Genomic DNA, 72,089 nt, shown 5'->3' on the forward strand with positions numbered 1-72,089 from the left:
CCAACCGAGCGTAGAAAAGAGTATTTGATCGGATGAACATCAGGTTTTTTAGCATGGCAAATTGTGTTATCGTGAGGACGACAACTTTCTTTAGCAAGCATGGTAAATCTTTGCCATGTTCTATTTTTTGTCAGAAATTGCCATGTTTGCTAAAGAAGATTGACATCCTCACAAGAACATAATTTACCATAAAAATGTTTGACTTGTCATGGTTAAAATCTCACGTCGGACGTTTAGTATTTCCGTAGAAAAAGACCAAGAGCGAGCCAAAACGTAAAGTCGGTGAGGCCGGTAAACGCGGCGCTGTCGTGTCAACTCATCCAAGCTCCGTCCCACTTTGCGAATTCAACAATGAGACGACGACAGGCGCCGGGGAGGGAAGCGGACCTCCTCCGACCATTTTTCACGCATCCTCTATCTCTTCACTACATCATTTTCTTTCCTTTTTGCTTGCTATAATTTTTAGCATGTTACTATTGTATTTGGTTTGATAAAGAATGGTAGTTAAGACCCAAAGATGGAAAATAGTGCATTCATGGATGAGGGGTACTTGTAGGTGTGCAATGAAAGGTTTTGTGCATGAGAGCATTTTTTCCCCGTCTTCTCAAAACATTTGGAGTGCCTTTTGCATTTTTGCACATATGTAGAGCATGTGAAAAATAGCACCCTGCTGATTTCGGCCTAGAATTGGACCATCATATTTTGAGAAGAATAATCAGATAAACCTCATATTTGGTTTTCTCTAGAATTCCTATGTAATGACCACACAGAAGAAATTTCTGTAGTGATACTATATCTTCTAAAAAGTACTTTGCTACATTTTCTATTGTTTCAAGCAAGGACTTAACGGTTTATTATTAGTGTGTGTATGATCCATTTACTACTCCCAATTGTTAACCATGATCTCCTATCATATTATTTTGAACATGCTCATGACATTAAGTACTACTTATGTGTAAAGTGTTTTGAAGTTGCATGATCGGAGCTACATGACATTCCATCATATCCTTAATATGGCTACGTGGCCTAAGTGAACTACGAATCCAAGTTTTCTTTTTTTTCTCATTACGTCAACCACTGATCGATTGGTTCTAAATAGAAGATAACCCTCAGTGTCCAAGTGACTTCACACATATCTCTTTGTTAAACTTCTGAATAAAATCATCACAAAGCTTCTTTAAATAGGCACCAGAGAGTTACTCTACATTAAGTCCGTCTTAACAAATAGGGATTTATTAAATATAGATCTGTACAAAACTGCTTGGCTTGGGCCTTTGATATCTCTTTCATTGTAAACAATACAAAAAAGGAGATTTTGATGCTCAGACTTGACTAAAAGAGTACTTGATATGATTGAACATCATGTTATCATGAAGATCCTTACTGCTAGAGGCTTTGGTGCAAGATGGCTAAATCGGATCCATATGATTTTCACTTATGGTAATTCTTCAGTGCTTTTACATGGAATTGCTGGTAAAAAGATTCAACGTAGGAGAGGAGTCAGACAAGGAGATTCACTATCCCCACTCATCTTTGTGCTGGTTGTTTATCTTTTGCAGACCATTCTTAATGAGGCAATGCATTTTTCAATATAATCTTGTATGTCCAAATGCGGGGTGAATAGACTGCTAGCAAAATTTAAAGGACTCTTCTCCCAAATTTTGGTTCTTCGAAGATTTTAACATAGCAAAATTTAAAGGACTCTTCTCCCAAATTTTGGTTCTTCGAAGATTTTAGCGTAGCTAGCAGTACATGACCACCCTACACATGCAAGTCTAGAGTACATGCAGCGGAAAGTAAAGACATGCAAGTGATAGTAATGTAGATAGTAGAGTTTAGAGATACACAAACACAATGGTGACACGGTGAAGATTTTTGGCCCGTGGTTCTGGTAGGTGGCCCTATCGTACGTCCACGTTGATGGAGGTTTCGATCCCAATGATCTAAGATCACAAAGATCTTAGTTGCGAGATTCCATGGAGGAATTGAGTCCACGAAGGGCTCACACCCATGAAGGATCCATGAAGAAGCAACCTTGTCTACACCACCATGGCTTATGCTCACAAAGGATTAGCCTCACTCCGGTAGATCTTCACGAAGTAGGTGATTTCCAAGCCCTCACAAACTTCTTGGTTTCTCCACAAGATTTGGAGACTCCCAAGCACACCTAGCCAAGCTAGGAGGCACCACCCTCTAAAAGGTAATATATGGTGTTATTGATGATGAACTCCTTGCTCTTGTGCTTCAAAATATAATCTCCTCAACACTCAAAACTCTCTCATAGATTTTGGCTTTTGGTAGGAGAGGTTTGGTTGGAAAGCAATGAGGTGACTAGAAATCAAAACATCAATGGTTTGAGTGGTATCCCTTTGAGATCAGCACAAGGACTAGAAGTTCTCTCTCAGAAAAATGGATAGGAGTTGTGTTTTCTTCGAGAGACAATGGCGGAGTGGGTGGGGGTATATATAGGCAGGACAAAAAATCTGACCATTACACACACTTTTGCACACATCGGTGAGACCGACTCAAACCACTCGGTCAAACCGATAAGTACTAAAGGTATGAACTTTGGATTGTTCGGTCACACTAGGTGAAACTGATCGGTGGCTCCAAGATGTGATGACCTAAGCACTTTCCATGCTTCGGTGTCACCGACTGAAATCATTCAAAAATTCTGAATGAATCACAGAAGGTTGCCACATGCTCTTCGGTGAGACCGATGCAACTAGGTTTTGGGAGAACACCTACATTTGTATGGCTCGGTGACTCCGTTGTGGATTGGTTCGTTGAGTCCGAGATGACTTTTGGGTTTGATATAGTGGAAGCTTGTGAAATTGTCTGAGGCTTTGGATTTTGATCTTTAAGCACTTGAGCAAAGAACTCATCTTCTCAACCTCATCCCCTTTTGATAGTATTGGCATACATATGGACTCATTGCAATCTTGGATCACTTATATACAAAATGAAGAGTCTTGAGGCATGAACCGCATTTGTCCTTAGCATTTTGAGGGGTCCAATTTCACATCCCTTGTTGTACCTAAATTAAACTTTCCTGAAATAATCTTTGAGCGGGCATTCGTTCAGGGATATATGTGTTGTTATGAATTTCCAAAACCACCCAGGGATTAGATGCACTTTCAAATTTAAACTCCACTAACTATCAATTCCCACCCTAATTTCCAGGTGTTTCACTATGCTGATGATGCCATTTTAGTGATGTGTGCTGAAGAGAAATCAACTTGGTCAAGTGAGGAGTTTCCTTCAACACTATGATGAACAAACTAGTTTAAATATCAATTATGCAAAATCAATTTTGGTCCCCATCAATGTTGCTGATGAAGAAAAAGTTGAAAATGTTTGACTATGGGATGTCAACAAGGTAGTTTCCCATTCACTTATTTGGAGTCACCTCTCCGTACTGTCAGGCTTAGAGTTGAAGATATCTCTTCAATTTGCCAAATAATTGAAAGGATATTATATGTTCCAATATGTTGTCTTTTTTAGAAAAGGAGGATTACCCCCGGCCTCTGCATCTGAGCGATGCATGCAGTCATTTTATTAATTATTCTCAGAGACCTTACAAATCATTACATTGAAGGAAATATTCCCTACAGGCAATAATAAAAGTTATTATTTATTTCCTTATATCATGATAAATGTTTATTATTCATGCTAGAATTGTATTAACCGGAAACATAATACATGTGTGAATACATAGACAAACAGAGTGTCACTAGTATGCCTGTACTTGACTAGCTCGTTGAATCAAAGATGGTTAAGTTTTCCTAGCCATAGACATGAGTTGTCATTTGATTAACGGGGTCACATCATTAGAGAATGATGTGATTGACTTGACCCATTCCGTTAGCATAGCACTTGATCGTTTAGTTTGTTGCTATTGCTTTCTTCATAACTTATACATGTTCCTATGACTATGAGATTATGCAACTCCTGTTTACCGGAGGAACACTTTGTGTGCTACCAAACGTCACAACGTAACTGGGTGATTATAAAGGTGCTCTACAGGTGTCTCTAAAGGTACTTGTTGGGTTGGCGTATTTCGAGATTAGGATTTGTCACTCCGATTGTCGGAGAGGTATCTCTGGGCCCTCTCGGTAATGCACATCACTCAAGCCTTGCCAGCATTGCAACTAATAAGTTAGTTGCGGGATGATGTATTACGGAATGAGTAAAGAGACTTGCCGGTAACGAGATTGAACTAGGTATTGAGATACCGACGATCGAATTTGGGGCAAGTAACATACTGATTACAAAGGGAACAATGTATGTTGTTATGCGGTCTGACTGATAAAGATCTTCGTAGAATATGTAGGAGCCAATATGAGCATCCAGGTTCCGCTATTGGTTATTGACCGGAGACGTGTCTCGGTCATGTCTACATAGTTCTCGAACCCGTAGGGTTCGCACGCTTAAAGTTCGGTGACGATCGTAATTAGGGTTTTTGTGTTTTGATGTACCGAAGGTTGTTCGGAGTCCCGGATGTGATCACGGACATGACGAGGAGTCTCGAAATGGTCGAGACATAAAGATTGATATATTGGAAGCCTATATTTGGATATCGGAAATGTTCCGGGTGAAATCGGGATTTTACCGGAGTACCAGGGGGTTACCGGAACCCCCCCCCTCCCCGGGGGTTAATGGGCCTACATGGGCCTTAAGGGAGAAGAGGACGGCCGGCCAGGGCAGGCCGCGCGCCCCCTCCCCCCTAGTCCGAATAGGACAAGGAAGGGGGGAGCAGCGCCCCCCTTTCCTCTTTCCCCCTTCCCCTTTCCTTCTCCAACAAGGCAAGAGGGGGGAGTCCTACTCCTGGTGGGAGTAGGACTCCTCCAGGCGCACCCCTAGGGCCGGCCGCACCTCCCCCTCTCCCTCCTTTATATACGGGGGCAAGGGGGCACCCCATGACAGAAGTTGATCTTCGTGATCGTTCCTTAGCCGTGTGCGGTGCCCCCTTCCACCATATTCCACCTCGATCATATCGTAGCGGTGCTTAGGCGAAGCCCTGCATCGGTAGAACATCATCACCGTCATCACACCGTCGTGCTGACGAAACTCTCCCTCAACACTCGGCTGGATCGGAGCTCGAGGGACGTCACCGAGTTGAACGTGTGCAGAACTCGGAGGTGCCGTACGTTCGGTACTTGGATCGGTCGGATCAGGAAGACGTACGACTACTTCCTCTACGTTGTGTCAACGCTTCCGTTGCCGGTCTACGAGGGTACGTAGACAACACTCTCCCCTCTCGTTGATATGCATCACCATGATCTTGCGTGTGTGTAGGAAATTTTTTGAAATTACTACATTACCCAACAGTGGCATCCAAGCCAGGTTTTATGCGTTGATGTTATGCACGAGTAGAACACAAGTGAGTTGTGGGCGATATAAGTCATACTGCTTACCAGCATGTCATACTTTGGTTCGGCGGTATTGTTGGATGAAGCGGCCCGGACCGACATTACGCGTACGTTTACGCGAGACTGGTTCTACCGACGTGCTTTGCACACAGGTGGCTGGCGGGTGTCAGTTTATCCAACTTTAGTTGAACCGAGTGTGGCTACGCTCGGTCCTTGCGAAGGTTAAAACAGCACCAACTTGACAAACTATCGTTGTGGTTTTGATGCATAGGTAAGAACGGTTCTTGCTCAGCCCATAGCAGCCACGTAAAACTTGCAACAACAAAGTAGAGGACGTCTAACTTGTTTTTGCAGGGCATGTTGTGATGTGATATGGTCAAGACGTGATGAGATATAAGTTGTTGTATAAGATGATCATGTTTTGTTGAAGTTATCGGCAACTGGCAGAAGCCTTATGGTTGTCTCTTTATTGCATAAGATGCAAGCGCCAAATAATTGCTTTATTTTATCGCTATGCGATAGCAATAGTTGCAAGAGCAATAGTTGGCGAGACGACCATGTGACGACACATTGATATAGATCAAGATGATGGAGATCATGATGTCATGCCGGTGACGATGGAAATCATGACGATGCTTTGGAGATGGAAATCAAAGGCACAAGATGATGATGGCCATATCATGTCACATATTTTGATTGCATGTGATGTTTATCTTTTATACATCTTATTTTGCTTAGTTCGACGGTAGCTTTATAAGATGATCTCTCACTAATTATCAAGGTACAAGTGTTCTCCCTGAGTATGCACCGCTGCGAAAGTTCTTCATGCTATCGGGTGTGATAGGCTCTACGTTCAAATACAACGGGTGCAAAACAGTTGCACACGCGGAATACTCAGTTTAAACTTGACGAGCCTAGCATATAACAGATATGGCCTCGGAACACGGAGACCGAAAGGTCGAGCGTTAATCATATAGTAGATATGATCAACATAGTGATGTTCACCATTGAAACTACTCCATCTCACGTGATGATCGGACATGGTTTAGTTGATATGGATCACGTGATCACTTAGAAGATTAGAGGGTGGTCTGCCTAAGTGGGAGTTCTTAAGTAATATGATTAATTGAACTTTAAACTATCATGAACTTAGTCCTGGTAGTATTAGCATATCTATGTTGTAGATCAATAGCTCGCGTTTAGCTCCCTGTTTTATTTTTGATATGTTCCTAGAGAAAATTAAGTTGAAAGATGTTAGTAGCAATGATGCGGATTGGATCCGTGATCTGAGGATTATCCTCATTGCTGCACAGAAGAATTATGTCCTTAATGCACCGCTAGGTGACAGACCTATTGCAGGAGCAGATGCAGATGTTATGAACGTTTGGCTAGCTCAATATGATGACTACTTGATAGTTTAGTGCACCATGCTTAAACAGCTTAGAATCGGGACTTCAAAGACGTTTTGAACGTCATGGACCATATGAGATGTTCCAGGAGTTGAAGTTAATATTTCAAGCAAATACCCGAGTTGAGAGATATGAAGTCTCCAACAAGTTCTATAGCTAAAAGATGGAGGAGAATAGCTCAAGCAGTGGGCATGTGCTCGGATTGTCTGGGTACTACAATCGCTTGAATCAAGTGGGAGTTAATCTTCCAGATAAGATAGTGATTGACAGAATTCTCTAGTCACCATCACCAAGTTAGTAGAACTTCGCGATGAACTATGATATGCAAGGGATAATGGAAATGATTCCCAAGCTCTTCGTAATGCTGAAATCAACGAAGGTAGAAATCAAGAAAAATATCAAGTGTTGATGGTAGACAAGACCACTAGTTTCAAGAAAAGGGCAAAGGGAAGAAGGGGAACTTCAAGAAGAATGGCAAGCAAGTTGCTGCTCAAGTGAAGAAGCCCAAGTCTGGTCCTAAGCCTGAGACTAAGTGTTTCTACCGCAAAGGGACTGGTCACTGGAAGCGGAACTGCCCCAAGTATTTGGTGGATAAGAAGGATGGCAAAGTGGACAAAGGTATATTTGATATACAGATTATTGATGTGTATTTTACTAGTGTTCGTAGCAACCCCTCGGTATTTCATACTGGTTCAATTGCTAAGAGTAGTAACTCGAAACGGGAGTTGCAAAATGAAAAGAGACTAGTTAAGGGTGAAGTGACGATGTGTGTTGGAAGTGGTCCCAAGATTGATATGATCATCATCGCACACTCCCTATACTTTCAGGATTAGTGTTGAACCTAAATAAGTGTTATTTGGTGTTTGCGTTGAGCATGAATATGATTTGATCATGTTTATTGCAATACGGTTATTCATTTAAGTAAGAGAATAAATTGTTGTTTTGTTTACATGAATAAAACCTTATATGGTTACACACCCAGTGAAAATGGTCGTTGGATCTCGATCGTAGTGATACACATATTCATAATATTGAAACCAAAAGATGCAAAGTTAATAATGATAGTGCAACTTATTTGTGGCACTGCCGTTTAGGTCATATTGGTGTAAAGCGCATGAAGAAACTCCATGCTGATGGACTTTTGGAATCACTTGATTATGAATCACTTGATGCTTGCAAACCATGCCTCATGGGCAAGATGACTAAGACTCCGTTCTCCGGAACAATGGAGCGAGCAACTGACTTATTGGAAATAATACATACTGATGTATGCGGTCCGATGAGTGTTAAGGCTCACCGCAAGTATCGTTATTTTCTTATCTTCACAGATGATTTGAGCAGATATGAGTATATCTACTTGATGAAACACAAGTCTGAAACATTTGAAAATTTCAAATAATTTCAGAGTGAAGTGGAGAATCATCGTAACAAAATAAAAGTTTCTACGATATGATCACAGAAGTAAAATATTTGAGTTACGAGTTTGGCCTTCAGTTAAAACAATGTGAAATAGTTTCACTACTCATGTCACCTGGAACACCACAGTGTAATGGTGTGTCTGAACGTCGTAACCGTGCTTTATTAGATATGGTGCGATCTATGACGTCTCTTACTGATTTACCGCTATCGTTTTGGGGTTATGCATTAGAGACAGCTACATTCACGTTAAATAGGGCACCATCTAAATCCGTTGAGACGACATCGTATGAACTATGGTTTGGCAAGAAACCTAAGCTGTCGTTTCTTAAAGTTTGAGGTGCTTATGTGAAAAAGTTTCAACCTGATAAGCTCAAACCCAAATCGGAGAAGTGTGTCTTCATAGGATACCCAAAAGAAATTGTTGGGTACACCTTCTATCACAGATCCGAAGACAAGATATTCGTTGCTGAGAATGGATCCTTTTTAGAGAAGGAGTTTCTCTCGAAAGAAGTGAGTGGGAGGAAAGTAGAACTTGATGAGGTAACTGTACCTGCTCCCTTATTGGAAAGTAGTTCATCACAGAAATCTGTTCCTGTGACTACTACACCAATTAGTGAGGAAGCTAATGATGATGATCATGTAACTTCAGATCAAGTTACTACCGAACCTCGTAGGTAAACCAGAGTGATATCCGCACCAGAGTGGTACGGTAATCCTGTTCTAGAGGTCATGTTACTTGACCATGACGAGCCTACGAACTATGAGGAAGCGATGATGAGCCCAGATTCCGCGAAATGGCTTGAGGCCATGAAATCTGAGATGAGATCCATGTATGAGAACAAAGTATGGACTTTGATTGACTTGCCCATTGATCAATGAGACATTGATATTAAATGGATCTTCAAGAGGAAGATGGACGCTGATAGTAGTATGACTATCTACAAAGCTAGAATTGTCGCAAAAAGGTTTTCGACAAGTTCAAGGTGTTGACTACGATGAGAGTTTCTCACTCGTATCTATGCTTAAGTCTGTCCGAATCATGTTAGCAATTGCCACATTTTATGAAATCTGGCAAGTTGATAAACAAAACTGCATTCCTTAATGGATTTATTAAAGAAGAGTTGTATATGATGCAACCAGAAGGTTTTCTCAATCCTAAAGGTACTAAAAAAATATGCAAGCTCCAGCGATCCATCTATGGACTGGTGCAAGCATTTCGGAGTTGGAATATACGCTTTGATAAGTTGATCAAAGCATATAGTTTTATAAAGACTTGCGGTGAAGCCTGTATTTACAAGAAAGTGAGTAGAGGATTACAACATTTCTGATAAGTATATGTGAATGACATATTGTTGATCAGAGATAATGTAGAATTATTCTGCAAAGCATAAAGAAATGTTTGAAAGGAGTTTTTCAAAGAAAGACCTCGGTGAAGCTGCTTACATATTGAGCATCAAGATCTATAGAGATAGATCAAGACGTTTGATAAGTTTTTTAATGAGTACAATAGTGATCTAGGAGTAGATCACTGGACATTGGTCAAGATTATCCTTAGTGAAATAAGGACATGTTTCTCGATTATGGAGGTGACAAAAGGTTCATCGTAAAAGGTTACGTCGATGCAAGTTTTGACACTAATCCAGATGACTCAAAGTCTCAATCTGGATACATATTGAAAGTGGGAGCAATTAGCTAGAGTAGCTTAGTGCAGAGCATTGTTGACATAGAAATTTGCAAAATACGTACGGATCTGAATGTGGCAGACCCATTGTCTAAACTTCTCTCACAAGCAAAACATGATCACACCTTAGTACTCTTTGGGCGTTAATCACATAGTGATGTGAACTAGATTATTGAATCTAGTAAACCCTTTGGGTGTTGGTCACATGACGATGTGAACTATGGGTGTTAATCACATGGTGATGTGAACTATTGATGTTAAATCACATGGCGATGTGAACTAGATTATTGACTCTAGTGCAAGTGGGAGACTGAAGGAAATATGCCCTAGAGGCAATAATAAAAGTTATTATTTATTTCCTTATATCATGATAAATTTTTATTATTCATGCTAGAATTGTATTAACCGGAAACATAATACATGTGTGAATACATAGACAAACAGAGTGTCACTAGTATGCCTCTACTTGACTAGCTCGTTGAATCAAAGATGGTTAAGTTTTCCTAGCCATAGACATGAGTTGTCATTTGATTAACGGGGTCACATCATTAGAGAATGATGTGATTGACTTGACCCATTCCATTAGCATAGCACTTGATCGTTTAGTTTGTTGCTATTGCTTTCTTCATAACTTATACATGTTCCTATGACTATGAGATTATGCAACTCCCGTTTACTGGAGGAACACTTTGTGTGCTACCAAATGTCACAACGTAACTGGGTGATTATAAAGGTGCTCTACAGGTGTCTCCAAAGGTACTTGTTGGGTTGGCGTATTTCAAGATTAGGATTTGTCACTCCGATTGTCGGAGAGGTATCTCTGGGCCCTCTCGGTAATGCACATCACTCAAGCCTTGAAAGCATTGCAACTAATAAGTTAGTTGCGGGATGATGTATTACGGAACGAGTAAAGAGACTTTCCGGTAACGAGATTGAACTAGGTATTGAGATACCGACGATCGAATCTCGGGCAAGTAACACACCGATGACAAAGGGAACAACGTATGTTGTTATGCGGTCTGACCGATAAAGATCTTCGTAGAATATGTAGGAGCCAATATGAGCATCCAGGTTCCGCTATTGGTTATTGACCGGAGACGTGTCTCGGTCATGTCTACATAGTTCTCGAACCCGTAGGGTCCGCACGCTTAAAGTTCGGTGACGATCGTAATTAGGGTTTTTGTGTTTGGATGTATCGAAGGTTGTTCGGAGTCCCGGATGTGATCACGGACATGACGAGGAGTCTCGAAATGGTCGAGACATAAAGATTGATATATTGGGAGCCTATATTTGGATATCGGAAACATTCCGGGTGAAATCGGGATTTTACCAGAGTACTGGGGGGTTACCGGAAACCCCCCCCCCCCCCAGGGGTTAATGGGCCTACATGGGCCTTAAGGGAGAAGAGGAGGGCCGGCCAGAGCAGGCCGCACGCCCCCTCCCCCCTAGTCCGAATAGGACAAGGAAGGGGGGAGCGGCACCCCCTTTCCTCTTTCCCCCTTCCCCTTTCCTTCTCCAACAAGGCAAGAGGGGGGAGTCCTACTCCTGGTGGGAGTAGGACTCCTCCAGGCGCACCCCTAGGGCCGGCCGCACCTCCCCCTCTCCCTCCTTTATATACGGGGGCAAGGGGGCACCCCATGACAGAAGTTGATCTTCGTGATCGTTCCTTAGCCGTGTGCGGTGCCCCCTTCCACCATATTCCACCTCGGTCATATCGTAGTGGTGCTTAGGCGAAGCCCTGCATCGGTAGAACATCATCACCATCATCACGCTGTCGTGTTGACGAAACTCTCCCTCAACACTCGGCTGGATCGGAGCTCGAGGGACGTCACCGAGTTGAACGTGTGCAGAACTCAGAGGTGCCGTACGTTTGGTACTTGGATCGGTCGGATCGGGAAGACGTACGACTACTTCCTCTACATTGTGTCAACGCTTCCGTTGCCGGTCTAGGAGGGTACGTAGACAACACTCTCCCCTCTCGTTGCTATGCATCACCATGATCTTGCGTGTGCGTAGGACAATTTTTGAAATTACTACGTTATCCAACATACATTAGTGAGCCTGAAGACACCATCTTGGCGACACCTGTCGCTACTCCTATCCCCTTGATGCAGGGGTGCCGAATGTCCGAGCCTAATACCAAACAGACATCACACAAAACCTAACATCTAATGCCGGTTGCCCCATCCCATCCACATACCGAGAATGGGCCACACTGGTCCGGTGCACTCACCGATGCTACCGCAGCCGTCATCCACCTAACAATCTTCAAAGCAGGTACCAACGCAAAGACCTTGCCAGGTCAGCCGTCATCCAACATGTTGTCTTATGATAGTAGATTGAAACTAATCAAATTAGTTTCCACCCCTTTACCAATATTCTTCATGTTTAGGTTGGATCTGCCTATCCCAATCAAAAAAATTTTAACAAATACCTCAAAAAATTTCTTTGGAGGAAATTTGGACAAGAGAATAAGGGGTGTGCTTTGATTGCGTGGAACAAGTTTGTAGTACGCCTCGAAGTCAAGGGGGTTTGAGAGTGTTGAACAGTACTTGTCACAATAAAGCCCACCTTATTGAAAACATTCACAATTTCTTTAATAAAGAGGACTGCCCTATGTAAAGCTTGTCTGGGAAACATAATATTGCAGCAACCTTTCGATGCACATAATTGAGTGATCCTCCTGGTGGAAAGCCCTCTTCAAATTTATGCGCACATTCAAAATGTTGCTTCCTGTGTAGAGGGATCTGGGAGCTCTATTTCACTCTGGTATGCTCTATGGCAGGATCGGGCACTCACTCAAAAATTCCCTAAATTGCACTCCTATGCAGATCTCTCTGCCACCATGTTCAACTCACCTGAACTTGCCAACAACTACCAGACCCAGTCTCCGATCAGGCATTTGAACAATATCAAGAACTAATCTCTACTCCTAAGGGAGCAGTTGGTAGTCTCGCTTCCAGGTTTTTTTTAGTTCCACCTCCCACGGTTTTTTTCGTCCTAAAAAAATCTACGAAATTTCGTAGGTTAACCAAGGACAACTCCCACCTCTCAGGTTTTTTTCGTCCCATCTCCCATGGTTTTTTTTGGTACCTCGTCCCACCTCACACTAAGCCGCCACGAACCGCAAAAACCGTCTATCTTAGCCAAATCAACAAATCTCTCTCATTAATGCAATTTTCTTTAGGAAACAAATAATAGATTCTTTCCTACCTTAGCCAAATCAACGGATCTCTTCTATTAATGCAATTTGCTTTAGCAAACAAATAATAGATTCTTTCCTACCTTAGCCAAATCAACGGATCTCTCCCATTAATGCAATTTGCTTTAGCAAACAAATAATAGATTCTTTCCTACCTTAGCCAAATCTACGAAATCTCTCTCATTAAGGCTTTGTTCGGTTGCAAAAGATTCAATCCTCTAGTGGATTTGATCCACCTAGGGATTGGGTGACCCCCACCCTGTCACCCAAACCCCGCCGTGATTAATCCACAGAATTTCCTCTCAACCCTTCCCTTCATTGTTGTTCGGTTAATCCCCTCAATCACCGGTGGAAAAGGTGATGTGAATCCCTAGAAATCAAAAGGGGAGAAGATCTTGCCTGCATGAAACCTTGGGGAGGGACATCGAAGTAGCCTGTCGTGGCCGCTGAGCTCGCACTGGGAGATCTACTGCTAACTTGGGGCGGGGGGGGGGGGGGGCTGTGGGGATGTAGAAGGATGACGCAACAGCCGGCCTTCACTGGAGATGAGAGATCGTCCGCTCCGGCCCCTATCCGTCGCCCAGTCCTTCCCTGCCGGCGTCGGCGCCGCCGCGCCGCCGCTCTCGCCCTCTCCTCCTTTTTCTTTCGAGAAGACGAGACGAGGTTTTCTTCCACGCGTCGGGAGACGTGGGTCAAAACCCGGTGAAATCCCTACGATTTGGGGTGGGATTGGATGGGATAGAAACCAGGTCGGGTTTAACCGAACACGCATGTAAGCTACGCGGGGATTCAGCCCCGGCGAGGGTAAAAACCACGGGGTTCGGGCCAAAACCCTTCCCATCCCGGCGGGGGTGGGATTAAACGAACAAGGCCTAATGCAATTTGCTTTAGGAAACAAATAATAGATTTTCAGGAAACAAATAATCTCTAATCTTTAATAATTTCTACTCCTAATGAAGCAGTTGGTAGTCTCCTCCCACCTTCCATGGTTTTTTTGGTACCTCCTCCCACCTTCGCTGGTTTTTTTCGTAGATTTTTTTCGTCCCCTCCCCTCACTTCATCGGTTTATTTTCGCGTCACCCTCTCACACAATGAAAAAAATCTAAACAGATCAGAACTTTCCATACTGGCGCAAGTTATTTAGTAATGTAGAATCAATCACGAATAATCTCTAAAGATCAAATCTAAATTAATTAACCTTACCTTAAATCACTCAATTACATTAATTAGAAAACAAATAATTGATTTTCAAAAAATCGCTCAATCACGTAAACCTTACCTTAACTCACGGATGGTAATCAATCTCCAAACAAAGGAAACAATACATCGAGGGAGCAGTAAATAAACTCCCTTTCTTATGACATGTATATGACCTTTCCTTCCCTCTACGTTGTCGAGCGTTCTTGATTCTCGAGGCCGATGCTTGGGCTGCGTCACTGGGTCGCGACGGTGCTGGAGGACGAGGACGGCGAGGCCGGGTGCCGCGGCACCGCGTTGGCCGCGGCCGGTGAAGGGGGCAAAGAAGGGCGGCTTTCCTGGCCCTGGCCATGGCCGTGACCCTGGGAGTTGGTGCGGTGGAAGTGGCACTTGAAGGACACGGCGTGGGTGGCCGACGCGCAAACGCGCTTGGAAGCGGGCCCGTGGCCCGTACCGGACGGCGCCGACGCCGACCCGGGCCACCTCCTCCGCGTATTCTTGGAGCTGTGGCTGGCCGATTTACATGAAATTAATTTCCTCAGTTGTGATGGCAAATATAATACACATAATCCATATTGTTATGTACTAGCGTGTGTGTGTGAAATAGATGGATTATGGTCCCGTACCCAATAAGATGGATATGTGTGTGTGTGTTAGAGAGAGAGAGAGGGAGAGGGGGAGAGAGTGAGGAAGAGGGAGGCACAGAGTGTGTGTGAGGAATTGATGGTAAAAAATGTCGCCAATGTCACTTGATATATATAAGAATATTAATATTGAACTTTTAAAGTTAATGTGGCCCCGTTGCAACGCACGGGTGTTCTTCTAGTGGTTCTAGTGAATCAGCATTGCAATCCTCAACAATTGGATAAATGGACATGCAAATTCTTGTCATGTTCAATTTTTTGCCAGGAATTGTCATGCTTGCTAAAATAAATATTGACATCCTCACTAGTAGAACATAATTTACCACTAAAAAACCGTTTGATTTGTCGTGGTTAAAAACCTTACTCCTACGTCAGACGTTTAGTGTTTCCGTAGAAAAAGACGAAAAGCGAGCCAAAACATACAAGTCGGCGCGGCCAGTAAACGCGGCGCTGTCGTGTCAACCCATCCGAGCTCCGTCCCACTTTACGAATTCAATTCTGTGAGACGACGACAGGCGCCGGGGAAGGAAGCGCGCCTCCGACCACACGATGCCACGAAGAGGGATCAAAAGGTGGCCGGCGCCGGTGCACCTCCCACCCCAGACCCGTTCCAACGTGCGCGGGCACGGCGGAGCGGCCGGGTCAGCGCTCCGGAGTGAATGCGGCCGCTGCCTGCTGCTCCCGGTGGACGGACACGCCGCCCCGGCCCCGGCGCCCTTGACCGGTTCGGGCACGCGCGAGAATTTCCAACCCGGCTTCAAAGAACGGGACACGCACCCAGCATAAGAATTTCCACAGCCCAGCTGCACCGCCTGCACGTCTCTCTAGCTAGCTATAAATACACGCACGCGCTACACTAGCCTAGCATCACACCGAAGAAAAGAAAGACCAGAGATTCAGACAAGTATACTGTGTGCTTGTGCAGTTGTGCTCCTTGGAATTCAGAGGAGATCCATCCAAGGGCGCCTTCGTTTCTCCTTCGGAGGCCATGGAAGCTCGCCGCCCCCTCGACTTGTTCGTCGTCGTCGCCGTCCTCGTCGCGATCCTCGCCGCGAGCTTCGTGCGGTGCGCCGACGCCGCGAGGCCCGTGCCGCCGAGCCCGGCGACGGCGCTGGTGTCGTCGCTCATGGAGATGCTGCCCATGGGGCCGAGCAGGCGAGGCGCGGGGCACTGATCCATCGTTGGTTTCAACGATAATCAGCGAGAGTATATATAGTACAGTATATAGTTTAGATTTAGAGAGGTCATTGCAGTAACGATTTATTTATATGTTCTTGGTTAATTTCTTTCTTTTGTGATACCATTTCCATCTCTGCCTCGCGCTTCCAACGCTTCCAAGAGGTGTACAAGTGTATAGATGTATCATATCATACAGATGAAAATCATGAAATGATCTGAAGCAAAGTTCACTTTACTCATCGGTCTCGCGTTCTAATTCATTTCCTTTCTGTTGCTGCCTTGTGCTGGATAGTTATGATATGATGGTTGAGGATGTGAATACCAAAGTGGCTTTGCTTCATTTTCTTCCTTTGAAGTTTGAAGCAACCAAACAAGAAGGAATTCTTTGCAGTGTTTGGTAGGTTTGGACTTTTGGCGCCAAGCTAGCTAGTGCACTAGCAATAATCATGGTTAACACCAACCAATTCAAACGGGCAAAGCGAGGGTGCGCCAGGAAGTAGTAGAAATTTAAGCACGTCTGACGCAACGTAAGCTCCATGTCAAGACTATATTTGAAGAGATTACAGAGGTTCAGGTTGGTGCATGTTTCAACAACATCAACTATCAGCATCACCAAATTCTAAGTAGGGGGCTTGACTTTTGACAATTCAACGCTCTGAATGGTCCAAAGCAGAACAAGGCCGAACGACAATTCACTGAAGTTGCTTGCTGAATCACATTTCTTCAAGCTGCAAAAGTCTTTGGATATTTGTTGGAACAAATGAATAGTTACTTTTGCGCAAGAGTAGTTGAACTTATTGTGATAAGAAAGGAAGAAGAAGAGATTGCCATTTCAAAATAGTTCGGTCCAACGTGCCTAGTTGGTGAGTGAAATCCGAACAATGAATTTGAGGCACCGTGGCTTAATCATGACACAAGCAGGAATACATTTCGGAATGCTTTTTTCGAAAAACTTCCGATCTATTCATCATCTGTCATGGCAGCACAAAGAACACTAAATATATCAAAAAAAATACATTCAGGTCCGTGGACCACTTAGCGACGACTACAAACACTAGAGCGAGCTGAAGGTGCGTCGCCGTCATTGCCTCTTCTCACTCGAGCCGGGCAAAACTTGTTATAGAAAACAGTCGGGAAGTCATTATGCTAAGGCCACCAATAAAGAGAAGAGTGGATCGAAAGGATCCGACCTGTAGACACACTGACGAAGATGAAAGAATACTGAATCCAAGAGGATTCACCGAAGGCTAACACCAATCGAATCCCATGAGATCAGCCAAACACACACCTCCACACGCCCTCAGACGATTCTAGACGCACCGCAAGACATTGGTTAGGCGGGGAGAACCTTTTTTCCATAGTCAGGGAACCACCGTTGCCACGCCTTCTTGTGTAGGACACAAACCCTAATTGAACTCAAGAAAACGCCTAAAAAACGGAGGAGGAACCCTCCCGCCGGTAAGGTCGGGCCCACCATGCCTCCATGGCTCTAAGGCCATCGGTAAGGATGTCAATGGGTCAGGTTTGGATTGGGTTGAAAAATATCAAATCTATATCCATATCCATTAAGACCACTGGCGGAGCTTTGTAAGGGCAAAACCAGGCTATGGCCCACCCAGCTTCAGAGAAAAATAATACTCTTGTGTACATTTAGCAACTTAATCCAGTAGCAAACCAAACAAGCGGTACATGTTTCCTTCGCATCCGTCATCAAGCACTGCCTCGCATCCAGCTTTTTTTTTTAGAAAAGGAGGACGACCCCCGGCCTCTGCATCTGGACGATGCATATGACCACTTTATTAATTATTGACATAAGACCGTACAGAATCATACAACAATAAGTCTAAAGTCACCAAACTAAGCAACAACTGTCGCTATCCCTATCCAGTTGATGTAGGGGCGCTGAAAGTCTGGGCCTAATACCAAACAGACCACGCAGCCAAACCTAAACATCTAAAGACTTGAGGTCCCACCCAGGACGCCTGCCGGGTATGGGCACCCACCAGTCCGGCGTGCTTCTCAACCAGGACCCCTGCCGGGTATGAGGCCGCCGCAGCCACCTGCCACGAATTCATCTTCAGAGCTGTACTACTGCATCAACCTTGGCCGGTCCAACTGCCGCCGACGCCACCATGACGCCAGGCAGCGTCACCCTCCTGCGCTAGTCCATCTCCGCTCATCAGGCGGCGAGTCTCCACTGCGCCACGCCGCCGAGATCCGCCGTCATTAATGGAGCAGATGAAACACTGTTCCTCCTCTTGTCCCCTCCAACCAGCACTCGCTCCAAAACGATGCCCCCATGAGGGAGAACGATACCGATAGCACCGTCATCGTCCGATCCGGTAGACCCAGATCTAGGGTTTTCCCTGGAACTTCCCGATCAGGTTGATGAGACCTGCAACGACGATGCCTTCAGAAGGAAACGACGTCTGAGACGCCGCCATCGTCCGCCAAGACCACAGTCTGGCGCGATTTTCATCGGAAGCCACGTCTTCCCGACCTCGTGGCTGGCTGGAACCGAGCGGAACCTCGCCATGAAGACGTATGTTGTCGTCGGTACTCCGGCGGAGATCCGGCATCTCCTCACCGGTCCCTCCACGCGCCGCCGGTCGGCGAAAAGCCTCCCCGCGACGGATCCAAACGGGGCGTTGGATCCGCAGTAGCCATCGTCACCATCACGAGCAGGACAGCCCACCTCGCCGGATGGGGCACTGCCACCGCTGCCGTCCATGCAGGGCCGCCGCTTCGCCGGCGATGGTGCTCGGGCCCCCGCCGCACAGCCCGGATACTCCGTCCTAGCCGCCGTCGTTGGATCTCATGAGAAGGGCCGCCCCCGCCGCCTCAGATGGGATCCGCCGCCTCCTCCCGCCGAGGACCTTTGGCACCGGGCCCGCCGCCACCGCGGCCCACGCCGGCGGCAGCGGCGGCAGGAGGGGGTGGAGGGGGAGGTGCTGGCGGCGCTAGGGTTGGGGCCTCGCATCCAGCTATGAGCTTTCTGCCCCGATTCAGCACTGAGCCGAGCCACTTGGAGACGAAGAGGTCCAACAGCCAGGCATCCAGCCACCGCGTGTAGCAGCGCTGATGGTGACCTATCCCTATGCCAAGGAGGGCGTGGCCATGGCGGCTGCCAGCGGCTAGCTATCAAGGCAGTGAGTACAAGACCATAGAACTAGGCAGCTGGCGCACAAGAAATTTTCTTTCTTTCTTCAAATTTTACTTGACAACATCATCTCGATACAAATTTCCCTATACAGCAACCTGAAATTGCACTGACTAATGCCTAATTAACTGTATGGTTTAGCATCAATTTTTTTTGGCCCGCCCAACTTATTTGTTGTAGCTCCGCCACTGATTAAAACGGCATTTGCCCGTCCATGAAAAAGTCCACGGGTGAAAAATTATGTCCATGTCCAAACCTGATGAATATCCATACCCACTGGATATCCACCGGTTCTCCCGAGACATATAAATAAGACATAACACAATGTTAACATAAGCTCTTCCATTCTTTGACCTCTCTATTCTTCTACCTTTTTAGAGAGAAAAAAGGAACAACCACTGGACTGGGGAATTTAAATCGGCACTCAGGAGCATCATAGTGTCAATCTGCCTTTTTTTTACTCAACAGCACCTGCCTTTTTTTTACAACATATTTTTGAAATCAACAGCACCTGCCGTTTAATGGCAAGCTAACACAAAAGCTGTACGGTGCAATTCATGGTGAGGCAGCCTTTTCACTTACCGTGTGAAACTAGCCCCGGTTTTCCTTTCGAACTCAACTAATCAAAGCCCTAGTTGATCTGGTGCAGAACCAATGACAATGATGGTTGACACCAACGAATTCAAACAAAGAAAACGAGAGTAGTACCTTGAAAGTAGAGATTGGGGCACGGCTGACGCAACGTAAGCTCCATGTGAAGGTCAGTGCCTGTGTCAACAACATGAACTATCATCATCACCAAATTCTACGTTGCGACCTTGACTTTGATAATTATAAACGCTCTGAATGGTCCAAAGCAGAACAAGACGGAACGGCAAATTCGCTGAATTGCTTGGCGGAGTACATTTCTTTAAGCTGTGAAAGTCTTTGGACTTTAATAGGAAAGAAATGAAATAATTGTAAAAGAAAAAAAGATTGATGCTTCAGGTTTTTTTTGAAGATGTATGCCCTTATGCATTTTTTTTGTGGGCATACATTACTTGTATTCATAAAAGTAATGATGCACAGATGATACACATACAAGCAAGATAAAACATGAAGGAACAAGTGGTTGTACTGCTGCATACCACCATCGCCGTAACTATCAAGCACCCACGACCTTCGCTGTCGCCGGAGAAGAAGAGCACCAGAATCTGGTTCACATCTTCTCGCTGAAGAAACCCCTAGCCAGGAGGCGTTAACGAGTCATGATAACCATCAACCCGGGAAGGTTGGATCTAGCTCGATAAGGAACATCGGCTGGACGTGCCCTCTGAGCCTCTGCAACACCGGATCCGGGGTCAACGCCAACCCACCCGTCAATAGGCGGCCGGATCCCCCACAGTCTTCCGCATATCTGCCGCAATCATCACGGACGCACTTCAAGAAAAGTCCATCCCTACCGCTATACCAAGATGCAACGGCAGATCGAAGAGACTCCAACATCTTGGACTCTACAAGCCTCTCGTCGGCACCAGCAACACCTCCGACAAGCAGGAGCACGGAGTAGGAGACCATTATTCCCATGAGCACCATCGGCATCTGCTCCACCATGACACCAACGGAGGTAATTCGAAAACTTAGAAAACATAGTACTAAAACACACCCAAATGAAGAACGGGGCCTTCCCTCCCCCTCACGACGCTAAGATGACGATCGAAGGAGAAGGGGAGCACCGCCAACCCCGGCGAGTGCCCTGGGTTTGGTAATCGCCACTGCCGCTTTTCTGTTCGCAAAAGATTGACGCTTTGTAATAGTTATTATTAGGTCTAATGGGTCTTGTTGGCAGATGGAACTTGAGTGAATTTGAGGCACCCTGGCTTAATCACGACTATGTACCAGGACTTCTACGACTTCTCTCTACCGACTTTGCAAGTCGGAGGCTTTGAGGACTTGAAGAACTAAACTACTCCCCCCCCCCCCCCCCGACACACACACACATTTCCAGATTTTTATTTCCGTTTGATATTTTGAAGTAACATGAAAATGACAGTTTAATTTTTGAAAATTTATAATAGTCTTAAAAAAATTGAGACCATATTTGTAAAATGTATTTTTTAAGGTTCCTTTTTGAAAACACAAAAATAAAATTACGGGTCATTTTTTATAAAATGGGAACCAATATAGGTAAACATGGACATTTTTTAAAACCCCAAACCATTAATTACTAGTAAATTGTATGTGCTTTGCACATCATTTAAATATATAAAAGCATGAAAAAGTACATTTGAATATGTATTTCCTTTCATAGAATTGTATTGGACAAGAATTAACTTGGTTCTTATCTCTCTAGAATCCAGATTGTTCTGGTCTCTTTATTACTGGGGTATCAAATAAGCATGTGAAAAGATGTTTTTAGAACACATGAGATGGCAGAGTTGGGGGCTCAATTAGAAGGCCACGTGACAGAATCCTATAAGTTGAAAACTTTATCCAAGGGATGAAAATGCTCGGATTTGCCATCTCTCGACCGTTGGATGGAGCACCAATGGCTAATATTTGAAGCTATTGGCGCACTATATAATGGTATAGATATTTTTTTTATTGAACATATTGAAATTTCTGAAAAACATTAAAATAAAAAACTGAACAATTAACAAAACAAGAAAAACGGACCATAAGTTCCCTAAAATCGGGTTCACGTAGCTGCAAATTGGTCGGCCCGATGGTGCTCACTTGTCTGGTCGAAAGGGCAGATATTTGACGCAGTGCGTCAAATAGGATTTGCTCTCCCATTTAAACGCGATCATGCTTCTTGCCGATTTGAATTTTGCAGTCCACTTGGCCTTTTCTCTAAAAGAGGGAAGACGTTTTTTGTCGGATTTCTCTCACTGAGATCTTCAAAATTAGATCGCGTTTTAATAAGTTTTGACGATTTTTTTCCATGAAAAACAAAAATTGGAAACAAAAAAAGAGAAAATGAAAAAAAATGAAGAAATGACAACAGAAAAACCAAAGCAAGGTTGCAGTTTTTTCTTTTTTGGGGAAGCACAGGCTATGTTTTTTTTTCAGAGAAGCACCGGGTGTGCTCCTCGCAGAAGCAGACAAGTTGTGATTTTTTCCCCTTTTTTCTTCAGGCTCGCGAAGCACATGCTGTGTTTTTTTTCAGGGAAGCACAAGGCTGCGGAAGCACATGATGTGCTTCTCGTAGAAGCGGATCCTGTGCTTTTTTTTTCCAAGAAGCATAATTGTTTTTTCCTTTTCGAGAAGCACATCTATGCTTCTCACGGAAGCACAGTTGTATTACTGAAGGAAGCAAAACTCTGCTGCACATGGTAACACAAGTTTTCTTTTTTGAGAAACACATTTGTGCTTCAAAAGTCAAAAGAAATCCCCAAGAACTTAGGGAAAACCAGGCAATAACCGAAAAGCCAAAAACAACAAAAATCATCTAAAACCCCGAAGAACACATGAAAAATCTAGAGAAAGTGTCCAAGACGCGACACGTGGCCGAGACTGGACGCACCACTTGGCACACCCACAAGCAAAAAGTTGACTCTTGCCAATTAGTTTTCTTTCTTGAGAAATACCTATAATTTTATTTATACTCATAACAATTATAGAAGCCCCGCAAGGGGTAACAATTTGTTAGCTGCTCTCGGTTGTAGCCTTGTACTACCTTCGTCCCGATTTATTGGTCCCCTTCGTATTTTATGTCAAATTTTGGTCTCAAATTTTACTAACAAAATGTTAATTCATGTCATAAAAATTTATATAATTGAAAAACACGAATTCAATATGTAATTTTCGATGACATGCATTAATATTTAGTTAGTTAAATCTCTAGTTAAAATTTGGCACAAAATTTTGAGGGAACCAATAAACCAGGACAGAGGTATCCTGCGAAGTGTTTATGGTCAAATGCGGCCTATGTACACGGCCCGTAGACTACCATCAGAATCTTCCGCTGAAACAGCATCGGCCGTTTAGTGGCCCAACACACAACCGACCCTCTCCTTGCCTCGCTGCAGATAATTTCGGATAGCATTTTACGGCTCCCCTTCTCCCCCAGCTCCGCCTCCCCAAATCGCAGCCGAAACCTCGGGGAAGCTCGCCTCCACATCCATGGCTTCAGCCGCGACCTTTCCGAAGCTCCAGCTTGGTCCGCGATGCCACGGCTACTCCCATCTTCAGGTTCAGTTAATCCTTCAACCGTACGTACCCTCACGCAAGCAGCGCAGGAGTTCAACGAGTGATTGCCATTGATTTAACCTTGTAGGCGGCTGACCCGGTCCATGTCCACATGAAGATTGGTGATTCTTGCAAGTGCCCCATGCCCGCCCAAGGGTAAAACCTAAATTTTCCATGGACCATGTTTGTAACCTGTATGTGTTGCTTTTGTTGCTTCAGTCTTCAGTTTACCAGGAGATACTTGTGGTAAAAATGTACCAGGTTGCTTGTTTCTACCGGGAGAAGTGCAAGGCACACATTCCTGCCGGTGTCGGCGGCTCGATCAGGTGAGCTGCAATTTCTGCCATAACATACCACTGAAGTACATGTGTTGATCTTTGTCCGTGATGTTCAAGTGTCATGCGGAACCTTCAGATTCAGAGTTCAGACACTGTGTTGAAGTTTTCAGAAAACTGCAGGTCGGGGCGCATCGGTCGCCGAGGCCGAGAAGACCGGGCTCTCGCTGGATAGCTTCAAGACAACCGTTGTCAAACGCGACGACGAAAAGATCCATGTGAGATTGTTTGTGCACTCTGCCATGCCATGTTAAATTAAAGCTGTCAACTCAAAAAAGAAATTTTTTAAAGCTGTCCACATCTAGTTAGTCACATAGTTTGGTGCAGACATTTCTCTTCAACTTAATACTAAGGACATTGTACTATGGTTAATGACGTAGGGCAGTTTTGAGTGGTCTTGACTCATCTGATGCTGGGAACTTGTTGTCTGCAGTTAAGAATCGAGCTGCCCGGGAAGGAAACGCAGAAGGTGTTTGATGCAGCCCTGACGAGCCTGGCCAAGGACGCGCCGCCGGTTCCAGGTTTCAGAAGGTCTAAGGGAGGTATTGATTCATTAATCTAATCCCCATTTCCTTGCAAGAAACAATGTTATATATTTGATTGCTTGCATCAAGTCACTGAAGCTTCTAACAATTTTGTTGCCATTTTTCTTCATGGATATCTGTTGGATGATTGAAGGGAAAACATCAAATGTAAGTGCATGTGAACCTTTCACGCCTCACTTGCAATGTGGGAGCTTTTCCCCGGTTTTTGTCCGAAACTCCGCCGTTCCAAATGGGGTTTAGTGTATGGGGTTGCCACTTTTAATTGCATTGCAAGGCTACCTTTTCTTTCACGCATGCTTTTCAAGAGGGTTGTTAACCAACTCCTCCTCGGAATGGCAAAGTCTTTTAAAACACCGTCCTTGTTCAGAAATAAAACCACCCAAGGACAGGGAGTAGTTTCTTTCCATCGAGCATCGCCGAGTACGCTCAGCTGTTACCGGCTGAATTTTCAACCGAAAGTGTGGGCTACTACTAAATACTAATTGCAATCAAGAGATGACACGGCTAGACATAGACATAAACTACACCATCAAGTCTGCACTGCTGTCCTAACCCCCCACATTAAGAACCGAGGACTGACGATGGCTTCTGAATCCCTGTACTGTGTCCAGATACCAAGCAGCATTCTCCTGTCGATGCTCGGCAAGAGCCGGGTCACCAAGTTCATCCTTCAGGAAATACTCAGTGTCACCGTCGGCGATTTCGTCAAGAAGGTTGGTGCCATTTCGTATAAAATTAGAACAGGCTAGCCAACCTTTGACCTTTTGGATTCAGAATAAACTGACGCTGGCCTTGCAACCGATGCAGGAGAACCTCAAGGTGAACCCTGAGATCGCGACGACGCAGTCAGAAGGCGACCTGGAGTCGTCGTTCGCGCCGGGCTCGTCGTTCGGGTTCAATGTGATCCTCGAGCTGGAGAAGGAGCCTGACACCGATGACGCCATTGATATCGAGCTATCGGACTCCAAGGACGCCCCTGACGTGAAGCAGTCCGACTCCGAAGAGCCTTCCGAAGAGGAGCCCCCCTCCTCCACCTGATACTTCAGAGAGGAAATGCCTCCGTGTATTTATTCCCTGGTGAATGTGCTTCAGATTCAGAATAGCATTAGCAGGCAAACAATTGTTCAGATAAAACACCAGAGATGATCTGCAGGTTGCGGGGGACACATCACTGAAGATGTGTGTGTAGCAGCACTGAACATGCAGACACGTTAGATTTGGGGAGACGTGGGCCCATGATGACAGCGCCGCAGCGCCGGGCTCCAGCGCAGCAATGATGAAAAACCCTATCCAGTTTGTCTGCAGCATGATCCACTGGCACCATGGCTTCGGCTTCGAACTACCCGATCAATCATTTGGGCCGGGGTGCTCCACTCCACTCCTCAAGCCTCACACGCCACCCCACCCCACATCACCAGTGACCTAGTACCAACTCACGCACACGCATGATCCATGCAAGAGAAATACAGTATTATAACAACGAAATACATTGTTCTTCCAACCCTATCTTGTTTTCCCAACTCCGATCCCGTGGCCTGGAAGAATCCCCCTGACATGACAGCATTCCCAGCTTCTTGACGCGACCGTTGGACGATGCTGCTGAGATTTGTGCTCCTTGATTTCAGAAAATTCAAAGGATTAGGTTAGTAGGTGCATCAGTGCATGATAATGGATATGAGTGGCATCATTATACCAGAAACCAGGTCATTTCGTCTGGGGGGCTTGATTAAACGCGGGACCTGGAATGATTTCGGGCAGCCACCTTATTCCCCATCACACTCGCAAGTTCAATAGTACCGAATTCCCAGCAGAATCCAAAAAAATCGTTAGGTGGTCGCATAGGCCTTCTCAAGAAAAACCCAACGTACATATTATTCCCTTGCCATTCTAGCCCAGACACCGCTCGCTGCCGCACCAACCACCAGTTGGCAATCATAGGGCGATGAAATCTTGGAACATTGTGGATTCAGAAGAAACTTTTCTCATTCATCGGCAACGGCGGTAGAATTTCTAACACATTCTCCTAATGTATGCTCATGTCCTCGGTTCTCCAAACAGGGAGAAGATCCCGGATTAGTAGTACGAATTAGTTGGTGGTTTGATTTGGCAGGGGGATTGGCCGGGAGACGGGGTAGGTGCCCAACTTATTGTCAAACAATCAGCGTCGATGGGCTCAGATTAACAAATGAACATACGACTGGGCATCGGCTGGACTGGTGAACCAGAAAATATCTGGAAATAATAATGTGGCATTCAGGCTGGACTAATCGCTGATATTGATGATAATAATGTTGCTCTAGTTGTAGAGGGCGGGTGGCCCGTCGCGCTCCACGGAGGTACCGCAACCTCTCGTTGAAATGAAACCCAACGCGCTGGTGTGGTGTGGTGTGGTGGTTTAACCACCAAAGCACGCCCGCGCACCGGTTCTTGACTTGGGAAATCAATGCTCCCTCCGGGAGGTAGGAAAAGGCACCGCTGGATGTAAAGAATGGACTATGATCATCGCTAAATAATGCTGCCGCCGTTTCACTGTCAAAAGCCAGGTGTTGTAGCCAATTTTAGAGAACCATATTTATGGTACGGAATATGCTTCTCGCAACAATATTGTTTGTATAGATGACAAATTCCGTTTTCAGCGTGCTTGCGTGTGGAGAAGGCAAGGTGGATGTTTCTGAAAATTGATTCTTAAAAACCCATGTCCGCGCATCGTATGAAAATGTGTAGCGGCGAAAATTTATGTGTATTTTTAGGAACACCGATAATAATGTAAATAAACACACACACACTTGCATGGTATCTACGGAAAAACGAACTTCAGGAGGTTCAAGAGTGACAATGTCACCAAAAAAATCATGTGGGTGTTTTTGCGTGAGAATTGCACGGATCAAATATAAAGGTTCACCAGAAATTAAAAACACCTCATACCTAAAAAAATCATGTGAAACATGTGAGCTCTACAAAACAAATGCACGAACAACCGCTACATCAGTCATTCTTCCCGTATAAAATTTTCACAGATCATAAATACACACATTTCAGATTCTGATTAAAAAGTTGGCATTTAGGTTCAAGATTAGATTATACTCTGACTTGACCTGCCCTGTCCTTGGCATCTGGCTATTTGGCGGCTCGTAGCATGGCCTCACATTTCAATTGCGACGAGGGCTTTGTCGGTGGCGAAGTAGGAGGAGTGAGGGCTTCGCCGGTGGCCGTTGGTGGCGAAGTCGGACGAATGATCTCGATAACGCCAATGTGCCACCTTGGCGGCGTCTTTCTTCTACTATGTTGCCTCCTGCAAAAAAAAGAACTGCCTTTTTTTATAATAAAGTGAGTAGTAAAATACCAATGTATTAAAGAAAAGTATACTCGGGCTTTAGATTCGAGTTGGGAGTATTCTACTCCCTTCGTTTCTAAATACAAGTCTTTTTTAGAGATTTTAATAAGGGACTAAGAATACACGTATTTAAGATTCTACAAAAAAAGGTTGGCATTTTGGTTCGGGTTACTTATACCATAGCTCAGGAGTATCCATGGCGATGACGGCGCCGATGTGCCACCTTCCCAACGCCTTTCTTCTCGGCAGTGTGTGTGGTGTTTGTTTTGTGTGTCGGTCCATTGTGTCCACGATGACAGGGGTGGTTGTAACGGTTTTCGTCTGGTTTCTCGCATATTAACTAGACAATCCTATACTAGTTTTTTTAAATAAAGCGAGTCCTAAAGAACCGTTTTGTTTTTTTTAAGAAAAATATTATACTCGGGCTCTAGATACAAGCCGGGAGTATTCTACAAACCTAGCTCTAGAAGAAGCTCGTAGCTTGCCCGCTGAGAAAGGAAAATGCGACGAGTCATGCATGGAGCCCCGCGCTCGTTTGGCGGGAAGATGGGAGCCGTGGCGTGCATGCCCAAACGGGCAATGGCGAGTAGGCAAACGCATGCCGTGAGCCGTTGAACGCAGCCTCAAAAGCCGCCCGACGTGGCTCGCGACCGGCGGTGCGTCCAGCGACGCGCGCGTGCACACCTACACATCCACATACACACACATTCGTCCGTTTTTCCGTTAGCCAGCACGCATCACTCTCATCATCATACTTATCTCAGGCATCTCGGCAACAACATACGACTCGATCTAGTTCGTTCGTTTCTTTTTTTGTTGCATAGGCTTTGAGCTACCGGTAACACCACGAGCCGACTGGATTACCCTTTGCAGGCTGCAGCCAAGCCTTGGGCAGGCGTGCAGTTCTGGTTACATGGAGGTAGCTAGCTAGCTAGCCAGGCTCGTTTTACGCGAACTGGTGGCGGCACGTAAACGGGCGGGCCAGACGCCGTGACGCGGGCGCGGCGGACCTAACCGCAAGTGGCCAGCCGGGAAAACGGCGGGGAAAGCTACGTCTACGGCACGGGCACCGCACCGCACCGCGACAGAAAGAAAGGCCGTGCAAACGAACGGGGTGGCTGACGTCGGTGATGGGTGGCGAGGGCGGAAAGCGTTTTGGTTGCGCACCTCATCGATCCGTCGGTCCTCTCACGCCCCCACCCGACGTAAGTGAACGCGCCCGTCATTTTACTCTCTCTCCTTTGTGAGTCCACCGCGAACGGGCGGCTCCGTTCCTTTTCTGCTTTCACGTCCCCTGCTTCCATCCAGCTTTGGATACGTACGTGCTTTTAGCCCGTCCGGCTCTTTTTGAATCTCAAATCATGAGACCATGTGTTTTAATTGATAATGTAAGAACCGTTTGAAGTAAGCACATTTGAAAATTGGGTTTCTACGTTTCGGACCTTGCAAAAGATGTGTGAAGGGAACACATACATACATGCTCTTCAAAAATCATTGAAGAACAAAAGCAACCATGCCATGCCAAAACAGGATAAATCAGCTCACCATGCTCTTAAAATTGACCATATTGCCCAGTCGAACCTTCCCGTGCTTTTTTTTTTTACTTTGTAACAAGATTATCCACACCCAAGGGTTGTTTCTAAGATTTTCCACATATTTTAGAAGACGACGCCTTCCTCAACACCGTTGCACCATTCAAGTTTCAGGAAATGCGTGAAAAGTTCATCCAAAAATATGGCATCCTGTCTTTTTGAACTGAAATATGAGGGCAATATATGGGTCCCTCGTATTTTTTTCATGTGACACTAATAATACTTTGTTTATGATTTTTTCTAGCATTCCTAACATATATCATTATTTTACCATTTCTACATAAAGTCCATGGTTTGAATGAACGGTTTATAGCAAAAATGCTGCACTTACGGACTCCATCAATGCAAAGGGTCTTGTGAACAGACTCGTCTTGTCTCCTAATTCACCCCTCCCCCTGAATTGTAGGGTGGGGCCTTCTTCCTTCCAAACAGAGTGAATACATGCTAGAATTGTATTAATCGAAAACTTAGTACATGTGTGAATACATAGACAAACAGAGTGTCACTAGTATGCCTCTACTTGACTAGCTCGTTGAATCAAAGATGGTTAAGTTTCCTAGCCATAGACATGAGTTGTCATTTGATTAACGGGATCACATCATTAGAGAATGATGTGATTGACTTGACCCATTCCGTTAGCTTAGCACGATGATCGTTTAGTTTGTTGCTACTGCTTTCTTCATGACTTATACATGTTCTTCTGACTATGAGATTGTGCAACTCCCGAATACCGGAGGAACACTTTGTGTGCTACCAAACGTCACAACGTAACTGCGTGATTATAAAGGTGCTCTACAGGTGTCTTCGATGGTGCTTGTTGACTTGGCATAGATCAAGATTAGGATTTGTCACTCCGATTGTCGGAGAGGTATCTCTGGGCCCTCTCGGTAATGCACATCACTATAAGCCTTGCAAGCATTGTGACCAATGAGTTAGTTGCGGGATGATGTATTACGGAACGAGTAAAGAGACTTACCGGTAACGAGATTGAACTAGGTATTGAGATACCGACGATCGAATCTCGGGCAAGTAACATACCAATGACAAAAGGAACAACGTATGTTGTTATGCGGTTTGACCGATAAAGATCTTCGTAGAATATGTAGGAACCAATATGAGCATCCAGGTTCCGCTATTGGTTATTGACCGGAGACAAGTCACGGTCATGTCTACATAGTTCTCGAACTCGTAGGGTCTGCACGCTTAAAGTTCTGTGACGATCGGTATTATGAGTTTATGTGTTTTGATGTACCGAAGGTAGTTCGGAGTCCCGGATGAGATCGGGGACATGAATAGGAGTCTCGAAATGGTCGAGACGTAAAGATCGATATATTGAACGACTATATTCGGACATCGGAAAGGTTCTGAGTGATTCAAGTATTTTTCGGAGTACCGGGGAGTTACGGGAATACGAGGAAGAAGTAATGGGCCTCATGGGCCAAGTGGTGGAAGTGAGGAGGCAGGGCGCGCAGCCCCCCTAGCCCAAACCGAATTGGACTAGGGGGCCGCCCCCCCCCCTTTCCCCCTTTTCCTCCCTCTCCTTCCTTCTCCTCTTTCCCCTTCCTTTCCTCCTCCTAGTAGGAGTAGGAAAGGGGAGTCCTACTCCTACTAGAAGGAGGACTCCTCCTGGCGCGCCCTAGGAGGGCCGGCCGGCCTCCCCCCTTGCTCCTTTATATATGGGGGCAGTGTTGGGGAACGTAGTAATTTCAAAAAAAAAATCTTAAGCACACGCAAGATCATGGTGATGCATAACAACGAGAGGGGAGAGTGTTGTCTACGTACCCTCGTAGACCGTTCGCGGAAGCGTTATATCAACGTGGTTGATGTAGTCGTACGTCTTCACGTCCGACCGATCCAAGTACCGAAAGCACGGCACTCCGAGTTCTGCACACGTTCGGCTCGGTGACGTCCTCGCCTTCTCGATCCAGCAAGAGGGGCGAAGTAGTAGATGAGTTCCGGCAGCACGACGGCGCGGTGACGGTGTTGGTGAAGAACAATCTCTGCAGGGCTTCGCCTAAGCACTACGAAAACTATGACGGAGGATAAACTAGAGGGGACGGGGTTGCCGGCACACGGCTTGGTGTTTCTTGATATGTCTTGGGTGCTAGCCCTACCCCTCTATTTATATGTTGAGCCTTGGGGTCGAAACTTGGAGTAAAAGCCTCCACAAAGTCGGTTTCACCCGAAAGGCAAGAGTCCTTCTCGGACTCCAGGGCCAGACGCCAGGGTCCCCGACGTCTGGACCCAGACGCCAGGGACCCTGGCATCTGGCCCCTGGACTTCGCAAAACTTCCTTTTGCGCTTTCCAAAAACCTTGTGGGCTTTCCCCTTTGGCCCAAATAAAGTGTTCTCGTACCCAAACATTTCGCGAAACATCCGGAACCCCTTCCGGTGATTTCCGGAACCCTTCCGATGACCAAACACTATTATCCCATATATCAAACTTTATCTCCGGACCATTCCGGAGTTCCTCGTCATGTCCGTGATCTCATCCCGGACTCCGAACAACATTCGGTCATCAACATACATAACTCATATAGTACTATATCGTCAACGAACGTTAAGCGTGCGGACCCTACGGGTTCGAGAACTATGTAGACATGACCGAGACACCTCTCTGGTCAATAACCAATAGCGGGACCTGGATGCCCATATTGGCTCCTACATATTCTACGAAGATCTTTATCGGTCAGACCGCATAACAACATATGTTGTTCCCTTTGTCAACGGTATGTTACTTGCCCGAGATTTGATCGTCGGTATCTCAATACCTAGTTCAATCTCGTTACCGGCAAGTCTCTTTACTCGTTCCGTAATACATCATCCCGCAACTAACTCATTAGTTGCAATGCTTGCAAGGCTTATAGTGATGTGCATTACCGAGTGGGCCCAGAGATACCTCTCCGACAATCGGAGTGACAAATCCTAATCTCGAAATACGCCAACCCAAAAAGTACCTTTGGAGACACCTGTAGAGCACCTTTATAATCACCCAGTTACGTTGTGACGTTTGGTGGCACACAAAGTGTTCCTCCGGTAAACGGGAGTTGCATAATCTCACAGTCATAGGAACATGTATAAGTCATGAAGAAAGCAATAGCAACAAACTAAACGATCAAGTGCTAAGCTAACGGAATGGGTCAAGTCAATCACATCATTCTCCTAATGATGTGATCCCGTTAATCAAATGACAACTCATGTCTATGGTTAGGAAACTTAACCATCTTTGATCAACGAGCTAGTCAAGTAGAGGCATACTAGTGACACTCTGTTTGTCTATGTATTCACACATGTATTATGTTTCCGGTTAATACAATTCTAGCATGAATAATAAACATTTATCATGAAATAAGGAAATATATAATAAATTTATTATTGCCTCTAGGGCATATTTCCTTCAGTCTCCCACTTGCACTAGAGTCAATAATCTAGATTACACAGTAATGATTCTAACACCCATGGAGCCTTGGTGCTGATCATGTTTTGCTCGTGGAAGAGGCTTAGTCAACAGGTCTGCAACATTCAGATTGTATGTATCTTGCAAATTTCTATGTCTCCCACCTGGACTAAATCCCGGATGGAATTGAAGCGTCTCTTGATGTGCTTGGTTCTCTTGTGAAATCTGGATTCCTTTGCCAAGGCAATTGCACCAGTATTGTCACAAAAGATTTTCATTGGACCCAATGCACTAGGTATGACACCTAGATCGGATATGAACTCCTTCATCCAGACTCCTTCATTTGCTGCTTCCGAAGCAGCTATGTACTCCGCTTCACACGTAGATCCCGCCACGACGCTTAGAACTGCACCAACTGACAGCTCCACCGTTTAATATAAACACGTATCCGGTTTGCGATTTAGAATCGTCCGGATCAGTGTCAAAGCTTGCGTCAACGTAACCATTTACGATGAGCTCTTTGTCACCTCCATAAACGAGAAACATATCCTTAGTCCTTTTCAGGTATTTCAGGATGTTCTTGACCACTGTCCAGTGATCCACTCTTGGATTACTTTGGTACCTCTCTGCTAGACTTATAGCAAGGCACATATCAGGTCTGGTACACAGCATTGCATACATGATAGAGCCTATGGCTGAAGCATAGGGAACATCTTTCATCTTCTCTCTATCTTCTGCAGTGGTCGGGCATTGAGTCTTACTCAACTTCACACCTTGTAACACAGGCAAGAACCCTTTCTTTGCTTGATCCATTTTGAACTTTTTCAAAACTTTGTCAAGGTATGTGCTTTGTGAAAGTCCAATTAAGCGTCTTGATCTATCTCTATAGATCTTGATGCCCAATATGTAAGCAGCTTCACCGAGGTCTTTCATAGAAAAACTTTTATTCAAGTATCCCTTTATGCTATCCAGAAATTCTATATCATTTCCAATTAGTAATATGTCATCCACATATAATATCAGAAATGCTACAGAGCTCCCACTCACTTTCTTGTAATTACAGGCTTCTCCAAAAGTCTGTACAAAACCAAATGCTTTGATCACACTATCAAAGCGTTTATTCCAACTCCGAGAGGCTTGCACCAGTCCATAAATGGATCGCTGGAGCTTGCACACTTTGTTAGCTCCCTTTGGATCGACAAAACCTTTCGGTTGCATCATATAATCCTCTTCTTCCAGAAATCCATTCAGGAATGCAGTTTTGACATCCATCTGCCAAATTTCATAATCATGAAATGCGGCAATCGCTAACATGATTCGGACAGACTTAAGCATCGCTACGGGTGAGAAGGTCTCATCGTAGTCAATCCCTTGAACTTGTCGAAAACCTTTTGCAACAAGTCGAGCTTTGTAGACAGTAACATTACCGTCAGCGTCGGTCTTCTTCTTGAAGATCCATTTATTCTCAATTGCTTGCCGATCAACGGGCAAGTCAACCAAAGTCCACACTTTGTTCTCATATATGGATCCCATCTCAGATTTCATGGCTTCTAGCCATTTTGCGGAATCTGGGCTCACCATCGCTTCTCCATAGTTCGTAGGTTCATCATGATCTAGTAGCATGACTTCCAGAACTGGATTGCCGTACCACTCTGGTGCGAATCTTACTCTAGTTGATCTACGAGGTTCAGTAATAACTTGATCTGAAGTTCCATGATCATCATCATTAACTTCCTCACTAATTGGTGTAGGTGTCCCAGAAACCGGTTTCTGTGATGAACTACTTTCCAATAAGGGAGCAGGTACATTTACCTCATCAAGTTCTACTTTCCTCCCACTCACTTCTTTCGAGAGAAACTCCTTCTCTAGAAAGGATCCATTCTTGGCAACAAATGTCTTGCCTTCGGATCTGTGATAGAAGGTGTACCCAACAGTCTCCTTTGGGTATCCTATGAAGACACATTTCTCCGATTTGGGTTCGAGCTTATCAGGTTGAAGCTTTTTCACATAAGCATCGCAGCCCCAAACTTTAAGAAACAACAACTTTGGTTTCTTGCCAAACCATAGTTCATAAGGCGTCGTCTCAACGGATTTCGATGGTGCCCTATTTAACGTGAATGCGGCCGTCTCTAAAGCATAACCCCAAAACTATAGCGGTAAATCAGTAAGAAACATCATAGATCGCACCATATCTAGTAAGGTACGATTACGACGTTCGGACACACCATTACGCTGTGGTGTTCTGGGTGGCGTGAGTTGCGAAACTATTCCGCTTTGTTCCAAATGTAGACCAAACTCGTAACTCAAATATTCTCCTCCACGTTCAGATCATAGAAATTTTATTTTCTTGTTACAATGATTTTCAACTTCACTCTGAAATTCTTTGAACTTTTCAAATGTTTCAGATTTATGTTTCATTAAGTAGATATACCCATATCCGCTTAAATCATCTGTGAAGGTGAGAAAATAACGATATCCGCCACGAGCCTCAACATTCATCGGACCACATACATCTGTTTGTATGATTTCCAACAAATCCGTTGCTCTCTCCATAGTACCGGAGAACGGCGTTTTGGTCATCTTGCCCATGAGGCACGGTTCGCAAGTACCAAGTGATTCATAATCAAGTGATTCCAAAAGTCCATCAATATGGAGTTTCTTCATGCGCTTTACACCGATATGACCTAAACGGCAGTGCCACAAATAAGTTGCACTATCATTATCAACTCTGCATCTTTTGGCTTCAACATTATGAATATGTGTATCACTACTATCGAGATTCATCAAAAATAGACCACTCTTCAAGGGTGCATGACCATAAAAGATATTACTCATATAAATAGAACAACCATTATTCGCTGATTTAAATGAATAACCGTCTCGCATCAAACAAGATCCAGATATAATGTTCATGCTCAACGCTGGCACCAAATAACAAAGGTCTAAAACTAATCCCGAAGGTAGATGTAGAGGTAGCGTGCCGACCGCGATCACATCGACTTTGGAACCATTTCCCACGCGCATCGTCACCTCGTCCTTTGCCAGTGTTCGCTTAATCCGTAGTCCCCGTTTCGAGTTGCAAATATTAGCAACAGAACCAGTATCAAATACCCAGGTGCTACTGCGAGCTCTAGTAAGGTACACATCAATACCATGTATATCACATATACCTTTGTTCACCTTGCCATCCTTCTTATCCGCCAAATACTTGGGGCAGTTCCGCTTCCAGTGTCCAGTCTGTTTGCAGTAGAAGCACTCAGTTTCAGGCTTAGGTCCAGATTTGGGTTTCTTCTCCTGAGCAACAACTTGTTTGCTGTTCTTCTTGAAGTTCCCCTTCTTCTTCCCTTTGCCCTTTTTCTTGAAACTGGCGGTCTTATTGACCATCAACACTTGATCCTCCTTTTTGATTTCTACCTCCGCAGCCTTTAGCATTGCGAAGAGCTCGGGAATCGTCTTATCCATCCCTTGCATGTTATAGTTCATCACGAAGCTCTTGTAGCTTGGTGGCAGTGATTGAAGAACTCTGTCAATGACACTATCAACAGGAAGATTAACTCCCAATTGAGTCAAGTGATTATGATACCCAGACATTTTGAGTATATGTTCACTGACAGAACTATTCTCCTCCATCTTGTAGCTATAGAACTTATTGGAGACTTCATATCTCTCAATCCGGGCATTTGCTTGAAATATTAACTTCAACTCCTGAAACATCTCATATGCTCCATGACGTTCAAAACGTCGTTGAAGACCCGGTTCTAAGCCGTAAAGCATGGCACACTGAACTATCGAGTAGTCATCAGCTTTGCTCTGCCAGACGTTCATAACATCTGGTGTTGCTCCTGCAGCAGGCTTGGCACTTAGCGGTGCTTCCAGGACGTAATTCTTCTATGCAGCAATGAGGATAATCCTCAAGTTACGGACCCAGTCCGTGTAATTGCTACCATCATCTTTCAACTTTGCTTTCTCAAGTAATGCATTAAAATTCAACGGAACAACAGCACGGGCCATCTATCTACAATCAACATAGACAAGCAAAATACTATCAGGTACTAAGTTCATGATAAATTTAAGTTCAATTAATCATATTACTTAAGAACTCCCACTTAGAAAGACATCCCACTAATCTTCTAAGTGATCACGTGATCCAAATCAACTAAACCATAACCGATCATCACGTGAAATGGAGTAGCTTTCAATGGTGAACATCAATATGTTGATCATATCTACTATATGATTCACGCTCGACCTTTCGGTCTCAGTGTTCCGAAGCCATATCTACATATGCTAGGCTCGTCAAGTTTAACCTGAGTATTCTACGTGTGCAAAAACTGGCTTGCACACGTTGTAGATGGACGTAGAGCTTATCACACCCGATCATCGCGTGGTGTCTGGGCACGACGAACTTTGGCAATGGTGCATACTCAGGGAGAACACTTTTATCTTGAAATTTAGTGAGAGATCATCTTATAATGCTACCATCAACCAAAGCAAGATAAGATGCATAAAAGATAAACATCACATGCAATCAATATAAGTGATATGATATGGCCATCATCATCTTGTGCTTGTGATCTCCATCTCCGAAGCACCGTCATGATCACCATCGTCACCGGCGCGACACCTTGATCACCATCGTAGCATCGTTGTTGTCTCGCCAATCTTATGCTTCCACGACTATCGCTACCACTTAGTGATAAAGTAAAGCATTACAGCGCAATTGCATTGCATACAATAAAGCGACAACCATATGGCTCCTGCCAGTTGCCGATAACTCGGTTACAAAACATGATCATCTCATACAATAAAAATTAGCATCATGTCTGGACCACATCACATCACAACATGCCCTGCAAAAACAAGTTAGACGTCCTCTACTTTGTTGTTGCAAGTTTTACGTGGCTGCTACGGGCTTAAGCAAGAACCGTTCTTACCTACGCATCAAAACCACAACGATAGTTTGTCAAGTTGGTGCTGTTTTAACCTTCGCAAGGACCGGGCGTAGCCACACTTGGTTCAACTAAAGTTGGAGAAACTAACAACCGCCAGCCACCTGTGTGCAAAGCACGTCGGTAGAACCAGTCTCGCGTAAGCGTACGTGTCATGTCAGTCCGGGCCGCTTCATCCAACAATACCACCGAACCAAAGTATGACATGCTGGTAAGCAGTATGACTTGTATCGCCCACAACTCACTTGTGTTCTACTCGTGCACAACATCAACGCATAAAACCTAGGCTCGGATGCCACTGTTGGGGAACGTAGTAATTTCAAAAAAAAATCATACGCACACGCAAGATCATGGTGATGCATAGCAACGGGAGGGGAGAGTGTTGTCTACGTACCCTCGTAGACTGTTTGTGGAAGCGTTATATCAACGCGGTTGATGTAGTCGTACGTCTTCACGTCCGACCGATCCAAGTACCGAAAGCACGGCACCTCTGAGTTCTGCACACGTTCGGCTCGGTGACGTCCTCGCCTTCTCGATCCAGCAAGAGGGGCGAAGTAGTAGATGAGTTCCGGCAGCACGACGGCGTGGTGATGGTGTTGGTGAAGAATAATCTCCGCAGGGCTTCGCCTAAGCACTACGAAAACTATGACGGAGGATAAACTAGAGGGGACGGGGTTGCCGGCACACGGCTTGGTGTTTCTTGATATGTCTTGGGTGCTAGCCCTACCCCTCTATTTATATGTTGAGCCTTGGGGTCAAAACTTGGAGTAAAAGCCTCCACAAAGTCGGTTTCACCCGAAAGGCAAGAGTCCTTCTGGGACTCCAGGGCCAGACGCCAGGGTTCCCGGCGTCTGGACCCAGATGCCAGGGACCCTCGCATCTGGCCCCTGGACTCCGCAAAACTTCCTTTTGCGCTTTCCAAAAACCTTGTGGGCTTTCCCCTTTGGCCCAAATAAAGTGTTCCCGTACCCAAACATTTCGGGAAACATCTGGAACCCCTTCCGGTGATTTCCGGAGCCCTTCCGATGACCAAACACTATTATCCCATATATCAAACTTTATCTCTGGACCATTCCGGAGTTCCTCGTCATGTCCATGATCTCATCCCGGACTCCGAACAACATTCGGTCATTGAGGGAGTCCTGGATTAGGGGATGTTCGGATTGCCGAACTATATCTTCAGCCGGACTCCTGGACTATGAAGATACAAGATTGAAGACTCCGTCCCGTGTCTGGAAGGGACTTTCCTTAGCGTGGAAGGCAAGCTTGGTGATACGGATGTTCAGATATCCTACCATTGTAACCAACTCTATGTAACCCTAACTCTCTCCGGTGTCTATATAAACCGGGGGGTTTTAGTCCGTAGGATAACATACACATCAACAATCATACCATAGGCTAGCTTCTAGGGTTTAGCCTCTCTGATCTCGTGGTAGATCTACTCTTGTACTACCCATATCATCAATATTAATCAAGCAGGACATAGGGTTTTACCTCCATCGAGAGGGCCCGAACCTGGGTAAAACTTCATGTCCCTTGCCTCCTGTTACTATCTGGCCTAGACGCACAGTTCAGGACCCCCTTCCCGAGATCCGCCGGTTTTGACACCGACATTGGTGCTTTCATTGAGAGTTCCTCTGTGCCGTCGCCATCAGGTCCGATGGCTCCTACGATCATCAATAGAGATGCAGTCCAGGGTGAGACCTTTCTCCCCGGGCAGATCTTCGTCTTTGGCGGCTTCGCACTGCGGGCCAATTCGCTTGGCCGTCTGGAGCAAATCGAAAGTTACGCCCCTGGCCGTCAGGTCAGATTTAGAAGTTTAAACTACACGGCTGACATCCGCGGGGACTTGATCTTTGACGGATTCGAGCCACTGCCGAGTGCGCCGCACTGTCACGACGAGCATGATCTAGGTTTGCCACCGAACAGTGCCCTGGAGGCCGCACCCGCATCGGCTCCGACCCTTAGTCCGGAGCCAACCACGCCGATCGAGGATAGGCGGTTGGACGCCGCCTCGGGGGCTGCGATCCCAACGGCGGTTGAGCCGAACACCAGCCCCGTATTCTGCGGGACTCGTGACTCCAAGGAGCCGGACTCCTCTCCGGACTCCGAACCCTCCACGCCCCTGCCAATCGAATCCGATTGGGCGCCGATCATGGAGTTCACTGCCGCAGACATCTTTCAGCACTCGCCTTTAGGCGATATCTTGAAGACACTGAAGTCTCTCTCTTTATCAGGAGAGCCCTGGCCGGACTGCGGTCAGCAAGGTTGGGGTACGGACGATGAAGAAATTCAAAGCCCACCCACCACCCACTTGGTTGCCACTGTCGACGACCTAACCAACATGCTCGAAGTCGACTCCGAAGACATCGACGGTATGGACGCCGATGAAGGAGACGATGAAGAACCAGCGCCTGTTGGGCCCTGGAACGCCACCTCGTCATATGATGTATACACGTTGAACGCACCAAAAGATGACGACGAGGAGCGGAAGGACGCACCGAAGGCTTGTTCCCTCGAAAAGCAGTCAAAACGGCGACGCAAGCGCCGCCCCAAATCCCGCCTCGACAGAAATAGCAATCACACAGACCCAGCGCTGGAGCAGGGCGAACCACTGCCGGATAACGGCAATCCGGATGTTCAAACCGAACAAAAAAATCCTATCAAGGATAATGGCCCGGACGACATAACGCCGGACAGGCACCCGGAGCATCAGAATGCCCGCAAAAGGCTCGTTGCCACCGCGAGGAGCCTTAAAAAGCAGAAGCGAAGGCTCAAGGCCGCGCAAAACACACTCCAATTCAGATGGAGTAAAATACTCAATACAGCAGCAATGTACGGCGACAATCGCCCCTCAAAGAGCTACCCAAAGCGGAAGCTAGTACCTGAATTCGATGAGGAGGCCTCCGACCCACCACAACCAAATATCAAAGCAGCCACCCGGTCGGATAGACGACCCCTCTATCAACACAGAACGGCATACAACGCCGCTCACAATACAACACGCGACCCATGCGAGGGCTCGCACCCAAAGGACGGCGCAACAAGATCCATTTATGGACCACGCAGGTGCGCCCCAACATATAATGTAACACAACAAACGTCCGAACAACATGGCACACCCAGCTACAGGGGTGCCGCACATCCCCTGTGTTTCACCGATGAGGTGCTAGACCATGAATTTCCAGAGGGATTCAAGCCCGTAAACATAGAGGCATACGACGGAACAACAGACCCGGGGGTCTGGATTGAGGACTACATCCTTCATATCCATATGGCTCGAGGAGATGATCTCCACGCCATCAAGTACTTACCCCTCAAGCTCATAGGACTAGCTCATCACTGGCTCAAAGGCCTCCCCGAAAGCTCCATTGGAAGTTGGGAAGAGCTCGAAGACGCCTTTCGGGCAAATTTTCAAGGGACTTATGTCCGACCTCCGGATGCGGTTGATCTGAGTCATATAACTCAGCAGCTCGGAGAGTCAGCCCGAAAGCTCTGGAATAGGTTTATTACTAAAAAGAACCAGATTGTCGACTGTCCGGACGCCGAAGCCTTAGCGGCTTTCAAGCATAGCGTCCGTGACGAATGGCTCGCCAGACACCTCGGCCAAAATAAGCCGAGAACAATGGCCTCATTAACAAACCTCATGACCCGCTTTTGCGCGGGTGAGGACAGCTGGCTAGCCAGATGCAGCACTAGCAATCCCAACACATCTGAAGTTAGAGATGGAAACGGGAAATCACGGTGCAACAACAATAACAAACACCGGAATAAAGAAGACAGCACGAAGGGCACGACAGTAAACGCCGGATTCAAAGTCTCTCGGCCAGGCCAAAAGCCGCCCCCTAAAGGCACCAGGGATGAACTGTCCAGCCTCAACAAAATTCTGGACCAAGTATGTCAGATCCATAGTACCCCTGGCAAACCTGCCAATCATACCCATAGAGAATGTTGGGTCTTCAAGCAGTCCGGCAAGCTCAACGCCGTACACAAGGGGGAGGATACACCAAGTGAAGACGAGGACGAACCTCCCAAGCAAGACACGGGGGAACAAAAGAAATTTCCACCCGAAGTCAAAACAGTAAACGTGTTACACGTGATCAAGGGAAAAAGCAATGCGGCACTCCCAAAAAATATACCCCAGCGCCTATCACCGCGAAGTCCTGCCACTGGTCATCTCAACCGATCATTTTCGACCATCGCGGTTACTCAGCAAGTATCCGACACGCAGGATGGGCCACCCTGGTGTTAAACCCAGTAATTGGCGGATATCACTTCACACGAGTATTGATGGATGGCGGCAGCAGCCTAAACCTAATATATCAGGATACAATCCGTGGGATGGGGTTAGACCCAACACAAATTTGCCATAGCAACACTACCTTTAAAGGAGTAACGCCAGGCCCAGGGGCTCGTTGCACGGGCTCCCTCCTATTACAAGTCATATTCAGCTCCCCCGATAACTTCCGTCACGAGCATTTAACTTTCCACATCGCTCCGTTCCAAAGTGGCTATCAAGCACTGCTCGGACGCGAAGCTTTCGCTCGCTTTAATGCAATACCACACTACGCCTTCCTTACACTCAAGATGCCCGGTCCACGAGGCATCATTTTAGTGCACGGAAGTATCAAGCGATCTCTGCACGCCGAAGAGTGAGGCTGCCTTGGCAGCCGCACACTAAAGGCGCCCGGACCAACGAAAGCATCCAATAGGTCGTCAAGACCTCAGACACAACTAATCGAGTCCGGCGCCACTACTTATACCGCATAAACGGTCACAGCCCTATTTTTCAATACAAGGGGCTCCACGCACGCAGACAAGTGGCAATTTCTCCTCCTCTTGAATTACACATGGTTTCTTTAGAAAACTATCTTTTTGCACGATCACCTTTTCACCCAAATTCCTCTCTTTTACAGACGATCATCGTGCTACACCCGTCCAGGATACGACACAACGGAGACACAGGCGCAGACGTGCAACAGGGACCCGCCCCAAGGATTCTTTTTAGATTAAGACCCTGCGTAAACCTTTTTTACTGTCTCTTGTTGATACATATCCACCGTTGAGAGGGATGCTGACGTCTTGGCATGTGGCCACGCCAGAACAATGCACGTACTTGGACACAAGGGGCTTCTTTCAAAGGCCATTTTTAGGCCCGGTTTATACCACAAAGACCGAATACCTTAGGGAGTGTTCGGCGGCGCGAGTTTGGCCCTATATGCATCAGCTCCGAATCATTGTCTTTGGTCAAATGTTGGGTTTGCCCGGCTCCTGTGTTTTGGTGCCTTACGTTCCGCTTTACCGGCTAAGGTAGCACCAGGAGAACTACTGCGATTGTGCCCTGGTTCATCCGGACGAGCACCTCAGTAGAGAAAGCCGAAAACTGACTGTCATGATATAGCGTGAGACTAGTCAACCACTCGACGACCTATGGGAATGTTAGAATTCCCCCGCCTTAACGAAGGGCCGTTTCCCGGCCAGGCATGTACGCACCCCGGGATCGGGAGAGTGCGGAGCCACCAGGGGCTATCTAGTAGCCCCACTGTCAAACTCCTATGGCTAAGTGAAAGTGTTAAAGCATTATAGTTCGGTTGCCTCGCTCGCTCCGCTATCACCTCCTTTATAGGACCAAGACGTTGGGTTAAGTGTGAACGCGTGTCTTTGCGAACACCCCCGCATTATATGCGTGGGGGTTGAAGCCGACGACTGCAATCTTTCAGGTTATATAGATGTATACATAAACGGCCGCCCAGGAGGCATCATATTACTTTCAGGCAAAAGTATAAAAGTAGCCTTATTTATAAAAGCATTTCGCTTACAATGAGATTACATATCACTCAAACATAATATTTTTTGAGCACTGGGTCCCTATGAAACAAGCATCCTCAAGAACTTTCTCAAAGTAGTGCTCAGCAGCCCTTCGACCTATGGCCGAATCCCGCGCTGCAATAGTGGTAGCATCCATCTCCGCCCAGTTTGCTTTAACATGGGCAAAGGCCATTCATGCGCCTTCTATACACGCCGACCTCTTCATCGCATTAATGCGCGGCACCACGTCAAGGAACTGCTGCACCAAGCCAAAATAGTTGTTCGGTTTTAGCCTTTTCGGCCATAGCTGATCCACAACAGACCTCATGGCGAGTCCGGACAACCTATTCAGTTCGGCCCATTCGGCTAGTTGGTCAGACAACGAAAGTGGATGCTCGGGAGAATGGAATTGTGTCCAAAACAGCTGGTCCACTTCACGGTCCGTCTGATCCTTGAAGTACTTTGCCGCATCAGCAGTGCTCGCCGCCAAATCCATATATGCATCCTCCGAACTCCACAGCCGATCCAGAGGGGCATACCGTGGATCTCCGAACCTCCTCTGCAACATAAAGGGTTTCCCACCTACAATATCCCCGGCTTCCCGCAGCTCCTCCTTCTTTGCCCTCATAGCAGAGCGGAGGTCTTTTCCCGTGGCAACAGCCTTCTCGAGGTCCGATGCCTTCGCCTGGTTTTCCTTTTCAAGAACCCGGCAACGGTCGACGGCGGCTTTTAATTCTATGGCCATATTGGCCATCTTATCTCGGCTCTCGCCATGCGCGGCCTTCTCGGCTCGCAACTCTTCGGCCGCCTTCAAAGCAGCCGCATTATCCAATTTCGCTTGTTCCTTGGCTCGGGCAAGTTCCGCCCGCAAGGCTTCAACAGTGGCAGCTCCATCTGCAGTCATAACATGTTAAACATACTGGCTTCATGCTGCTCTCACTATGCGGCGTTTACCAGATAATAACACTTACCCTGCGCCTCGTCAAGCCTTTTGTTAACAAGCTCGATGTCGGCGTCTGCCGCATCCAATTGCCTTCTTAAATGGGCAAACTCGCTAGTCCGGCTAGCCACCGGAGCTTCCATCACCTGCTCATAGAGGCAGTATGGTTACTACCTGGGATTATGATTCTCTGATCGTCGTCGTTCCCAACGACAACCAGAGTCTCAGGGGCTACTATCTACACAGGGCACACTTAGCATGTGCAGGGTTATCATACATTATTTTACGTACCTCAAAACCTGTCAGTAGACTCATAAAAGCTTTATGCAATCCGCTTTAAGCGGACAAGATTCTCTCCATCACCGTATTCATCAGCACACGGTGTTCATCTGAGATGGCCGCTCGCCCCACCAACTCCCTCAGAACATCCGACCGCACACTAGACTGTGCCGGACTCGTTTGTCTGCTCTCTTCGGGAGCCGAACACTGGGAACTTCGGGGGTCAACGGGATTATCTTTTGGCCTCGCCGGACTCGGAGAGGCCCTCCGCGATGACACTTCAGGGTCGCCCTCTTCCGGAGCGGAGGAGTCCGAAGGAGGCGTTTTGCTCTCCATCATCTTTGGAAGAAGATCCCCCGAAGACAAGCTCATTTGAGAGGGGCTAAGGCCCGAACTACAAAGATACATGCAGTGGTTATCTTCTTAGAAGAAAAGACGACATATCTGTACTATTAAGGTATTTTGGGTCACTTACGACTCGTGGGAGAATTGATCCCCCCGCGGACTTTGTGCGGCAACCGCACACCCCGGGGTAGGACCCTCTGTGGGAGACTTCTTCTCCCGTTTGGAAGCTTCGGCTTCCGAATCCCCAGACGCAATCCTTTTCCTCTTCTGGTCGTATTCCTTCATGGAGACGCTCGCTCCCTCGGCTAGAGCGGCCAGCGTTTGGGGCCCGCGACCGCCCGCATTTTCCTTCAAGGGCTCCGGGCAAGGTGCAGTCTGGAGCATCTTTTCCAATATCGGATTTTCCAAACCCTCAGGGAGGGGAGCCGAGCACCGAATCAACTTCGCCTTCGTTAGCCAGTCCTGGTCAAAAAGCGAACTCTCAGAAATAACTTCGCATCAAAGGAGAGGTAGTACGCTCGGTCGGAAGATGCCTTACCTGTTCGGCGGCACGGTTGCTACTCAGGCCCACGTCCTCGGTAATTTCCGGACACTCCACTTGAGGTACGAAGAACAATTTGTACATCTCCTTGTGCGTCTGGCCGAGGAAATTTCAAATGGCGCGCGATCCCTAGGGATTGAACTCCCACAAGCGAAGAGGCCGGCGTTTGCAAGGCTGGACTTGATGAACCAGCATAAACTTGTGTTACCGCGACCAAACTGAAATCTCCATTAAAGAGATCTTGAATGCGGCTTTGCAGTATAGGCATGTCCTTGGCCGGACCCCAGCTCAATCCTCTACTAATCCATGACACCAGTTGTGGAGGAGGGCCCGGGCAGAAAACGGGGGCGGCCGCCCACTTGGCACTTCTAGGAGCCGTGATGTAGAACCACTCCTGTTGCCACAATTCAAACACCTCTGGAATGGAACCTTTGGGCCATGCAGCTCCCGTCATCTTGCGTATTGAGGCACCTCCACACGCCGCATGTTGCCCCTCGATCATCTTCAGCTTTACTTCAAAAGTCTTGAGCCATAGGCCAAAGTGAGGGGTAACCCAGAGGAAGGCCTCGCACACAACAATAAACGTCGTGATATGAAGAAAGGAGTCCGGAGCTAGATCATGGAAATCTAGCCCGTAGTAAAACATCAAGCCCCTGACAAAAGGATCCAATGCAAGGCCTAGACCTCAAAGGAAGTGGGAGACGAACACGGCGCTCTCGTTGGGTTCGGGGGAGGGGACGGCCTGCCCTCGGGGAGGCAGCCGATGCAGAATCTCAGCGGTTAGATATCTGGCCTCCCTCAACTTTTTGACGTCTTCTTCCGTAACGGAGGAAGGCACCCATTGGCCTTGAAGGCTAGATCAGGACATGACTGAAGGTTCGGAGCTCCCGAACTGAACTTTGGGCGTTTGAGCTTGAGGTGGGGGAAAGATTTGATTGAGCACGGGAGGGAAAAATAAAAAGCCTCGTCCCTTTATAAAGAGGCGAACATTAAGTGTCCTCTCCGTGTCCGTTTGGACTTGCCTATAATCTAGGAGTCCTAGAAACGGTTGGGTTACCCACGCCCGTATTGATGAGAATCCCGGAATAAGGGGACACGATCTCTGCTTTGACAAGACGTGCCAAGGAAACCGCCTCGCATGACGCGCTGAGGTGGGATAATGAAACGACTCGGATAAAAGCTTGGCCGTGGTGTGTCGCACTACGGAATACGTCAGCAGATTAGATTTGTGTAAATATTATTCTCTCTATGGCAATATGTGGAAAACTTATTTTGCAGAGCCGGACACTATCTTTGTGTTTAAAATCTTCTATGAAGTACTTGGAGGGGGAACCCGCCTTGCAATGCCGAAGACAATCTGCACGCCGGACTCGTCGTCATTGAAGCCTGGTTCAGGGGCTACTGAGGGAGTCCTGGATTAGGGGGTGTTCGGATAGCCGAACTATATCTTCAGCCGGACTCCTGGACTATGAAGATACAAGATTGAAGACTCTGTCCCGTGTCCGGAAGGGAATTTCCTTGGCGTGGAAGGCAAGCTTGGTGATACGGATGTTCAGATCTCCTACCATTGTAACCGACTCTATGTAACCCTAACCCTCTCCGGTGTCTATATAAACCGGGGGGTTTTAGTCCGTAGGACAACATACACATCAACAATCATACCATAGGCTAGCTTCTAGGGTTTAGCCTCTCTGATCTCGTGGTAGATCTACTCTTGTACTACCCATATCATCAATATTAATCAAGCAGGACGTAGGGTTTTACCTCCATCGAGAGGGCCCGAACCTGGGTAAAACTTCGTGTCCCTTGCCTCCTGTTACCATCCGGCGTAGACGCACAGTTCGGGACCCCCTACCCAAGATCCGCCGGTTTTGACACCGACAGTCATCAACATACATAACTCATATAGTACTATATTGTCAACGAACGTTAAGCGTGCGGACCCTACGGGTTCGAGAACTATGTAGACATGACCGGGACACCTCTCTGGTCAATAACCAATAGTGGGACCTGGATGCCCATATTGGCTTCTACATATTCTACGAAGATCTTTATCGGTCAGACCGCATAACAACATACGTTGTTCCCTTTGTCATCGGTATGTTACTTGCGCGAGATTTGATCGTCGGTATCTCAATACCTAGTTCAATCTCATTACCGGCAAGTCTCTTTACTCGTTCCGTAATACATCATCCCGCAACTAACTCATTAGTTGCAATGCTTGCAAGGCTTATAGTGATGTGCATTATCGAGTGGGCCTAGAGATACCTCTCCGACAATCGGAGTGACAAATCCTAATCTCGAAATACGCCAACCCAACAAGTACCTTTGGAGACACCTGTAGAGCACCTTTATAATCACCCAGTTACGTTGTGACGTTTGGTGGCACACAAAGTGTTCCTCCGATAAACGGGAGTTGCATAATCTCATAGTCATGGGAACATGTATAAGTCATGAAGAAAGAAATAGCAACAAACTAAATGATCAAGTGCTAAGCTAACGGAATGGGTCAAGTCAATCACATCATTCTCCTAATGATGTGATCCCGTTAATCAAATGACAACTCATGTCTATGGTTAGGAAACTTAACCATCTTTGATCAACGAGCTAGTCAAGTAGAGGCATACTAGTGACACTCTGTTTGTCTATGTATTCACACATGTATTATGTTTCCGGATAATACAATTCTAGCATGAATAATAAACATTTATCATGAAATAAGGAAATATATAATAACTTTATTATTGCCTCTAGGGCATTGGCGAGTCTAGTAGGTGGGCTTCATAGGGCTCTAGCCTACCCTCCAAAAATGAATTTTTTAATACTACTCTTCTTCTCAGGTCAGCCCACTAGCCCAAACAAAGGCACTAGCGGAACAGCCCACACGGCCACACCAGAGCAACGAAGCACGCATCGAGGGTTCCAGCGCCCACGCACGCTGCACAATCCACTCGCCGACACGCGCATCCGGCCCCAGACCAAGCGTTCATCGGCGTTGGGGGCTTGGGGCGGCCGGCGGCGGACCAGACAACCGACCGGGGCGTTGGACTGCCAGAGCACTGTGCCAGCAGCTAAGCACGCGCGCCTCTCCAAGACTCCGACGACAGCGACGAGCCAAGGCGCCAACTGGCCGCGGCCAACCCTAGCTGGCCGTCGACCGCCGGCGGCCGGCTGCTGCTCGGTGCCAGACTGCCAGGTGCCAGCCAAGCCTTTAAGTCGGAGCATCAGAGGCGTACTACTGCTGTTGCTGCTGCCTGTTGCTGAAGGAGTTGAGGCGTTGACGCGTGCTCACTGTTGGCCGGCTGGGTAATTTGAATCAATAATTTCTGCACATTTGTAGTTGCTACTTGCTAGTTCATGTTATCTTAATTAATTTAAGTCCTATTTCTATGCAAATTATTTGCAGATTTGCAGAGATGAAGAGAAAAAATATGAGCATAAACAGTTTTTTTGCAAGTAGTTCAAGTACTCCTCGTGTCGAACCTGATCCTATCCCAGCCAGTCCACTGATCCCAGCGAATGTGAACCCAGATCCCCTTTCCCTCGCTGTAGTGACCATAGTTCCTACTTCAACTAATAAGAGACCTGATCCCTCAACTCCAAGCAATGAGAGAAATGACACCACATTTGATGAGAGTACAAACCAACCAAGAATGCCTATACTAGAATTTCATCCAAGTCAAATTATTGTTGATCCAGGACTTAGAATACCAATAGAAGATTATGCCCCTGAAATTAGAAGTGATGTGAGAAGAGCTTATTTGTTGAACAAGCGAAACAAAGCTATTGGGCATAAATTCAAGAAGACAAAGGATGGTAAAATTTGGAGATCCTTTCAGCGTGCGTGGTTTGACAATTTTGATTGGTTGGAATATAGTGTGGATAAGGAGGCTGCGTTTTGCTTTCATTGCTTCCTTTTCAAGAAACCATCCCAAGCCATTAGATTTGGCAATGATGTTTTCACAAAAAATGGGTACACTCGTTGGAAAACAGGTTTAGCTAGTTTTGAAAAGCATGTTGGTGGTCAATCTAGTTACCACAACATTGCTAGGGGATATTGTGATGATTTCAACAATCAACGAGCAAGTGTGGTTACCAAATTCCGAGTGTACAGCAAAGAGGCTGAGATATCTTATAAAATCTGCCTAACTGCATCATTGGATTGTGCAAGGTATCTCATAGCACAAGGTGAAGCTTTCCGTGGGCATGATGAATCCTCCACTTCCATCAACAAGGGCAATTTTAGAGAGTTATTGGACTGGTATAAGGACAAGAAGGAAGATGTGAAGGATGCATTTGATAAGGGGGCTGGAAATGCACAAATGATTTGTTCTGACATCCAAAAGGACCTTGCTACAGCTTGTGTGATGGAGGTAACCAAAGTTATTAAGAATGACATTGGAGATAAGAATTTCTCAATACTTATTGATGAGGCTAGAGATTGTTCAATAAAGGAGCAAATGGCGGTGATTTTGAGGTAACACATACCATCTTTTAGTGTTTTTATATTGCACTAGTAATGTTTACTAATCTGATTTCGTGATGCACGTAGATTTCTAGATGATCATGGAGTGCTCCAAGAGAGATTCCTTGCCATTAAGCACATCACAGATTGCACATCTGCTGGAATTAAAGAAGCTTTAGTTGATGTGTTGGAATATCATGGTTTGTCAATTTCCAGGCTACGTGGTCAGGGTTATGATGGGGCTTCAAATATGAGAGGGGAGTTCAATGGTTTGCAAAAATTGGTTAGAGATGAAGCACCGTATGCATTCTATGTTCATTGCTTTGCTCACCAGTTACAATTGGTGGTTGTCACCGTTGCTCAATGTAGTCCTGCTATTGCTGATTTCTTCAATTATATTCCCTTGATAGTGACTCAAGTGTGTTCATCTTGTAAAAGGAAAGATGCATTACTTGCCAAACATCAAGATGAATTGTTAGATTTGATGGAGAATGGAAAGATTTCAGCCGGTACCGGGTTGCATCAAGAATCTAACATAACAAGACCAGGAGATACTCGTTGGGGCTCACACCTCAAAACCTTGCTTCGTATATTCACAATGTGGAATGCTATGGTGGATGTGCTAGGAATTGTTGTGGCTGATGCTCGGGAACACACATGCCAAGGTGGAGCTAGAGGTTTGCTTAAAAACATGGAATGCTTTGAATTTGTGTTCATCATGTTCTTCTTAATAAACTTGTTGAGCAACACAAATCAACTATCCCAAGCTTTGCAAAGGAAGAATCAAAATATTGTTGAGGCCATGCGTTTGATCTTGGATGTGAAATAAAGCTTACAGGACATGAGGGACAATGGTTGGGAGCCTTTATTTTGCCAAGCCAAGAACTTTTGTGAAACACATGATATTGATGTGCCAAACATGGATGATCTTGTTGGAACAATGGGCCAATCTGTTCGCACTAAGAATAAGGTGACTCGGCTTCACTATTACAAGGTTAGCATATTCGATGTTGCCATTGATGCAACTATCACCAAGATGAATCACCGATTCAATGAAGTTTCCACTGAGTTATTGGCTTGCATGTCTTGTCTTAATCCAGCAAACAACTTTGCAAAGTTTGACGTTGACAAACTTATTCGTCTTGCTGAAATTTATGATGAGGACTTCACCGAAGCTGACCGGTTGTTGCTAAGAGTACACCTCCCCAGATTCCTTATGAACATTAGGAGAAGTGATGAATTTAATGGATGCCGGGATATGTCCACACTTGCTCATTTGATGGTTGAAACAACGAAACACACAACTTTCCATTTGGTATATCGCCTCATTGAGTTGACACTCATTCTTCCTGTAGCAACTTCATCAGTTGAGCGAATATTTTCAGCAATGAAGATCATCAAGACAGATTTGCGCAACAAACTATCAGATGATTGACTAAATGATTTAATGGTGTGCTATTGTGAGAAAGAGATATTCAGAAGCATTCACGATGACAAAATCATGATACAATTTCAGAAAATGAGTGATCGGAAAGGACATTTGCCTTATGAGTTTAATGTGATTCCTTAGAGGTATATATGTTAGTGTTACTAGTTTTAATACTTACATGTGCATGAATTATTGTTGTATCACTAACAAGTGTGCTAATTTGGACAGACGGCCTGTGGTTGGTGACTTGAGCGAGGGATCTTGGGCATACATATCTATATTTTGGTGTGAAGCTATTCTATAACTACAATACCAGTAGCAGTACTGACCTATAGTAAGAAGCAACATCTCATTGTCTTTTGTTATTGCTTCTCTCGTACTTTGATGCCCTGGTCTGTGAATTGTATGAACCTTTCTGGTATGCTTAAATGAATACCGCATGTTTTAGTTAGTACTCTGGGAAAGTTTGATTACATTTTGGCAAAAGGACAAGGAGATAATGGTTATTTAGCTGTACAAATTCAAATTTCAGCTCAAAATTTAATATTTTTCAAAAATCCCAAAACAATTAGAGTCAACACTAGATGCTTCCAGTAGTATTCTGTGATATTCTTAGCTCATTTGGATAAAAGAATTACGAGATGATGTTGTTTCTCTTGAAAGGAACATTTCATTTTTTCCGCCGTTAACTTTGAGCCCACCCTCCAATTTTGTTCTAGACTCGCCACTGCTCTAGGGCATATTTCCTTCAGGCAGGGGCACCCCAGAACACACAAGTTGATCATTGATCTTTTTAGCCATGTGCGATGCCCCCCTTCACCATAATTCATCTCGGTCATATCGTAGCGGTGCTTAGGCGAAGCCCTGCGTCGGTAGCTTCATCAACACCATCATCACACCGTCGTGCTGACAAAGCTCTCCCTCGAAGCTCTATTGGATCGTGAGTTCGCGGGACGTTACCGAGCTGAACGTGTGTAGATCGCGGAGGTGCCGTACGTTCGGTACTGAGGATAGGTCGACCGTGAAGACGTACGACTACATCAACTGCGTTGTCATAATGCTTCCGCTTACGGTCTACAAGGGTATGTGGATGACACTCTCCCCTCTCGTTGCTATGCATCACCATGATCTTGCGTGTGCATAGGATTTTTTTTGAAATTACTGCGTTCCCCAACAGTGGCATCCAAGCCAGGTTTATGCGTAGATATTATATGCATGAGTAGAACACAAGTGAGTTGTGGGCGATACAAGTCATACTGCTTACCAGCATGTCATACTTTGGTTCGGCGGTATTGTTGGATGAAGCAGCCCGGACCGACATTACGCGTACGCTTACGCGAGACTGGTTCTACCGACGTGCTTTGCACACAGGTGGTTGGAGGGTGTCAGTTTCTCCAACTTTAGTTGAACCGAGTGTGGCTACGCCCGGTCCTTGACAAGGTTAAACCAGCACTAACTTGACGAACTATCGTTGTGGTTTTGATGCGTAGGTAAGAACGATTCTTGCTCAACCTGTAGCAGCTACATAAAACTTGCAACAACAAAGTAGAGGACGTCTAACTTGTTTTTGCAGGGCATGTTGTGATGTGATATGGTCAAGACGTGATGAGATATAAATCGTTGTATGAGACGATCATGTTTTGTTAAAGTTATCGGCAACTAGCAGAAGCCTTATAGTTGTCTCTTTATTGCATAAAATGCAAGTGCCATGTAATTGCTTTACTTTATTGCTATGCGATAGCAATAGTTGCAAAAGCAATAGTTGGTGAGTCGGCCATGTGACGACACATTGATAGAGATCAAGATGATGGAGATCATGGTGTCATGCTGGTGACGATGGAGATCATGACGGTACTTTGGAGATGGAGATCAAAAGCACAAGATGATGATGGCCATGTCATGTCACATATTTTGATTGCATATGATGTTTATCCTTTATGCATCTTATTTTGCTTAGTTCGGCGGTAGCATTATAAGATGATCTCTCACTAAATTTCAAGGTAAAAGTGTTCTCCCTGAGTATGCACCGTTGCCAAAGTTTGTCGTGCCGAGACACCACGTGATGATCGGGTGTGATAAGCTCAACGTTCATCTACAAAGGGTGCAAGACAGTTTTACATACGCAGAATACCCGGGTTAAACTTGACGAGCCTAGCATATGCAGGTATGGCCTCGGAACACTGAGACCGAAAGGTCGAGCGTGAATTTTTTAGTAGATATGATCAACATAGTGATGTTCACCATTGAAAACTACTCCATCTCACGTGATGATGGACATGGTTTAGTTGATATGGATCACATGATCACTTAGATGATTAGAGGGATGTCTATCTAAGTGGGAGTTCTTAAGTAATATGATTAATTGAACTTAAATTTATCATGAACTTAGTCCTAATAGTATTTGCATATCTATGTTGTAGATCAATAGCTCGTGATGTAGCTCCCCGTTTATTTTTTGATATGTTCCTAGAGAAAAAATAAAGTTGAAAGATGTTAGTAGAAATGATGCAGATTGGATCCATGATCCGAGGATTATCCTCATTGCTGCAAGAAGAATTATGTCCTTGATACACCGCTAGGTGACAGACCTATTGCAGGAGCAGATGCACACATTATGAACGTTTGACAAAGCTCGGTATGATGACTACTTAATAGTTTAGTGCACCATGCTTTACGGCTTAGAACCGGGACTTCAAAAACGTTTTGAACGCCACGGAACATATAAGATGTTCTAAGAGTTGAAATTGGTATTTCATACTCATGCCCGTGTCGAGAGGTATGAGACCTTTGACAGTACTTTGCCTACAAGATGGAGGAGAATAGCTCAGCTAGTGAGCATGTGCTCAAAATTTCTGAGTACTACAATCACTTGAATCAAGTGGGAGTTAATCTTCTAGATAAGATAGTGATTGACAGAGTTCTCTAGTTAGTATCACCAAGTTACTAGAACTTCGTGATGAACTATAATATGCAAGGGATAACGGAAACAATTCCCAAACTCCTCGTGATGCTGAAATCGACGAAGGTAGAAATCAAGAAAAACATCAAGTGTTGATGGTTGACAAGACCACTAGTTTCAAGAAAAGGGCAAAGGGAAGACGGGGAACTTCAATAAAAACGGCAAGCAAGTTGCTGCTCAAGTGAAGAAGCCCAAGTCTAGACCTAAGCCTGAGACTAAGTGTTTCTACTGCAAAGGGACTGGTCACTGGAAGCAGAACTGCCCCAAGTATTTGGCGGATAATAAGGATGGCAAAGTTAACAAAGGTATATTTGATATACATGTTATTGATGTGTACTTTACTGGTGTTTACAGCAACCCCTCAGTATTTGATACTAGTTCAGTTGCTAAGATTAGTAACTCGAAACGGGAGTTGCAGAATGAACAGAGACTAGTTAAGGGTGAAGTGACGATGTGTGTTGGAAGTGGTTCCAAGATTGATATGATCATCGTCGCACACTCCCTATACTTTTGAGATTAGTGTTGAACCTAAATAAATGTTATTTGGTGTTTGCGTTAAGCATGAATATGATTTGATCATGTTTATTGCAATATGGTTATTCATTTAAAGTCAGAGAATAATTGTTGTTCTGTTTACATGATTAAACCCTTCAATGGTCATACAACCTAAGGTGAATGGTTTATTGAATCTCAATCGTAGTGATACACATATTCATAATATTGAAGCCAAAAGATGCAAAGTTAATAATGATAGTGCAACTTATTTGTGGCACTGCCGTTTAGGTCATATTGGTGTAAAGTGCATGAAGAAAATCCATGCTGATGGGCTTTTGGAATCACTTGATTATGAATCAGTTGATGCTTGCGAACCATACCTCATGGGCAGGATGACTAAGACTCCATTCTCCAGAACAATGGAGCGAGCAACAGACTTGTTGGAAATAATACATACTGATGTATGCAGTCCGATGAGTGTTGAGGTTCATGATAATCCCCAAGTGCAGGGAATCATCGTAGCAATTTCCAAAGGTGGAAGTGATAAGTATGGAGTGTCGAACCCACAAGGAGCTAAAGGTAAGATCAATATTCTCTCAAGCCCTATCTGCCACTAATACGACTCTACGTACACCGAACGTTTGCTTCCAACTAGCAACAAGAAATAAAACTATGTTGTTGGTATGAAGTGGATAGCTTTGCATGATATCGGAGAGCTAAAATATAAAAGTAGGGGCTGTTATCATAAAGTTAGAATATATTACTAAATATTATAAATAGCGAGTGTGGAATAATGATGGATCGGTGTGGGGAATTGTCTTAGGCAATTGTTAACAAGACCGATAGTCGTCATTGCAATTTCATATGAGGGAGAGGCATAAGCTAACATACTTTCTCTTCTTGGATCATATGCACTTATGATTGGAACTCTAGCAAGCATCCGCAACTACTAAAGATCATTAAGGTAAAACCCAACCATAGCGTTAAAGCATCAAGTCCCCTTTATCCCATACGCAACGACCCCCTTACTCGGGTTTATGCTTCTGTCACTCAAACAACCCACTATAAGCGAATCATGAACGTATTGCAACACCCTACAGCGAGAATCCCTCACACTTGCGCGACACGGAGGGCACATAGGACAGCACCAAAATAAAACATACAACTCGTATCAATCTAGATCATCAATCAACCCATAGACAAAGGAAATCTACTCAAAACATTATAGGATGGAAACACATCATTGGATCATATATGTGGCATAAAGCACCATGTTCAAGTAGGGATTACAGCGGGGTGAGGGGGAGTGGACTGCGTAAAAGATATGAGGACGGTGATGTTGATGAAGACGATCACCGCGGCGATGATTCCCCTCCCGATAGCACTCCGGTGCCACCGAGAGAGAGAGAGGAGGAGAGGTTCTCCACCTTGTGCTTCCTCCTCCATGGCCTCCCCCCTGGATGGGGAGAGGTTCTCCCTCTGGTCCTTGGCCTTCATGATGATGATGGCTCCTCCGGGATCCCCATCCATGCCCTCCCGTGATGATGGCCCCCTCCGGCAGGGTGCCAGAGAGGGCCTAGATTGATTTCTCATGGCTACAGAGGCTTGCGGCGGCGGAACTCCCGATCTAGATTATTTTCTGGAGGTTTCTGTATTTATAGGAATTTTTGGCGTCGGTCTGACGTCAAGGAGATGCCCGAGTTGTCCACGAGGTAGGCCCATGCGCCGGGGGAGGCGCCCCCCCCTCCTGGACGGCCCGAGACTCTTCTGGCCCAACTCTTTTACTCCGGGGTCTTCTTTTGGTCCATAAAAAATCGTCAAAAATTGGCACGTCAATTGGACTCTGTTTGGTATTCCTTTTCTGTAAAACTCAAAAACAAGGAAAAAACAGAAACTGGCACTGGGCACTAGGTTAATAGGTTAGTCCCAAAAATCATATAATATAGCATATAAAACATCCAAGGTTGATAATATAATAGCTGTTGGAAATATGAGCAATTTACCGAATGATTTTATTAACAGAAATACTAGATAAAGCATGACCAGTATAGTAGTGATAAAACAAGCCATGCGATTTGACAAAGAGAAGGTAAACAACATCTTCATATATGAACTGTAACTAAACATATCTAGAGCAGACAATATAGCAAGTTGCATATATGAAATAGAGTCTAACATATCTAGGGCAAATACTAGAACAAGGAACTGTAGCAGGACCTCTAATAGAAAGGAGAAGAACATGTACGGGACAGCAGCAGCAGAAGCGCTGGACTTGGGGTCGGTGTCCTTGCCTGCCATGTCGTCGAGGAGGTCGTGGACGTCGGGAATAAGTCGTCGTTGGGGAAGTAGTCGTTGGCGACCGAATCGTCCGTGATGAAGCAGCCAGTAGTCGCGCTGAGCGCTCCCCAAAAACATTATCACCCTTATCCCGTACAGGACTCAAAAGGTGCGGTTTCGGAGGCCTACTGTCCCGACGTGTGGTGCACGCCGCAAGCCGGGATGAGGAAGACAGCAGCAACTCAGAAATGGAACCAATGGCGAGGGAAGGAGTAGTTCTGGTGCATCTCTCTAGGAGGAGTGACCTCCCTTTTATAGGCGCAAGAGAAGGAGGCGAGAGGGCAGCGACGGGAGGTGAAACGAAGAGACGGAGATGAAGCGAACAGCTAGCAGCCGAAGGGCTGCACCGTTCACATTCGAACTCCACTTTCACAAAAATCTTTTCAGCTTCCATGTGACCTTTCGTATACCCGTAGTGCGTGGCAAAAATTTAGACATCGGCTCGGCTCATTCCCACAACCCGCGGCATGGCGCGTCGCGTTGTGACGAGGCATGGCATGGCGAGGCGGGCGGTGGAGGAGGAGCATGCATGGATGTCCCTCTTGTTCTCATGCTCATACAAGCGGGGAAAGAACCTCCCTTATAAAGAGGTCCAACTCCCTCTAAACTAGCAATGTGGGACTAAACTTTAGTTCCACCTCTTGCCTTACACGAATGGGCTGCGTGGGCCTCTAGGATTTATTAAGAATTTCTGAAACTGCTATTGGGCTAGGCCCAAAATAGACAAAATTCCAGCAAACCCCCACCAGATCCCAGAGGCACACAAAAATTGCCTTTGGTTCCAAAACACTGTTTTATATACCGGTACTGCAGTGGAGACTGTTAAGTTGAACTTCCACCTAGAACTCTATGCTACACTAATAAGCAACTTGAACAGTGGGCTGGGCCTTGAAATGCAAGTTTTCTGCGAATCTAGCTTCACATAAAGCCTTGACCGATACGTGGCTACCGTGGGTCTTCCCCGCGGGTGGAGCTTATGCGTCATACTCCGTGACCTTTCATGAGTTTACTAGAGAGAACCCTACTCTCATAGATTGCGACGTTTGACAATCAGACTCATATAGGTGTGTTCTTCAAAAGATGTTCTGTAGGATAACATCTTTGCTTAAATGAGCCACTTAGAACACATTAAGATATACATCAACCTGCCATGCAGATTAGGAGAGTATTGCATCTTCATGGAGTGGTATTGTGAATAGTAAGGATACTCTCCTCTCAGTTGACCAACAGCTTGTCTTCCACATCTAATTCACGGGATCTCCGATCACAAAGAATAGGTTACCACTGTGAACAACTCATATTGTGGGTCTCATACCCATCTCCCTCGATGCATTATGTATCACATTACGTGATAGACCCTTAGTAAAAGGATCTGCCAGATTTTTAGACGTTTGGATATAATCCAATGCAATAACTCCGGAGTTTTTCATTTTCCTGACAGACTTAACCTTCACTGAACGTGTCTTGATGACTTCATGTTATCCTTTGAGCTGCTCACTTCGTGATCACAGTTTGATTGTCGCAGTTCATAAGGATACCCGGTACAGGTTTCTCAACAACCGGTAAATCATTCAAGAGCCGACGAAGCCAATCTGCTTTGACCATAGCTGTATCTAGTGCTGTGAGTTCTGCTTCCATTGTTGACCTCGTTAAGATGGTCTGCTTGCAAGACTTCCAAGAAACAGCGCCACCTCCACGAGTGAATACATATCCGCTCGTGGCCTTTATCTCATCAGCATCTGAGATCTAGTTTGAGTCACTATACCCTTCGAGCACCTTTGGGTGCCCGGTGTAGTGAATTACATAATTTGCAGTGCCTTTCAAATAACGCAAAACTCTCTCTAGAGCTTTCCAATGCACATCTCCTGGTTTTGAGACAAACTGACTCAGTTTGCTAACAACAAAAGAGATGTCAGGTCTTGTAGCACTGGCTAAGTACATAAGCGAGCCAATAATCTGAGAATATTCCAATTCATCTCTAGCAATTCTTCGATTCTTTCGAAGTAACACACTTGCATCATAAGGTGTTGGAGAGGGCTTGCAGTCACTATAGCCAAAGCGACTCAAGATATTTCCACATAGTGAGATTGAAGCAATGTAATCCCACCATCATCGTCTCTCAACAACTTAATGTTCAGAATGACATCAGCCACTCCTAAATGCTTCATCTCAAAACAGCGAGATAGGATATTCTTGACCTCCTTAATAACATTCAGATTTGTTCTGAAAATCAGTATGTCATCAACATACAAGCAAAGGATAACTCCCTCGCCCCCATCATGGCGATAGTACACACATTTGTCAGCTTGGTTCACAACAAAGCCTGCAGCTATTAAAGTTCTTTCAAACTTCTCATGCCACTGTTTGGGTGCTTGCTTGAGTCCATACGAAGACTTCAGCAACTTGCACACTTTTCCTTCCTGACCATCTAGTACAAACCCATCTGGTTGTTCCATATAAATTTCCTCGTCCAACTCTCCATTTAGGAAAGCAGTCTTAACATCCATTTGATGAACGGGAAGACCATGCGAGGCAACTAGTGAAAGTATAACTCGAATAGTGGTCAGTCGAGCCACAGGTGAGTAAGTATCAAAGAAGTCTTCGCCTTCCTTTTGGGTATAACCCTTAGCCACAAGCCGAGCCTTGTACTTTTCAATAGTACCATCAGGCTTAAGCTTCTTCTTGAATACCCATTTGCATCCTATAGGTTTGCCCCCATAAGGACGATCAGTTATCTCCCAAGTTTCATTCGCCAAGATGGAATCCATCTCGCTACAAACTGCTTCCTTCCAATAGTCAACATCTTCAGATGCATAGGCCTCTGAAATAGAACTGGGAGTGTCATCTATGAGATACACAAGAAAATCATCACCAAAGGACTTTGCAGTCCTCTGTCTCTTGCTCCTAGTAGGAACTTCATTGTTCTCCTCCACGGGACTTTCAAAGTGTTCTATCGAAATGGCAGGTTTGGTAATTGTAACTGGTTCCTGATTCGATGAACTAGGCATCTCCTGATTAGATGAGGTAGCCATATCCTTCATGGGAAAGATATCTTCAAAGAAAGTCGCATCATTCGACTCCATGATCGTACCGACATGCATGTCAGGTACCTCAGATTTTAAAACCAAGAATCTATAGCCAATGCTATGAAAAGCATATCCCAGGAAAACAGAATCCACAGTCTTTGGTCCAAGCTTCCGCTTCTTTGGAATTGGAACATTGACTTTCGCCAAACAACCCCATGTTCGTAGATAAGAGAGTTTTAACCTTTTCTTCTCCCATTCCTCGAATGGAGTTATCTCTTTGTTCTTTGTGGGAAATTGGTTTAGGACATGACATGCCGTCAATATCGCCTCCCCCCACCATGCCTTGGAGAGACCCAATGTGTCTAACATGGCGTTAACCAAATCAATTAGAGTACGGTTCTTTCTTTCGGCCACCCCATTTGACTGAGGTGAATAGGGAGGCGTCCTCTCATGTATTATACCATGTTCCGCACAAAAAGCATCAAATTCATCGGAAAAATACTCTCCACCACGGTCGGACCTAAGCCTCTTGATTTTCCGATGAAGTTGGTTTTCCACTTCAGCTTTATAGATCTTGAAGAAGTTCAAAGCCTCATCCTTAGATTTTAGAAGATACACACGGCAGTATCTAGTGGAGTCATCAATTAACGTCATGAAATATTTCTTTCCACCTTTTGTCAAAACACCATTCATTTCACATAGATCTGAATGTATGAGCTCTACTGGTGCAAGATTTCTCGTTTCCGCAGTCGTGTGAGACTTACGAGGTTGCTTAGCTTGCACACAAACTTGACACTTAGATCCCTTGATAGTGGTGAAACTAGGGATTAAGTTCAACTTCGCTAGTCGCGACATGCAACCAAAATTAACATGAGAGAGACGTGAATGCCACACATTGGATTCACTATTGTTGCAAATATGATTAACAACTTTGTTGCAAACATCTGATAAGGATAAACGAAACAGGCCTCCTGACTCATAGCCTTTACCAACAAAGGTTCCATACTTGGATATTACAAATTTATTCGACTCAAAGACAAGCTTGTAGCCATCTCTACACAGAAGAGATCCGCTAACAAGATTTTTATTGACGGAGGGGTCATAATGCACGTTATTCAGCCGCACGATCTTCCCCGAAGTAAACTTCAGATTGACCGTACCAACACCACGAACAGAAGCACTTGAACTGTTGCCCATCAGCACGGTTGAAGTCCCTCCGGTCTGATAAGATGAAAACATGGAAATATCACCGCATACAAGCACATTAGCACACGTGTCAATCAACCAATCAGGAGAATGACATATTGAAAGAATAGTGGGAAATATACCATACCCGACATCCTTCATGTCAGTGTCTCCAATGACAACATTAGTGGTCTTGCCACCTTTCCCAGGATGACGCTTGTCATAGCGATTAGGGCAACTAGGTGCCCAATGATCAGGATCCCCACACACATGACAGACACCTTTCTTCTTGTCATTCTTCTTCTTGAAGTTCTTATGCTGGACAGCCTTGTTCTTCCCATAAAACTTTGCTTTACCATCAAACTTGCCCTTGTTCTTGAACTTGTGGGGCTGGAAGTTCTGCTTCTATACCACATTGGCACTAGAACCTCCCTCAATACCTCGAGCACATGTGTCCTTTGATCTCGCCTTTTCTTCCACATCAAGAGTGCCAATGAGATCCGGAACGAAAAACTCTTGCCTCTTATGCTTCAGCAAGGTAGCAAAGTTCCTCCATGAAGGAGGAAGCTTAGTGATGATACCTCCGGCAACAAACTTTTCCGGTAGCATACAACTGAAGTGCTCAAGTTCTCTAGCAAATGACTGTATCTCATGAGCTTGCTCAACCACGGAGCGCTCTTCAGTCATCCTGTAATCATAGAATTGCTCCATGATATACAGCTTAGTGCCTGCATTCGAGACCCCAAACTTGGCCTCGAGTGCATCCCACATATCTTTTCCATTATCAATTGACGCATAAGCATCAACTATGTTCTCACCAAGAACACTCAAGAGAGCAGCCTTAAACAGAGTATCCATTTTCTGAAAAGCTTGTGCCTGTTGAGCATCAAGCTCTCCTTCAGGTTTGCCAAGAGTGGCGTCATAGCAACTCATGGTTTGAAACCATAAGACTGCTCTCACGCGCCACCTCTTATAGTGGATACCCTCAAACATAGGAGGTCTCATGGAAGCAGCAAAATCACTTGGTGTAAATTGCCTATAATAAGGTTTTTGGATTGTTGGAAATATGAGCAATTTACCGAATGATTTTATTAATAGAAATACTAGATAAAGCATGACCTGTATAGTAGTGATAAAACAAGTCATGCGATTTGACAAAGAGAAGGTAAACAACATCTTCATATATGAACTGTAACTAAACATATCTAGAGCAGACAGTATAGCAAGTTGCATATATGAAATAGAGTCTAACATATCTAGGGCAAATACTAGAACAAGGAACTATAGCAGGACCTCTAATAGAAAGGAGAAGAACACGTACGGGGCAGCAGCAGCAGAAGCACTGGACTTGGGGTCGGTGTCCTCGCCTGCCATGTCGTCGAGGAAGTAGTCGTCGGAGACCGGATCATCCGTGATGAAGCAGCCAGTAGTCGTGTTGAGCGCTCCCCAAAAACCTTATCACCCTTCTCCTGTACATCGGCTCGGCTCATTCCCGCAACCCGTGGCGCGTCGTGACGAGGCGTGGCGTGGCGAGGCGGGCGGCGGAGGAGGAGCGCGCGCGGATGTCCCTCTTGTTCTCATGCTCATACAAGTGGGGAAAGAACCTCACTTATAAAGAGGTCCAACTCCCTCTAAACTAGCAATGTGGGACTAAACTTTAGTTCCACCTCTTGCCTTGCATGAATGGGCTGCGTGGGCCTCTAGGATTTATTAAGAATTTCTGAAACTGCTATTGGGCTAGGCCCAAAATAGACAAAATTCTAGCAATAGCATGAATACTTCATAAATTATAGATACGTTGGAGACGTATTAGCATTCCCAAGCTTAATTCCTGCTCATCCTCGAGTAGGTAAATGATAAAAGAAATAATTTATGAAGTGTGAATGCTAGCAAGTGCATAAGTTTCATCAATGATAGTTCCAATCACTTTTTCTAGCATCATTATATATCATAACAGTAGCTCATTTTCATAAAACTTTTCATGATCAAGTAACAAGCTATTCACATGTTAAAGTATAGATCATAAACTTTCTTGAAACTAACAAACTATATTCTCAGTCATCAAACAATTGCAATTCATCTTATTTTCAGGAAGGTTCTATGTCAGAGCTTTGATTTAGCAAACTCCACATACTCAACTATCATTTAATCTTTCATAATTGCTAACACTCACGTGATATTTATGGGTTCAAAGTTTTAATCAGACACAAAGAAAGATAGGGACTTATAGATTCGCCTCCCAACCTTTTACCTCAAGGGTAATGTAAATAAATATAGGTCATGATAACTTACATCCAATTGGACATATATATATCAGGATCTTTCGAACACAATGTGCTTGCCAAAGGATAAAATGTAAAAAGGAAAGGTGAAGATCACCATGACTCTTGCATAAGGGTATAAGATAAAAGTAAAAGATAAGCCCTTCGCAGAGGGAAGCATAGGTTGTCATGCGCTTTTATGGTTGGACACACAAAATCTTAATGCAAAAGAACGTCACTTTATATTGCCACTTGTGATATGGACCTTTATTATGCAGTCTGTCGCTTTTATTTCTTCCACATCACAAGATCATATAAAGCTTATTTTCTCCACATTAATAGATCATACATATTTAGAGGGAAATTTTTATTGCATGCACCGATGACAACTTACTTGAAGGATCTTACTCAATCCATAGGTAGGTATGGTGGACTCTCATGGCAAAACTGGTTTAAGGAATGTTTGGAAGCACAAGTAGTATCTCTTCTTGGTGCAAAGAATTTGGCTAGCCTGAGGGGGAAAAAGCAAGCTCAACATGTTGGATGATCCAAGACAATATACTTTATTTCTTATATAAGAAAATATAACCCATTATGTTGTCTTCCTTGTCCGACATCAACCTTTTAGCATGTCATATTTTAATGAGTGCTCACAATTACAAAAGATGTCCAAGATAGTATATTTATATGTGAAATCTCTCTTCCTTCAATATTCTTTCATGAATTGTTCAAGTGACCAATTCTACGTTTGCTAACTTTCAATAAGTTTAGTACCTATACTTATTCTGTGTGAAGTCATTACTCCCCATGGTATAAGCATATGAAACATATATAAATTTAGATTTATGATATTCAACTCATTCAACCATTCACTCATAGGATATATGTGAAGCACGTGAGTAAATGACAAACTACTCCAAAAAAATATAAGTGAAGGACACTAAGTAGTCAAATAATTAACTAGCCATGGGAGGATTCTCTTTTTTTTTCATTCGAGATTTCAGATCCAATAATTTTATTCAAACAGCAAGTAAAATTGAAAATACGCTCCAAGCAAAACACATATCATGTGATGAATAAAAATATAGCTCCGAGTAAGGTATACCGATAATTTTGAAGACGAAAGAGGGGATGCCTTCCGGGGCACCCCCAAGCTTAGGCGCTTTAGTCTTCCTTGAATATTACCTTGGGGTGCCTTGGGCATCCCCAAGCTTAGGTTCTTTCCACTCCTTATTCTCCTCATATCAATATCTCACCCAAAGCTTGAAAACTTCAATCACACAAAACTTAACGAAACTTCGTGAGATAGGTTAGTATGATAAAGAGTAAACCATTCACTTTGGTACTGTCAAAGACACGGCTTATAATTGTTCTCACACAATGCATGTTGTATCATATCATTTCTATAATTTATATTGAGAAATATAAGCCATAGAAACTTGAAAACAAGCAACTATGCAATGAAACAGAATCTATCAAAAACAGAACAGTCGGTAATGATCTGAACACCAACCATACTTCTACTACTCCAAAAAATTTGAAATAAATTGGTGGACATGAGGAATTTTTCTATTAATCTTCTGAAAAAATAATCAACTCAATCGCACTCTTCTGTAAAAAAAATGGTAGCTAATCTCGTGAGCGCAAAGTTTCTATTTTTTACAGCAAAATCACATTAACTTTCACACAAGTCTTCCCAAAGGTCTTACTTGGCACTGTATTGAAACAAAAGCTATAAAACATGATTAATACAATATCTTAATCATGAGAACACACAAAAAAGTAAGGGTAAATACTGGGTTGTCTCCCAACAAGCGCTTTTCTTTAATGCCTTTTAGCCAGGCATGATGATTTCAATGATGCTCACATAAAAGATAAGAATTGAAACATAAAGAGAGCATCATGAAGAATATGACTAGCACATTTAAACCTAACCCGCTTACTATGCCTAGGGATTCTGTGAGCACACAATTTATGGGAACACGGATCAACTAGCATAGGAAGGCAAAACAAGTATAACTTCAAAACTTTAAGCACATAGAGAGAGGAAACTTGATATTATTGCAACTCCTACAAGCATGTATTCCTCCCTCATAATAATTTTCAGTAGCATCATGAATGAGTTCAACAATATTACCATCACATAAAGCATTCTTTTCATGATCTACGAGCATAGAAATTTTACTACTCTCCACATAAGCAAAATTCTCCTCATTCAGAATGGCGGGATCACTAGTTCCTAAAGTTGACACTCTTCGAAACCCGCTTTAGATGATAGTATTATTCATACTCCAAAAGATATAAGTGAAGTTCATGGAGCGTTCTTCAATTAATATAGACTAATCAATATCCAAGCTCAAAATGTATAAGTGAAGCACACGAAGCATTCTATAAAGCCATACTCAAAAAATTTAAGTGAAGCACAAAGAGCAATTGTATAAGATCATACTTAAAAGATATAAGTGAAGCACATGAAGCATTCTATAAATCAATGAAGGGCTATCTCATACTATCATGGTTCTTAAAGAAAAAGAAAAACACAAAGGACACAAATCATGTGAACAAAACAAAAACCGAGGTATACCGATAATTGTTGAAGAAGAAAGACGGGATGCCGACTGGGGCATCCCCAAGCTCAGATGCTTGAGTATCCTTAGAATATTTACTTGGGGTGCCTTGGTCATCCCCAAGCTTGAGCTCTTGCTCTCTTTATTCTTCTCACATCGGTAACTCCTCGTTCTTCGAACACTTCATCCACACAAAACTTTAACCAAAACTTTGTGAGATCCGTTAGTATAATAAAGCAAATCACTACCTTTAGGTACTGTTTCAAACTCATTCCAATTTCATATTAGAACTATATATACTGTATTCCAACTTCTCTATGGTTCATACCCTCCGATACTAGCCATAGATGCATCAAAATAAGCAAACAAAACACGAAAAACAGAATCTGTCTAAAACAGGACAGTCTGTAGTAATCTGGAGGTATAGTAAACTTCTGTAACTCCAAAAATTATGAAATAAATTTGAAAATTTGAAAAATTTGTACAGAAGTAATGTGCAAAATTTTTTCATACCGATTTGAATTTCCAGTAAAAAACGTAAAATCACACGCTACAACCAAAGTTTCTGTTTTTGTTCTGCACATAGTAAACAAGCAATCTGATCATCCTAAAACCAAAGCTTGGCACATTATTTTGATAATACAATGGATATATATATAAGGGTATAATTATTTACAGAGAAACTTCCATGAAAAATTCTACATTGTTTCCGTGAGCATGAACACGAGTGCTCAAGGTCGACCCTCACTTCTTCAATGCATAACTTTCCAATCACTTCTCTTTTTGAAAAACTTTTTAGGCATGAGAGGCAAGTAATTATTTTTTTGTGTTTTCATTCTTTAAAAAAATTGTATGTTTCACCCACAAATAAACGGAAACAAAAAAGGAAAAACAAAATCTACTTAGTGAAGAAAGCAAACAAGCATACACAAGAATATCAACCCCACGCTATTGCTCCCCGGCAACGGCCCAGAAAAGAGCTTGATAATCCCCAAGTGCAGGGAATCATCGTAGCAATTTCCAAAGGTGGAAGTGATAAGTATGGAGTGTCGAACCCACAAGGAGCTAAAGGTAAGATCAATATTCTCTCAAGCCCTATCTGCAACTGATACGACTCTACGTACACTGAACGTTTGCTTCCAACTAGCAACGAGAAATAAAACTATGTTGTGGGTATGAAGTGGATAACTTTGCATGATATCGGAGAGCTAAAATATAAAAGTAGGGGGTGTTATCATAAAGTTAGAATATATTACTAAATATTATAAATAGCGAGTGTGGAATAATGATGGATCGGTGTGGGGAATTGTCTTAGGCAATTGTTAACAAGACCGATAGTCGTCATTGCAATTTCATATGAGGGAGAGGCATAAGCTAACATACTTTCTCTTCTTGGATCATATGCACTTATGATTGGAACTCTAGCAAGCATCCGCAACTACTAAAGATCATTAAGGTAAAACCCAACCATAGCATTAAAGGATCAAGTCCCCTTTATCCCATACGCAACGACCCCCTTATTCGGGTTTATGCTTCTGTCACTCAAACAACCCACTATAAGTGAATCATGAACGTATTGAAACACCCTACAGCGAGAATCCCTCACGCTTGCGCGACACGGAGGGCACAATAGGACAGCACCAAAATAAAATATACAACTTGTACCAATCTAGATCATCAATCAACCCATAGACAAAGGAAATCTACTCAAAACATCATAGGATGGCAACACATCATTGGATCATAAGATGTGGCATAAAGCACCATGTTCAAGTAGGGATTACAGCGGGGTGCGGGAGAGTGGACCGCGTAAAAGATATGAGGGTGGTGATGTTGATGAAGACGATCACCGCGGCGATGATTCCCCTCCCGATGGCACTCCGGTGCCACCGAGAGAGAGAGAGAGAGGAGGAGAGATCCCCCCCCTTGTGCTTCCTCCTCCATGGCATCCCCCCTGGATGGGGAGAGGTTCTTGATACGTCTCCAACATATCTATAATTTTTTATTGTTCCATGCTATATTATATCCTGTTTTGGACATTATTGGGCTTTATTATACACTTTTATATTATTTTTGGGACAAACCTATTAACCGGAGGCCCAGCCCAGAATTGCTGTTTTTTGCCTATTTCAGAGTTTCGCAGAAAAAATATCAAACAGAGTCCAAACGGAATGAAACCTTCGGAAACGTGATTTTTGGAACGAACATGATCCAGAGGACTTGGACCCTACGTCAAGACATCAACCGGGAAGGCACGAGGTAGGGGGCGCGCCTACCCCCCAAGCGCGCCCTCCACCCACGTGGGGCCCACGTTGCTCCACTGATACGTCTCCAACGTATCTATAATTTTTTATTGTTCCATGCTATTATATTATCAACCTTGGATGTTTTATGTGCATTTATATGCTATTTTATATGATTTTTGGGACTAACCTATTAACCCAGAGCCCAGTGCGAGTTTCTGTTTTTTCCTTGTTTTAGAGTATCGCAGAAAAGGAAAATCAAACGGAGTCCAATTGACCTGAAACTTCACGAAACTTATTTTTGGACCAGAAGAAGTCCACGGAGTATCGGAGATGGACCAGGAGAGTCCCGGGCTGCCCACGAGGGTGGGGGGCGCGCCCACTCCCTGGGCGCGCCCCCTGCCTCGTGGACAGCCCGGAGATCCACCGACGTACTTCTTCCTCCTATATATACCCATATACCCTAAAAACTTCGGGGAGCAGAATAGATCGGGAGTTCCACCGCCAGAAGCCTTCGTAGCCACCGAAAACTAATCTAGACCCATTCCGGCACCCTGCCGGAGGGGGAATCCCTCTCCGGTGGCCATCTTCATCATCCCAGCGTTCTCCATGACGAGGAGGGAGTATTTCTCCCTCGAGGCTGAGGGTATGTACCAGTAGCTATGTGTTTGATCTCTCTCTCTCGTGTTCTTGAGGTGGTACGATCTTGATGTATCGCGAGCTTTGCTATTATAGTTGGATCTTATGATGTTTCTCCCCCTCTACTCTCTTGTAATGGATTGAGTTTTCCCTTTTTAGTTATCTTATCGGATTGAGTCTTTAAGGATTTGAGAACACTTGATGTATGTCTTGGAGTGCTTATCTGTGGTGACAATGGGATATCACGTGATCCACTTGATGTATGTTTTGGTGATCAACTTGCGGGTTCCGCCCGTGAACCTATGCATAGGGGTTGGCACACGTTTTCGTCTTGACTCTCCGATAGAAACTTTGGGGCACTCTTTGAAGTACTTTGTGTTGGTTTGAATAGATGAATCTGAGATTGTGTGATGCATATCGTATAATCATACCCACGGATACTTGAGGTGACATTGGAGTATCTAGGTGACATTAGGGTTTTGGTTGATTTGTGTCTTAAGGTATTATTATTCTAGTACGAACTCTATGATAGATTGAACGGAAAGAATAGCTTCATGTTATTTTACTACGGACTCTTGAATAGATCGATCAGAAAGAATAACTTTGAGGTGGTTTCGTACCCTACCATAATCTCTTCGTTTGTTCTCCGCTATTAGTGACTTTGGAGTGACTCTTTGTTGCATGTTGAGGGATAGTTATATGATCCAATTATGTTATTATTGTTGAGAGAACTTTCACTAGTGAAAGTATGAACCCTAGGCCTTGTTTCAACACATTGCAATACCGTTTGTGCTCACTTTTATCATTAGTAACCTTGCTGTTTTTATATTTTTAGATTACAAAAACCTTTATCTACCATCCATATACCACTTGTATCACCATCTCTTTGCCGAACTAGTGCACCTATACAATTTACCATTGTATTGGGTGTGCTGGGGACACAAGAGACTCTTTTTTATTTGGTTGCAGGGTTGCTTGAGAGAGACCATCTTCATCCTACGCCTCCCACGGATTGATAAACCTTAGGTCATCCACTTGAGAGAAATTTTCTACTGTCCTACAAACCTCTGCACTTGGAGGCCCAACAATGTCTACAAGAAGAAGGTTGTGTAGTAGACATCATCCACCGACGTACTCCTCCCTCCTATATATACCTACGTACCCCCAAACTACCAGATACAGAGCCAAAACCCTAATTCCACCCCCGTAACTTTCTGTATCCATGAGATCCCATCTCGGGGCCTTTTCTGGAGCTCCGCCGGAGGGGGTATCGACCACGGAGGACTTCTACATCAACACCATAGCCCCTCCGATGAAGTGTGAGTAGTTTACTTCAGACCTTCGGGTCCATCGTTATTAGCTATATGGCTTCTTCTCTCTTTTTGGATCTCAATACAAAGTTCTCCCCCTCTCTAGTGGAGATCTATTCGATGTAATCTTCTTTTGCGGTGTGTTTGTTGAGATCGATGAATTGTGGGTTTATGATCAAGTTTATCTACGAACAATATTTGAATCTTCTCTGAATTCTTTTATGTATGATTGGTTATCTTTGCAAGTCTCTTCGAATTATCAGTTTGGTTTGGCCTACTAGATTGATCTTTCTTACAATGGGAGAAGTGCTTAGCTTTGGGTTCAATCTTGCAGTGTCCTTTCCCAGTGATAGTAGGGGCAGCAAGGCACATATTGTATTGTTGCCATCGAGGATAACAAGATGGGGTTTATATCATATTGCATGAGTTTATCCCTCTACATCATGTCATCTTGCTTAAAGCGTTACTCTGTTCTCTTGAACTTAATACTCTAGATGCATGCTGGACAGCGGTCGATGTGTGGAGTAATAGTAGTAGATGCAGGCAGGAGTCGGTCTACTTGTCTCGGACGTGATGCCTATATACATGATCATACCTAGATATTCTCATAACTATGCTCAATTCTGTCAATTGCTCAACAGTAATTTGTTTACCCACCGTAATACTTATGCTCTCGAGAGAAGCCACTAGTGAAACCTATGGCCCCCGGGTCTATTTTCCGTCATATTAATCTTCTAATACTTAGTTATTTCCTTTGCCATTTATTTTACTTGCATCTTTATTTCTCTTTATCATAAAAATACCAAAAATATTATCTTATCATATGTATCAGATCTCACTCTCGTAGGTGACAGTGAAGGGATTGACAACCCCTTTATCACGTTGGTTGCGAGGAGTTTATTTGTTTGTGTAGTGCGAGGGACTCGTGTGTGGCCTCCTACCGGATTGACACCTTGGTTCACAAAAACTGAGGGAAATACTTACGCTGCTCTGCTGCATCACCCTTTCCTCTTCAAGGGAAAACCAACGCAGTGCTCAAGAGGTAGCAAGAAGGATTTCTGGCGCCGTTGCCGGGGAGTCTACGCAAAAGTCAACATAGCAAGTACCCATCACAAACCCTTATCTCCCGCATTACATTATTTGCCATTTGCCTCTCGTTTTCCTCTCCCCCCACTTCACCCTTGCCATTTTATTTGCCCTCTCTCTCTCCATCCTCCCTCTCTTTCTCTATTCGCCTCTTTTTTCCCGTTTCTTGTTTGCTTGTGTGTCGGATTGCTTGATTGTCATTATGGCTAGTTCTCTATCTTCTTCGTTGTCTCCCGAAAATGAAGTTCTTAATTTTAAGCAAAGGGAGGGAGAAAATCTAAAAGACGCTTGGTATAGAATTTGCAATGCTCAAAATAGATCTACCAGGAAGCAATCTACTTCCATTCTTCTCCGCAATTTTTATGCAGGCATTATGCCTTGGCACAAATATGTCCTTGATACCATTACCGGAGGGAATTTCTTGGGTAGCCACACTTTTGATTCTTATAATGCTATGACAGATTTGTTTGGCTCACCCCCTCTTTTGGTTAATGGAACTATGTTAACTTTGGAGCATGTAATGCAAAAACTTGAAATTATTGAAAATAAAGTTGCTACCGTAGAGTTAATTGAAAATCTGGGTTAAAAG

General features: G+C 44.7%; 2 protein-coding genes and 1 pseudogene across 2 annotated transcripts; all 3 read left to right on the top strand.

Annotated features, from left to right (window-relative positions):
• The first annotated feature begins 23,214 nt into the window (after nt 1-23,214).
• On the top strand, nt 23,215-25,537 carry LOC125545585 (uncharacterized). Its single transcript, XM_048709595.2, has 8 exons — nt 23,215-23,436; nt 23,522-23,589; nt 23,695-23,759; nt 23,892-23,986; nt 24,202-24,310; nt 24,447-24,460; nt 24,925-25,026; nt 25,121-25,537. Exons 1-8 carry the CDS (start codon nt 23,368-23,370, stop codon nt 25,349-25,351), a joined length of 753 nt encoding a protein of 250 aa, XP_048565552.1. The 5' UTR covers nt 23,215-23,367; the 3' UTR covers nt 25,352-25,537.
• A 23,377-nt stretch (nt 25,538-48,914) lies between these two features.
• Nucleotides 48,915-50,398, top strand: LOC147980891 (uncharacterized). The gene is made up of 3 exons (XM_087515783.1): nt 48,915-49,975; nt 50,051-50,263; nt 50,374-50,398. Exons 1-3 carry the CDS (start codon nt 48,915-48,917, stop codon nt 50,396-50,398), a joined length of 1,299 nt encoding a protein of 432 aa, XP_087371909.1.
• Nucleotides 50,399-50,561: 163 nt separating this feature from the next.
• On the top strand, nt 50,562-51,533 carry LOC147980892 (uncharacterized; annotated as a pseudogene).
• Nucleotides 51,534-72,089: the final 20,556 nt, after the last annotated feature.

Source organism: Triticum urartu, chromosome 3A, assembly GCF_056163025.1.
Source record: "Triticum urartu cultivar PI428250 chromosome 3A, HENAU_Tu73, whole genome shotgun sequence".
In the NCBI taxonomy this organism is placed as follows: domain Eukaryota; kingdom Viridiplantae; phylum Streptophyta; class Magnoliopsida; order Poales; family Poaceae; genus Triticum; species Triticum urartu.

Excerpts from the sequence above, each read along its gene's own strand:
- LOC147980891 (XM_087515783.1), top strand. The coding sequence starts at position 48,915 with ATGAAGAGAAAAAATATGAGCATAAACAGTTTTTTTGCAAGTAGTTCA. Across the intron at positions 49,976-50,050 it reads CAAATGGCGGTGATTTTGAG|ATTTCTAGATGATCATGGAG; the intron begins GTAACACATACC and ends TGATGCACGTAG. Across the intron at positions 50,264-50,373 it reads TTGGTTAGAGATGAAGCACC|TGACTCAAGTGTGTTCATCT; the intron begins GTATGCATTCTA and ends TTCCCTTGATAG.
- LOC125545585 (XM_048709595.2), top strand. The coding sequence starts at position 23,368 with ATGGCTTCAGCCGCGACCTTTCCGAAGCTCCAGCTTGGTCCGCGATGC. Across the intron at positions 23,590-23,694 it reads TGCCCCATGCCCGCCCAAGG|GTTGCTTGTTTCTACCGGGA; the intron begins GTAAAACCTAAA and ends AAAATGTACCAG. Across the intron at positions 25,027-25,120 it reads TCGGCGATTTCGTCAAGAAG|GAGAACCTCAAGGTGAACCC; the intron begins GTTGGTGCCATT and ends CAACCGATGCAG.